General features: G+C 49.1%; 3 protein-coding genes and 1 long non-coding RNA gene across 4 annotated transcripts; 1 reads left to right on the top strand and 3 right to left on the bottom strand.

The window, feature by feature from the left end:
- Nucleotides 1-9,957: 9,957 nt before the first annotated feature.
- On the bottom strand, nucleotides 9,958-10,949 carry LOC117011524 (olfactory receptor 1D5-like). Its single transcript, XM_033086948.1, is given in 3 exon segments — nucleotides 9,958-10,300; nucleotides 10,655-10,930; nucleotides 10,932-10,949. Coding segments are annotated over 3 exon segments (573 nt in total). The 3' UTR covers nucleotides 9,958-10,021.
- Nucleotides 10,950-15,369: 4,420 nt separating this feature from the next.
- Nucleotides 15,370-22,610, bottom strand: LOC117011525. The gene is made up of 3 exons (XR_004421001.1): nucleotides 21,142-22,610; nucleotides 20,643-20,914; nucleotides 15,370-15,521 (listed from the first exon to the last, which is right to left on the bottom strand). It is a non-coding gene; the product is annotated as an uncharacterized LOC117011525 (long non-coding RNA).
- Nucleotides 22,611-22,712: 102 nt separating this feature from the next.
- Nucleotides 22,713-50,647, top strand: LOC117011522 (golgin subfamily A member 6-like protein 6). The gene is made up of 12 exons (XM_033086946.2): nucleotides 22,713-22,818; nucleotides 28,571-28,618; nucleotides 36,059-36,117; nucleotides 37,029-37,085; nucleotides 40,801-40,965; nucleotides 42,087-42,254; nucleotides 43,378-43,545; nucleotides 44,669-44,836; nucleotides 45,960-46,127; nucleotides 47,250-47,417; nucleotides 48,538-48,705; nucleotides 49,830-50,647. Exons 2-12 carry the CDS (start codon nucleotides 28,587-28,589, stop codon nucleotides 49,847-49,849), a joined length of 1,341 nt encoding a protein of 446 aa, XP_032942837.1. The 5' UTR covers nucleotides 22,713-22,818; nucleotides 28,571-28,586; the 3' UTR covers nucleotides 49,850-50,647.
- A 17,068-nt stretch (nucleotides 50,648-67,715) lies between these two features.
- Nucleotides 67,716-68,699, bottom strand: LOC117011523 (olfactory receptor 14J1-like). Its single transcript, XM_033086947.1, has one exon. The coding sequence runs from the start codon at nucleotides 68,697-68,699 to the stop codon at nucleotides 67,767-67,769; it is 933 nt and encodes a 310-aa protein (XP_032942838.1). The 3' UTR covers nucleotides 67,716-67,766.
- Nucleotides 68,700-69,968: the final 1,269 nt, after the last annotated feature.

Below are 69,968 nucleotides of genomic sequence, written 5' to 3'. Positions count from 1 at the left end.
AACGCAGCAACACAGGGCCAATGGAACCAAGGGGACATTGTGACACTATGGCACCTCATGGAATCATGGAGACCACTGTGACATTGCTGGGCCTCATGGAACCAAGGGGACAGTACTGACACTGTGGAATCCATGGAATGCTGGGATCATTGTGACACTGGGAGGCAGCATCAAACCAAGGAGCCAGTGTGACTCCACGGGGTCTCATGGAGCCCTGGAGACCATTATGACACTTTGGGTTGTCATGGAACCAAGGGCCACTGTGGCCATGCGAGACCCCATGGAGCCAAAGGTCCACTGTGACATTGCAGGGCCTCATGGAACCATGGAGAGACAATTGAGACACTTTACAGCCTCCTGGAACTAAGGGGCCATTATGACACTGAGTGGCACCATGGAGCAAAGGACACCATTGGGAGCCTTCAGGGCCTCGTGGAACCAAGGGTTCCCTGCGACACAGAGGGGTTCAGTTGAACCAAGCAGAACGTTCTGACACTGGTGCCCCAGGGAACCAAGGGAACACAGAACAGTTCTGGCTTGTTTGGTCTCCCAGGGGCAGCCTGATTGATCCAGCTGGCCTTGGCATGTTGAGGGTCTCTTCTCATCTGTTACTGAAACACTGGAGCTCCCTGCTTTCCTTCCTGTGGAAAAGAACTGTCTTTCTCCTCCAGGCAGCCATGGCCATAATTGGGATTTCACCACCAAATTTCCTTACATCCAGGGATTGTTCCCGTGGGAATATTGCCAGGACAAGTCTGTCTGGCCGTGGTTTCCTCTCATCTGTCCCCAAAGCCCTGGGAAAAGGCCCCATTCTTTCTTTCCTGTGGGAAGGAACTGTCCTGCTTCTCCTGGAGCTCATGACTGATATTGGATTCCACCTCCAAAATTCCCTATATCCAAAGACTGCTCCCAGACAAAATCTGACACTACTGACAAGTTTGGCTGGCCTTGTCCTAGTGAGGCTCTCACCTGTCTTCCAAACACTGGGGCTCTGTGTTTTCCTTCCTATGGAAAAGAAATTTCCTTCTCCTCGGAGCACCCATGGCCAGAATTGGGATTCCACCTCTAACGATGTCTGTTGTGACAGACGGGAGGAGATTATTGGCTCCAAATATTTCCTGTGTGGGGGAGAAAGGGGCAGTTGCAGCCCTGCCCTGCCCTGTAACCCCAGCACTGCACTGCCCTGTGACCCCAATCCTCCCAGAGCCTCTATCCCAGCCCAGCAGTGTCTGCCAGTCCCTGGCACACCAAAGGCAATGCTCCATATGCTGGAATCTCTGGAGCCCCAGCCCAGCTCCTGAGTGACCAAATGACCAAAAGTGCCACCTGGGGGAAGGTCTCAAGAAGACCAAGGGGTATTTAAGGCTGACCACAAGGCAAGCACACATCTTGACCCTAACTCCACTTGGAATTTCTATCTGAACGCCGCTGGAATCCAGGAGTTAGTAGCTGTGTGTGTGCATCTCTGTATCTTTTTTGTCTTTCTCTTTGTGTCTTCCATTTCTTCTGTTTCTGTCCTCTTCCAAAGTTTGAGTAACTTGGGGGAGGGGGATTGCTGGGCAGGGCCATCAGCTGTTGAGATCCTGCCTGCTTCCCCCTGCCCCAGAGTGGCCAGACCGGCCGTGGTGTGGCTGGAATGCTGCCCCTGATGAGTCTTTCCAGAACCCACCGGGCAAGGGGCAGGGGGAGCCATCGGCCCGTGGGTGCAGCCTCTGAGTTCCAGCCTGGCTGTCGAGATCCCAGCCCCCCTCCCAGAGCAGCCCCTGCCCTTCTGCCCTGGGACCTGCTATCCTGGCCCGGGCCCCCAGCGCAGCCACCGGAAACGTTTCCATTGTAAAATAGCTCCAGGCTGCAGCCCAGGAGAGATCGCATGAGCATCTGCAGGTCTGGGCAAAATATGAACTCTATCACTGCCCAGAATGAGACTTGCAGACACTTTGTTCTCTCTCCTGAGGGAAAGAAGAGGACCAAGATGGAGATAGGCACAGAAACAGCATGAAACACTGAGGTCAGACAAAAGGAAGAGTCAGGTCATAGATGACAGAAGGAGGTGAGTTGTGGACTGAAATTTGCCTGTTTTGAGGCTTTGGAGAAGATACAGTAATTTCACGAATACAAGCCGCACCATTTTGACTAAAATTTTGCTCCTACACTGGAAATGCAGCTTATATTCAGGAGCGGCTAATATGTGAATAATTTTCTGACATTTACAACCTCAGAAGTGCCAGCCAGGGTGTCGAGCCGAGCCCCTGCCAGTAAAAGCCGGCATTTCGCGATTGTTACAAATTGTTACCCTGTTGTGCCTCGGATGCAGCCTGGTTCCCTGCAGGCAGCACGGGGGGCGGGGAGAGAGGAGGGAGAGCTCTCTCCTCCCCTCCTCTGCCGCAGCTCGGGGAGGTGGCTGGGGCCCCGTGCCACCATGGCTGCGGCCTAAGGAGGAGGCAGGAGGCTCCGTCCCCGCCCACCTCAGTCACCGCGGGAGCTGGGGGGGGCTCCGTCCCTGCCTGCCACCACGGGGCAGCACCGGACCGGGGTGACCGAGCCCAGTGGCAGCAGCGGTTGGCCCCGAGCGGCCCCGATGAGCAGCAGCACTGGGCTGGGCCACCTGGCCCCGTCGGCAGCCCTGAGCGGGCAGAGCCTGCACAGCCCGAACCGAGCCAGTAAACCCCGCCCTGCCACGGTTCTGTTACTAATTGGCAACTTTGTTGCACGCGGGTCCTCGCTGCAAACGACAGAGCGGCTTATACTCGGGTGCGGCTTATTTATGGAAAAAGAACGAAATATTTGCCAACACCCACAGATGCGGCTGATACTCAGTGCAGCTTGTATTCGTGAAATCACTGTACTCCTGTTTGCCTACAACTCATAGAAAATGCATTATGGGGTGGATGAAGTGTTTTAATTGTAGACATGAGCAGAGGCATTTCTGCTAAAGAACACAGATGTTGAAACAGTTGTGATCCCATGAGAAATTGGAATAGAGAGGAGAGAGATGAAGATCCCTGCTGCCTCTCAGAGAAGAAAAAAAAAAAGACCTCTGATTTCAAAGATTAAGAGAACTTTTGTTTGAACTATTATAATCTTTGAAGTGTTCCCTATAAGTTGATATGGTTCTCAATAATAATTTTGGGAAAGCTGTAAGTCAAGTAAGGGATTTCTACACAATGATCAGATTTTCATTCTACCAAGTGGCTCATTCATTGTGACATAGAGACCAGGAGATAACTGTTTTCCCGTGGAGAAATCTCCATAGACTGAAGAGAAGTCCTCCTCACCCAAGAAAATTGGTGAAAGACTAGTTTTAGAGAATGTAAATGGACTGATCTGTTTCTGGGTATTATCAGTGTGAAAGAAGTTGTGGGGGAAGAGAAGTGTTCTGAAAGTTTTATTCTGAGGAGGTTTTTTTCTCTTGTGGTTTCTAGTAATAAAGATTTTCTATACACCCTTTAAAGTTTGAACTTGTTTGCTTTCCTCAAAATCCCATGTCACAGCAGGAAATGAGTAAATAATTCAAGTGGGTGTGCTGGCAATTTGGCCAAACGTAAAATTGAAGTATTTTGTCTTGAACTCTTCAGTTTGGGAATTCAGTGACAAAGGCTCATAAATATGTGTTCAAAACACCCAAACAGGAAAAGCCCCTGGGAATAATTTAACTTTTAAATTCTTCTGTGGTTAATTAGATAGATTTCAGAAGTGTATTCAAAGTGAGTACTCTATATCGAAACCAGTGCTTTGCAATGTTTTGTCCTGATAAGTTTTCATCTCCTATTTATAGATTGTTACAAGCAATGTCCAATTGATATTGAACCCCTGAACCTTCTAATGCAGATTCAATAGACATAAAAATCAAGACCTTTCTTGGCTCGCAATCAGTAACACTTTGTCTGCAATCCATACCAACCACTTCTCTCATCCAACCCCTGTGACTTCTATGGATCAGGAATGGTGTGGTCAGCAGGTAAGGGCAGTGATTCCTCCCCTGTCCTCAGCACTGGTTGGGCAGCACCCTGAGTGCAGTGTCCAGTTCTGGGTCCCCAGTCTAGGAAGGACATGGAGAGGCTGGAGAGTGTCCAGAGAAGGGCAACAAGGCTGGTGAGGGGTGTGGAACACAGGTCCTATGAGGAGCAGCTGAGGGAGCTGGGGTTGTTAATCCTGGAGGAGAGGAGGCTCAGGGGAGACCTCATCACTCTCCACAACTCTCTGACAGGAGGGTGCAGCCATGTGGGGGTCAGGCTGCTTTCCAGGGAACGATGACAGTACAAGAGGACACAACCTTAAGCTGCCCCAGTGGATGCAGTAAGATTGGACAAGTCTGGGCCTTGGACATGTCTAAGTCCAGGCCACATTTTGGGTTGTGTGCACCAGCCAAACTATATTTAGTTATTGTTGTTCATATTTTGTTGTTTACATGTTTTTCTCTGTACTCTGCTGTACTTTCCCATGCTTGGCTGGTTTTGTGTATTTCTTAGTTTAGAACCATGTTTATAACAGGTGCATGGGGGAGACAACTTTGGGGATTTTTGAGACCCTTCAAGGTTGCTGAAACATAAACTATGCTAAAATGTGAAAGAAGAGAAAGAAAAACAGGATGCTGAGATAAAGGTGGGCAGTGAAGACCTGGACAAGTGGCCAATCGGCATACCTGGGGGGCCTCGAACAAGACGCATGGACAAGGGGATTCTCCAATCAAATAATGCGTGATCACGTGGGGAGTTGTTCTAGAGTGCATAATTAGGATTAAATGTAAACATTAAATCGGCTTTGGGATAATCATATTGATTTTGTAGTTCAGAAGTCCATGTCTCTCTCCCACAAGTTGGTGACCCAGGCAGTCATACATCGTACACATTGCGTGCACGAAGCGAACCACCGAACTCTTTGGACTTAGTCTCTGAAGAAGGTTCGCAAATCAGAGAAGCGGGAGGCCCTGGGCTGCCCCGGGCCGGCAAGAGGAGTCGGAGAGTGGTTCTGAGAAAATCCGAAGAATACAGTAGAGAAACTCCGGAGTGCAGCTCAGACGGAAGCCGCGGGGCACAGGAGAGGATCCCGAGGAAAAGCCTCGGGAACAACGTGTGCACTACGCAGCGAAGAACTATGGTAATAAGGTGAGCACCTGGGGCTGGAGGACGGGGAAGGTGATGTCGAAAGAAGAGCAGGCAATGCTGCACGTCCTCCAGCATGTCCTCTCTATGAGAGAAGTCAAATACGACTTAGAGGGTTAAAAAAGTTACTAAGATGGGATCAGGAAACAGGATTTTTTGCTACCCCTAGAACTGTTTTTGTCCCTGAGACAAAGTCACAGGCTCTGCCAGCGGTCTCAGGCAACGACAGAGTGGTCCTGCAGTCTGTGTCAGAACCAGAAAAATGGAAATAGACACTTCTCTGCCTTCACCGGCATTGGGTTTGCCTGTGGGGTGTCCCGCAGTGTCTCCTGAAGAGTTAGCAGCAGCCCTGGGAGGGCAGGTTCATCTCTCACCTTCACTGCCCGGCTCACCGAGCTCAGTCAGAGCAGGCATTCAAATGCAGATCGCAGGCATTCGCATGCAGAGCTATCGCGCAGTTCAGAAGAGTGCCCCGGCGGCAGGAGAATTAGCAGAATTAGGGACTTTGGTGGACCAGGAGTTCAAAGACAGGGAAAAAACCCGACAGCTGTTGATAACGGAGGCGAGAAGGGACAGTGGCTCCGTGCCTGTCTCCCAGACCGCAGTGCTGGCGGAGGACGCCGGGTTCGGTTCTTGGGAGGGGCTGGTCCCGATGGGAAGTCGGTTGTTTCAGCCGATGCTGAGGAACGCAAAAAATGTTGGACCCCCCATTTCGGTCTGATATTTTGGAGTGTCTGCAGCAGAAGAGGGGGGATGCCCGGAGCAGTGGGGAGAGAGCTCCGAACATAGTTTGCTATCCCAGACATGGATGCTGGGGATAGGTTGTTCTTTTTTCCCGGCCCGCTGCTCGGTGGTGGCAGCATGGGCTCTAATGCTCCCCCCGTGATGGCGTGGTTCCCCAACAACAACAAGAAAAAAAAAGAAAAAAAAAAAAAGAAAAAAGTAGAAGTGGTTTTTTCGGTTTTACTGGAGGAGTTCAAAACTATCTGTGTGCACTGCAGTACAGTTACTGACGATTCTTTTTGCCAATAAAACATATGTGTTAAGATTTTGAGTATATATACCTTTTTAGTAATTTAAGAATGATTCAAGTTGTACTTTGGAAAACCCTAATCAGAGTTGTACTTAATAATTTCAATTACTATGATCTATGCTCAAATCCAAATTACATAGAATCACAACATAATCCCTCCCGTAAAATTATCCTGTTCACAGATTGTTAGAGTTTTTTAGTGTCTTTTTGTATTAAAAGTATTAGAGGAAATTACATTTATAACTTGTAAAAGATATTGGTTTTTATCACTGTTAAGGTTCAGTGTTATAATGTCCAGACACGTTCTGTTAAGATTGTCTAAGTCTAAGTTCTATTAAGTTAATTCTGTTGGATTTAATTTCTCTTAAATTCCAGTATCACTGAGTTCAGACAATGTTTTGTTCCAGTTTTATTTAGATCACATTATATTCGGTATTAATACTGATTAACTGAGTTCTCTTAAGTGTGCTTGTGGTTCTACTGAAGTGACAATTAACACTATTGATTGCATGATGTGAATTTACCAACTTTTGTAATAGGCACAGCTCAGAAGATGTTAATGTTGTATTTATAGCCGGCTTTTTCAGGTGTTTTAACATCTCTTGGTATAATTATCTACGAGACATATGTCATTATCAGGATTTATTTTTTTTTTTAATATATTAGAGAATTCTCTTCCAGTTAGGGCCTGGGCTGTGGCCACATCCTGGCTCTACCTGGATGGGAAACTGCCAACAGACCCAAGTGTTTTCTGCATCAAAACATTACTCGAGTTACTCTAACTTGGCAATTTGACCTTATCAATATGACAGCTGAACTTATTCTTGAAGTGAGCTTGGGAATCATTTTCCAGAGATGATTATCCAGTTCTTCACTGATTTGAGGTTTATCAGCTGTTACAGACACTGGGATGATGCTACAATGTTTTAATGTTTGGTAATTATCTAATTTCACATGTGTAATTAATTATGTCTGATATTAGAAATGTGTTTAATTGTTAGATCTGAATTTTTCCTGATTGCTGTAAGTTTCTGGTCTCACTAGATTTAATTGAATGTACAATGACAAAGCCTAATTGATTCTCTAATTTAAAGAGAAGATATGCATGTGTTTTTATCACCAACAGGTTCAAAGTAGTCATCTATTCAATTGAGCAGGCATGAATTGTCTCCAAGAAAATGAGGCCCAGTCAGAAGATAAATTCCCTAACTACCATGCAGCTTTCATAACCCGAGCAGGAACAGGACTGCCAAAACATAGCCCTGTCTGGAAACTTAGAAAAGCAACTTATCGAGAAAAAACCTCCTCATCATCATGGTATTGTGCTCCTACTAACCTCTTTAGTTATTCCTTGTTTCAGGTTCTCAAGGTGGGCATTCAGTGATGTCAAAGATCAACATTTTCAGCTAATGGACTTTCTCCTATTTCCTAACTAATTATACTCAAAAACGAATGATCGAGTGTGGGAAAGGGCTTGCCATTCCAAGATATTGGGCAGTTAGACCTGAGCAATGGCTGCGCATAAAACGGATGTGGAAGAAGAGAGGGCAAGCAATAAGAACATAAGGATGAAGAACAGCTTTAAACTAGAGATGTGGGTTTCTGTGACTTTTCTTTTGTCAGTTGTAGCATCTGGTGACATCAATAGCACAGAAGAACTTAACTCCTCAGGGTGGAATCATCAGAAGATGTGGTTCACTTGGGTTGATGGTACTGGGGAGGATTCCTTTTGTTTGTCCCTAGCTAAGCCAGAAGATCCTTTCTGTACATGTTTAATTGGTGTTCCATTAAATAACTTTACTGGTTTTGCAAAATAGGTAGGAGCCGACGGAGAGCCCCATGTGAGAGGAGGTGTATTGGAGGCGGAGGATCGTTGGTGCAACCTAACCGAAGGTGGTACAAAAGTGGACGAATCCAAGAGATTGGGGATTGAGCCGAATGGAGAGGGCTTTCAAGCAGGTATGAAAACACGATCGCTGAAGGAAAGTGGTCTAGAATCTGAAGAACTACATCTGTTAGGGTCAGTAGCTGGAAATTATTGCTTGTTTTTTAACTATTTCCCAGATCCCAAATCAACTAACCTGAGCGATGTTCTAGTCCCACGTCCCAAGAATGATAGTGTCATCCTCAGTCCCAACTCTCCATGATACAGGAACATGATCAAATATTGCCACAACTGGATGTATCCTGAGAGTGCTGTTGAGAATGCAACTGTAAGACTGCTTCCACCAGATGTCTTTTTAATTTGTGGAGATAGAGCATGGCCTGCAATTCCACAAAACCCCTTTTGTGGACCACGTTTCTTGGGAAAGCAAACTATGTTTGTTCCTAGCATGTGTGAAAGGCTGAACCAGACCCTTTGGAGAGCATGACATAGCAGGAGAGCTAAAAGAGAAATTGGGGGTCTGGAACCTGACTGTCACGACCGTGTGGAGTTTTGGGCTGCTCCGACAAAAATAATAGCATTAATTTTTTCTCCAGGTATTGCTGCTGCGCAAGCATTGTCTACACTTAACAAGCTGGGATGCTGGGTGAATCAACAGCTGAATCTGGCTTCTAATGTTTTGAAGCAAATGCTCACTGATGTAGATAGTATTAGACACGGCACACTACAAAATAGAGCTGCTTTAGATTTCTCGTTAAAACACGGGCACAGTGTGAGGATTGTGATGGGGTGTGTTGTAGGAATCTTTCCAATCATTCTGCCTCCATCCATGAGGATATTACAAAATCCCAAGATAACCTGAAGAAATTGGCTGTGAAGGACTGGAGTTCAGATGGGTGGCTGGAAGAATGGGAAATAACAGAATGGTTGAAACAAATAATCAAATGGAGTTGGGTATTCTTGTTGATTTTCTTTGCAATATTTTCTCCATATTAAAACTTATAATTTGCTTGATAAGTTAAGATAACCTAATGTATTGCTCTGTTGATGTACTGCTGTTTTCATATCAAAGTTAATGATTTCCTTGTTAAAATAAGTTAAAATAAGTTTGTTAAAGTAAGTTAAAATGTGTTAAGTGTTTTTCTGTATTAAAATTAATAATTTAATTCCTAAGTTAAGATCTGAATGAAAATTCTGATGGTGCAAAAAGAAAAAAAAGGGGAATTATAGTAAGATTGGAAAAGTCTGGGCCTTGGACATGTCTAAGTCCAGGCCATGGTTCGGGTGGTGTGCACCAGCCAAACTATATTTAGTTACTGTTGTTCATATTTTGTTGTTTAGATGCTTTTCTCTGTACTCTGCTGTCCTTTCCCATGCTTGGCTGTTTTTGTGTATTTCTTAGTTTAGAACTATGTTTATAACAGATGAAAAGGGGAGCCAGCTTTGGGGATTTTTCTGTAACTTGTTTTGAGACCCTTCAAGGTTGCTGAAACATAAACTGTGCTAAAATGAGAAAGAAAGGAATGAAAAACAGGATGCTGAGATGAGAAGACCTGAGATAAAGGTGGGCGGCAAAGACATCGACAAGTGACCAATCAGCAAACCTGGAGGGCCTTGTGCAAGATACGTGGACAAGAGGATTCTCCAATCAAATAATGCGTGATCACATGGACAGCAGTCTTAGAGTGATCTGCCCCCAGCTCTGCACACAGACATTGCTGCTGCAGCTCCAGAGAAGGGAATACAAGGGGCAGTTCTGGAGAAAATATTGCTGGGAGAGAGATCTTTTAATTCATTTAAAGCCATCAGCCCCTCATTGACATCGTCTGTGGCCACAGTGAAGGGAAATACAAAGAAAATTTTAAATGGCACAAACAGTGACATTTTTTCTGGTTAATACTAAAAAACTAAAACAAAGGAAAAAGCAAGCCACAATCAAACCAACAAGAAGTATCAAAGATGACTTTTATGACAAGTGATTTGGACAAGCTTGCCAGCAGTTTAATGTTTTTGTAACCATCCAGTCATCAGTGTCGACACTGCAGCCTTGAGTTCCTGGTTCCTCAGGCTGTAGATGAGGGAGTTCAGGGCTGGAGGCACCACCGAGTACAGAACTGACAGTGCCAGATCCAGGAATGGGGAAGAGATGGAGGGAGGCTTCAGGTGAGCAAATGCAGCAGTGCTGAGGAACAGGGAGAGCACAGCCAGGTGAGGGAGGCAGGTGGAAAAGCCTTTGTGCCGTCCCTGCTCAGAGGGGATCCTCAGCACAGCCCTGAAGATCTGCAGATAGGAGAAAACCATGAACACAAAACAACCAAGTAACAGGAAAGCACTAACCACAGTGAGCCCAAATTTCCTGAGGTAAGATTCGGAGCAGGAGAGTTTGAGGATGTGTGGGATTTCGCAGAAGAACTGGCCCAGGGCATTGCCCTGGCACAGGGGCAGGGAAAATGTATTGGTTGTGTGCAGCAGAGCATTGAGAAAGCCACTGGCCCAGGCAGCTGCTGCCATGTGGGCACAAGCTCTGCTGCCCAGGAGGGTCCCGTAGTGCAGGGGTTTGCAGATGGATGCATAGCGGTCATAGCTCATGATGGTCAGGAGGGAAAACTCTGCTGAAATGAAGAAGATAAACACCTGTGCAGCACATCCAGCATAGGAGATGTTCCTGGTGTCCCAGAGGGAATTGTGCATGGCTTTGGGCACAGTGGTGCAGATGGAGCCCAGGTCAGTGAGGGCCAGGTTGAGCAGGAAGAAGAACATGGGGGTGTGCAGGTGGTGGCCGCAGGCTACGGCGCTGATGATGAGGCCATTGCCCAGGAGGGCAGCCAGGGAGATGCCCAGGAAGAGGCAGAAGTGCAGGAGCTGCAGCTGCTGTGTGTCTGCCAGTGCCAGCAGGAAGAAGCGGCTGATGGGAGCTGCTGTTGGACATTGCTTCACTCTGGGCCTTGGGGACTGTTGAAAGAAGTCAATGACAAGCTGGGACCGACCTCCTAAATTCAATCCTATAGGAATTCTTTAGGAATTCCTTCAAAGCTACTTCTATTCATGTGGGGAAACTTCACTAAACATTTTTATTTTTGAGTTACGTTATTTGCTGCGGAGTTAATGCCTCATCTACAGCATCACTCCCAACCTGAGAAGGAAAACTGGGCTCCCTATGCCCCAGTGCAGTCAGACCAGTTGATCACATACAGGTGCCCTCTGATCATTACACCTCCCTCTATTTTGGGGTGTCTGAACATAAAACATGCCTGAAAAATACAGTGGACTTTTTGAAGATTCCAGCTAAAATGTAATTTTCTCTGAACCCTTGTCTCTTTCCCTGTGTATCCGGAAAGGAAAGGATGCCAAGGCTTCTCTTTCTGTCTGCTGCCCGCAGTTGTGCCTATTGGGAGCTCTTTCTCTCTATCCAAGCCTTGTCCCTGCCAGTGCTCCCAGAGCGCAGCCAAGTCCTGGGGGCTCAGCTCTGCCCTGCACACCCCTCCCAGCACAGAGCACTGCCCAGGGTAGAGGAGGGTGAGGAGGCACTTTGTGAGAGAGATCTGAGGCAGATCTGCTGATGCCCAGTGGGACAGTGCAGGAGTCTCAGTGACACAGACACACCTGACAGCCCCTTGCCCTTCCCTTCAAGAGAAAGCTGAGAGCAGCCCTGGCCATGCAGCACCATCTCCACAGCAGGAGGAATCTGCCCTGATGGGGGTGGCTCCTTCCACCTCCAGCTTCTCCCCACAGTCCATGGGGAGCTGCCAGGCAGGCTGAGAGCTGTCCCTGGCAGGTGGCACATGCCCTGGGCTGGCCAAGAGCCCTGAGGGCTGCAGGAGCTGCTCCGCAGGACAGCCCTGGGCATCCCTGGTTGCAGCCCCAGCTTCAGCCCTTGCAGACGTCCCTGGCAGCAGGAGCTGTCCTGCCCTGTTCCTTTGACAGTGCCCAGGGTAGTCCCACTCTGCAGCACATCCTCCTCCATCTCCCGTGCCTCAGAGAAACTGGGAGAGTTCTCCTGACACATCCCCCAGGCTCCAGGAGATCCCTCCAGGAGCACAGGGAACATTGCCCTGCACCCACACACTCACCATGTCCAGGGCTGTGAAGATGTTTCCCCAAGTGAAGTCTCAGCTCAATGTCTTCCCAGTGCTGATTGCCTTTAGCCTGTCTGTGCCTGGCTCCTGTCCCCTCAGTGCCTGCAGGCAGTGCCCTCAGCCTTTCTGGGCTAAGAGAGGAGCTGCTCATCAGCAGAAATGTCTTTTTGAAGCTCTTCTTGTTTGAGCTTGGGATCTCCTTCTGTGCCAGGAGACTGGCCCAGCTCAGCAGCACAGACACAGCACAAGGGCTTTAATGACCCTCTTGGGGCATTGTTCTGTTTGCAACAGACTGAGTCCCTGAGATTGTGCCCAAAAAACTTCTCAATACCTCAAAGCTGAATTGAAACTCCAAAATTTCTTGAAGTTTTAATGGGTCCCACTAAGGGACACGACTGAGAAAGTGTTCCCAGATTCCAGTCAGAGCAGGAAATTGGAGGCAGAGATGACAGGAAGGGACAAAGAGAAGCCAAGCCTTGGTGCCCTGGGGCACAGCAGGGCCTGTGCCACCAAGGGCTCTGAGGAGACACCTTGTCCTGAGGCACTGGGGCCTCCTGGCACAGCCCCAGCAGGGTTGGTCACTGTCACCCCTTGTCCTGCCCTCAGCATCCCTCCATATCCCAGTGGCCTCAGGGATCTGCTGGGACCAGTCCCTGGGGAGCCTTGGTCAGGAATGGCCCTGGGGGCTCCTTCATGGGTCCAGGGACTGCAGGTTTTTCCAAGGACTTTGAGTTTTGCTTTGCCTTGGGGTCTCTGAGAGCTTTGTGCAATCATGGTCTCCAATTATCTGCTTTAATTAGTCCCTTGAGAGCCTTTGTCAGTAACAACACTCAGTGGGGCTCATTAATGCTTCAAGTTACTTCTGTTTTCTAAGGTACTTTCCTTTTTCCTTTCTTCTCTGACTCTATGAGAGGTTTTTTGGCAATTCTGGCCTCCAGTTCTCTCCTCCAAGGAATCCATGAGGAGTCTGCATTGGGGATGGACCTCAGTAGGACCCATTAATGCTTTGAGACATTTTGGGTTTTTCTTCTGAACTGGACTCATGGAAAGGTTTGTGCAATCTCCTTTCAGGCCCTGAGGTTCCAGGGCTCAGCACCAAATGCACCACAGGGCTCACTGGGATCAAGCAAGTCCTGACAAACCATGGCTCTGCCTTGATTTCCCTCTGGTGCAGTGCAGTTCATGGGAAGGTTTTCAAATCCAGTTATGGAGAAATATTACGAGATCTTCTAATAAATACATATTGCTATTTTGAAGGCTGTCTTTTATTGCTTTTTCTGTTTAGAGCAGAGGTGATTGCAGCATTCTGTGATTGATATTGATGCAGGGTCTCTCCTCAGGAGGTCTGGTCTGCTCAGAGAAGCTGTACCTTGAGGTCTAACCCAGTGTGGACAACCTTGCTCCACATTCCCCAACCCCATCCTGTCTGTCCTCAGTCACTTGGGATGTGCTTTGCTTGGAGAACTGGCCAAGTGCACTCAGGCAAACAGGGGTTTTCCTGTGTTTTTGGAATCAATCTAAAGCTCCTAACTTTCCCCAAACAGACACACTCCTCATGTCTGTACCAGCCCAAGGTGTCACCAAGGAGGTTCCCCATCTCCAAGGCAGAACCCTGCAGGGCATGTTTGAGACCTTTGGACTTCTTGGTTCCCTGAGGCCTTGCAGTGTCACAAAGGCCCCTTGGTTCCAGGAGGTTCCGGACTGTCACAGTGGAGATTTGGGTCCATGGGGCCCCACAGTGTCACAGTGCTCTTTTTGGTTCCATGAGGTCTTGATCTGCCACAATGGATTTTTGGTTCCATGATGTTCTGTACTGTCAGCAATGGTCTCCGTAGTTCCAAAGTGTCTCAATGGACTCTTGGTTCCATACAGCCCTGCTGTGTCACAATGATCTCCTTGATGCCATGATTAGTACAAAAGCTTTGCATAAACACGGAGCCAGGTCATAGTCTCCTTGGATCTGCATCTTCCCAATGCACAATGGGTTCCTCAAGGTCCCATACTGTCACAATGGATTTTTGGTTCCATGAGACCAAACAGTGGTCCCTTGGTTCCATCAGGCCCCACACTTTCATCCCTTCCTTACGGCAAGGATGCTTCATCTTTCAGCTTCCTCTGGCTCTCCTGAGGGCCTTCTCTTCACAGACAGGGTCTAAAAGCAGAATAAAACAGAGGCATAAGGCATAGCCCAAAGGAAGCACTGGGCTGATCACTTTAACAACTACCCGTGCAGTGACATTTCCTGAGTGATCCTCAGCGCCCCGGGCTGCAAACAAACACCGCTCGGGGCGAGCACAAGATCCGCACCCAGCGCTGAGCAGCAGCTCCAGCCCAGCAGGGCCTTGGAGGAGGCGGGGGCGAGCCCCGGGCCGGGTTCCAAAGGGGCTTCGGGGCTGGGGGCAATGGCTCTGAGAGCCCTCCCCGCGTCCCCCTCGGCTCTGCGGCTCCACGGGGCCAGAGCAGGACCGAGTTCGGTCCGTGCTGCCACAGGGGCGCTGCCGAGGGCTTCCCGCCCGCCAGGCCCGGCCGGGGGCTGAGGGGAGGCCGCTGCCCGCTGCGCGCCTTGTCCGGACTGGAGAAGGGCTCGGGGCAGCGGCAGCGGCTCCTCTGCCCTGGGCGTTTGGCCTTCAGCCGCAGCAGCGCCGGTGGCTCCTCAGAGCTGGGCTTGGACCCGGGCTCCGCGGGGGCGGCCACGGCCGAGCGGGGCCCGCAACAACCGCGGGCCCGTCTGGGCGCCAAAGGGCGAGTGGCCGCTCGGCCCTGGGGCGGCGCTGAGGGAGCGGAGCCGCCATTGCTGCCGCCCTCAGGGGCTGTGAGGGGAGCGCGGCTCTGCCAGCCCCGCTCGGCTGGGGAGAGAGAATAGAGATAATAGAGAGAGGGGGAATAAAGAGAGGGGGGGATAGAGAGAGGGGGAATAGAGAGAGGGGCAATAAAGAGAGGGAATAGAGAGAGAGAATAGAGTGAGGGGGAATAGAGAGAGGGGGAATAGAGAGAGAATGGGGAGAATAAACAGAGTGGGAATAAAGAGAGAGGGAAAAGACAGAGAATAGTAAGAGAGCTAATAGAGAGGGGGAATAGAGGGAGGGGGAATAGAGACAGAGGGACTAGAGAGAGGGAATAAAGAGGGAATAGAGGGAGGGAATAGGGAATAGAGAGAGAGGGACTACAGAGAGAGGGAATAAAGAGAGGGAATAGAGAGAGAGGGAATAAAGACAGAGAGAATAAATACATAGATTAAAGATAGAGATAATAAAGAGACACATTCCTGCTAAACAGTGTCCATGCAGTTCCAAACGCCTTCGCACACCAGCTCTAGTGGCCGTGCTCTGGAGTGTCAACATCGCCACACGGCTGCCCCAGGGCAGAAATCCCCTGTGGAGATACCGGACTGGTGGTGTGAGATGGGATGCCACAGACACAGGTCTCTTTGAGATAAAGAAATGAGTTTTTGAGTCTCTTTGGCATGGAAAACTACTTCTGATGGCATTAGTCTGTTGCAGATGGGGTTCAAAAAGCATTATAAGTACTAGAAATAAATAACGAGAAATACATTGTTTCAAAATGCATAGACATAGCTATTGACAAAAGATTTAATGAAAACTATAGTATAAAAATCTTTCTTTTGCAGTTTACTGTTTTTCTAAGTTTTAAAATTTCTTGTTCTCTTTGACCTGTGTTATTTGCAGTCTTTGAAGCTAAAATGAGCAACATCGGGAAAAAAATCAACAGTTGGATACAAAGTTACGGCATAAATGTGATTCATAGCCTTTAGACACGTGTACACAGGTGCATCAAAGCCATCACTCCTTTTTGAGGCTGAATTGCAGCACACAAGTAACAAAATCAGATTTAGTCCAGATTTACTCCCTCCCATGCATCATTTATCAAGAATCTACTCTAAGTCCAGTGAGTGATAGAAGGCAGATCAAGTGTGCTTCTGGATAATCTATTTTCACTCAAATTTTCCAAGTCTTTACACTGGTTTGAAGTGCCTGTGTCCACTGTCTGAGCCATCCACAGTGAAAAGGACCAGCATGGCTGAACAGGAAAAGATACTTTTGCTCTCAGACCAGGGCACGTTAAGAAGGCAATGAGTCTTACACAAAGGAACCTCTATTATTAATTCCAAGAAAAAGCCATCCACCAATAGTAAAGATTTGTTTAATTCAGGGAAACAGTGCAGGTCACACACTTCTAGCAATACCACAGACTAAATTCACTGAATTTTGAGAAGAAACAGCCTTGATTCTAACACCCCTTTGGCCTATTGTTACTGCTGGCTCTGTTCCACACTTGTTGCCAAACTTCACTGCTGTGGGGATTGTTTCTCTTTGCTTTGCTGCCCCACACCAGCAGTCCCTGACTGACCCAGGAGAGAGCCCAACCTGCAGGTGGGACCACACCTGACGTCCTCAGAGCCTCTGCTCTGGGCTGGAGCCCTGCAGGGCAGCTCCACCAACAACAGCTCATTTTCCCATTGCCTGGGTCTCCTTTGGTACGGAAAAGAAAGAAATGAGAATTCCTGCCTTCTCCTCTCTCAGGGCTGCGTGAGCCATCCAACTTCCCTCCTGGTGCTCCCAGGGAGAGGAACCCTGGCCTGTGGACTGTCTGCTGTTGGATTTTGGGCAAGGGAGGAGGGAGACATTTGGCTGTCCCTGTAGACAGAAGAAATGGGTGAGCATTCAATCCCAAATTCTGATGTGGGATTTCTTTGTCATCCTCCCATGATTCCTCTTTGGTTTTTGGTTCTCTGAGACCTTGGGCTCCTGGTGTGGATGTGAGGCACAGACCGGCCCTTGGCTGCACAGCTCCAGTGCCTGGAGCTCAACCCAGGCTCAACCCAGGGACAGGCATGGAGCCCGTCTGCAGCAAAAACTCTGTCTTTGCTCTCTGTCTTCTCCTTGGGGCAGCTCCAGGATGCTCAGTTCTTCCCACTCATCTTCCTTCTGGGAGCCAGGGCTTGACCTGTGGAGGTCTTGGCTTGGCTTGGAGGTTCCCATATTCCCAATTCTCCTGTAACAGCTCTTTGTCACTGTCACCTCCCCAAGGGTACTGCACTGAGGCTCTGTCAGCATCCCCTGTGGACAAGTCATGGCCAGTGGAGTGTTCCTCTTGGAAAAGTAAGAGCAGGTTTGCAAAAGAGTTTTGTACTGGCAAAAGTAAATGACATTTTGAAACAATGAAAATTTCCGATTCCCATTAGGATGGCTACCTATTTTTCGGTGTTATAAAATGCCCCAACTAGAGAGTGTTGCTGTGTCTGCCATCAGGTGTGAGTTCCACAGGCATAGCTCTGTGCGTGAAGGCTTTGTGTCAGTGGCTATGGATCAGACCCCACAGCCGAAATCACTGAGCTTGTGCAGCCTCTGTGTGAGGATCCAGATCCTGCACCAGGGTCTGGAAAAGGTTGAGTGGTTCAACCATTCCTGTACCTGGGAGAAGCTGATCTGCACAGGAACCCTCTTGTTGCCTACGACAAAGTGGTCAAGGTGTTATCAGCTGCAGGGAGCAGCGCGGGTGTTCCAAGATGTGCCAGAGCCTCTGCAGGAAATCCTTCCTGTACCATCATGACAGGGGTGCGGTGTTGAGGAGATGAATCCCAACCTTCTTCCAGGCAAAGCTGGAAAAGCCTGTGCCCATCAGGATGCAGGGGAAGAGTTGCAGGTATTCCAGGTGAGAGCTGTCAGGGGGCACTGCCTGGGATGAGCCTGCAGAATTTCCCCTCCTCCACAGCAGGTCTCAGGCCACATTGTGCTCAGTGCAGTGGGGCTCTGCGGGCTGGCTGCTCACAAAGGTGTCAGAGCCACCTTGCCACACCCCAAACATCACCTCAGCTGCAAGGCTTTTCTTGCCTTTGCTCAGCTGGAATTTGCAGGAGCAGCTGCTGAGCTGAAACTCCAAATGCCAAAGGTAGAACTGAGGCAAAAGCAACCGAGCTGATCTCACCAGTTGGTGGAACCAGCAGGCACTTTTCTCCCATGTCTGGGTAGGAGCCAGTGCCAAGAGCCTGTGTGAGGCTGGACTTCTAATTCCACCTCAGCTCCTCCTTGTCATGCTGGAGGGAGCACAAGACGTTCTCACCCAGCTGCTCCTTAATGCAGATGCTCACCAGATCCACAGGGAACAGGAGCTCCTTTCTGGCTTCTGCCTGGCAGTGTCCAGCTCTGGGTGCAGGGTGTGCCCCAGGAGGATTTGGAGGTATCAGCACAGGCTAGAGCACACCCTGCTCATGGGGACTCCAACCTCCAAAGGCACTGCCCACCCCGATGGTTCCTTGTGGTGGCACCGGGTAGGAGCTGTTGGACAGGCTGTGTCCAAGGACAGGCCTGAAGCTGTCCCACAGCTCAGCTGTCACTGGGCCTCATTGCCTCCCTGTCCCTGCTCAGCAGCCTGGCAGGGGCCGCCCCATGGAGCTGCCCTTGGCACTGCATATCCCCAGAGCCCAGTGGCCCGGGAAGAGCCCTGAGCAATGAGGGAGGGACAGGATGTGCCTTGGCAGGGTCTGGGGCTCAGGCCTTGGCCCTTTGCATTCCTGAAACACATCCAGGTTTGCTCAGCTTCAGAGACACCTTTCCCTTGTTTGTCCCCACCTGTCATCACTGTTCCAGTGTTCTGCTCTGACTGGAACCTGGGGACACTTTCTCAGTTGTGTCCCTCAGTGGAATCCATTAAAACTTCAAGAAACTTTTGAGTTTCAATTTAACTTTGAGTTCTCGAGAATTTTTTTGAACAATCTCTCAGGGACTGAGTCTGATGTAAACAACATCAAATCCCCGAAAGGGTCATTAAAGTCCTTGTGCTGTGTCTGTGCTGCTGAGCTGGGCCGGGCTCCTGGCACAGAGGCAGCTCTTGGCAACCAAGAAGAGCTTCAAAAACACATTTCTGCTGAGGAGCAGCTCCTGTGCACAGCCCAGCAGGGCTGGGGCTCTGCCTGCAGCCACCCTGGGCACAGCACAGAGGCACAGAGAGCTTCAGTCAGTCGGGACTGGGAAGATGCTGAGAAGTGACAGGGGCAGAATCACTCCCACCCCACTCCCACAGGAAGCCTCTGGCTGCAGGATAATGCAGCTGCAGCTCCTGCAGTGATCTCCTAAAGCTGGAATATGCCACTGACAACAGATTCTGTAAGTACAGCTCAGAGTATCTCTGGTGTAGAGGAGAACAAGCTGAGAGCTTCAGCTCACTTCCAGAATATTTTCAAGATCAAGATTTTTATAAAGACTAGGAAAATTCCTGACATTGTTTCCCCTGTGCAATGGAAAGGATAAAATATTATAAAGCTATTCTTTTGACAAATGTCTGAGAGACATGAAATGTAGTTTTGTGTGCTTTGTGAGTCTACATCCTAAAGTGCTTTCAGGCACTCCTCTGCCCATGGACAGCACCAGCATCCCCTTTGCTGGCTCCATCAGGCTCAGTCTGACCTGTCCTTTCTTCCACCTGCAAACAGACCCTGCCCCCAGCCAATGCCCTGCAAACAGGCAGGTTCTGTAGGGCCAAGGAGAGTGCTCAGAGATTTGGGGTCTGTGAGTGCTGGCAGGGAGACATCAGGCACAGGGAAACACCTCCAGGAGGAAAATCTCCAGGAAGCAGAGAGAAGAGCAGGCAATGAGAGAAAACAAAACCCAGAAATGTTGTGTCAGGGAGAGTTTAGAGATCTCCACAGGGATCCCCTGCAGTGCAGCCCCTCCCTCTGAACAAGCCCCCTCTCTCCTGTCCCCCAGCCAAGCCTCTGCCCTCAGGGCCAGGGTTCCAAGGTGTGCAGCCCCTCCTGTGCAGGCAGAGCTGCAGCAGAGCCGTGGGGCAGCTCTGCAGCCCCAGGCCCAGTTCTCTCTGCAGAGCACAGGGCTGGGAGCAGCTGCCTGGCACTGGGGGCTCTGGAAGGGGGCACAGCTGGCTCAGGGAATGCTGTCAGTGCAGCCAGGGAAGGAGCTCCATTTCCCTTACTCCAATGCCATCACTGGCACACTTGGAAGACTCCCTGAGATTTCCTCCCAAGCTTTGAGCTTCCCTGCAGGATGCAAAGGTGTCCTGTAGCACCTTTGGGTTATCTAAAAGCCCCAGTACCGATGCTCTACCCAGAAACAGTACTGCTCCTGCTTATCCAGCAGCACCTCGATCCTGGCCCAGGTGTGCAAGCATTCCCATCGCTGCTGGTAACGATCCTGTCCCACTCTATCTCCTGATCCCAGATTTCATGCCCCTTCATCCAGCTGATCCCAATGGTGCTGGGGTGGAATCTGTACCCCATGCGGGACAATGTGAGAGTCCCATGTTCCATTTTTATGAACACACGAACATTGGGGGCCTGTGGGAATTGGATAATGTGAGATTATGGTGAGATCCATCCATGGACTTCCTATGGGAATGGGATGGGGGTGAGATCCATCCATGGAATTGCCATTGGAATGGAGAGATGATGAGATACTCTTACGAAATCCCCTTGGAATGATGTGATCCACAGACAGAATTCCCATGGGAATTCGCATGTTTCCAAATTTTGTGCTCCAAACCCCACATTCCCATGGGAATTCTGTCCCACTCACCTTTGTGCCTCCCATCTGTATCCAGTATAATTCCAGAGCCATTCCACACAGGTCTGTCCCAGGTCATGCAAATGAGCCTTGTACCCTTTGGATTTCCAGTTTCTGGATTTGGATTTCTGGGTGATCTGGGCGGCGCCCTTGGCCACCACAAAGCTCCTGGTCTCCAGGGTGAAGGAGAGGAATTCCCACAAATTGTTCCGGACCAGAGGGTTCTGCAGATGCTCTCATCGGACAGGAGGTCACAGCCAGAAAGTGGCTGCAGCCTGTGGGGACTTGGAAAGGGGAATGGACCCATGGTTTCATGTCCCAGCCCAACAGAGCCCCAGGAATCTCATGCCCAGCCCTGTGAAGCTTCACACATCCCAGCCCAGCCCTATGGATCCCATTCTACCTGACAGACCCCATGCCATGGAACACCCTGGCTCCCCCCACTCACCTCCACCCTGATTGCACCCCCCTCCATCATCTCCAGGTTCCCAGCAGCCACACACTGGTTCACCTTGTTGATCCAGGTCATGCTATCCCAATATCTTGGCTCAGTTCCAGCAGCCATGCCTGGCATGTGTGGCTCCGTCCCTCCCTGCTTGCTGTCACAGTGCTCGAAGGTGTCCCATCCAGATCCCTGTGGACACACATTGGGATGGGCTCCAACAGCAGCACTCACAGGTAACGCAGGGAGTGGAGAACTGGGGAGACACAGAGGTGTTTGGGAGGCCTGGGGGGACCCATGATGAGAGGCTGATGGACCATGGGGAGCTCACAGAGAGAGTAAAGTGAGAAGTGGGAGAGCTGGGAAAGCCAGGAAGAGGGTTTGGGGATCCCAGGGTCAAGAAAAGGAGAGTTGTGGGGAGACCCAAGATGGGAAGGAAGGAGGGTCCTGGGAATCCTTACTGTTGAGGAACAGAGAGGGCTGGGAAAGGCAAGAATGGAGGTCCAGGGTCCAAAGAAAAGGGGGGATCTGGAGGCTGGGTAAAGTGAGATGCCTGGGAAAAAGGCATCTCTGTTGGGTGCGGGGGACTGGTGCAGGAAAAGGGGGCACAAAGGGGGCCCTGTGCCAAGAAATGGGGCTTCAGTGGGGTCCTGGTGCCAGGGAAGGGGGATTAAGAGGTTCAAGGGGGTCCCAGGGTCAAGGAAAGGGGACTTGGAGAGGTGGGATGGGGGATCCAGCATCTCTGTGCACAGGAAAGGAGGCTTCAGGAGCTCCCAGTGTCAGGGAGAGGCAGGTCACAGGGTGGAGACCATGGGATCCTCAGGGGCCCTCAGCACTGCGGAAGATTGGGATTGGGGTTGGCAAAGCCAGAAATGGAGCTCCTCGAGGTCCCAGGGCCAAGGAAAAGGGGAGGTCTGGGGACTGGGAGAGGTGGGATGGCTGGCAGTCGGGGTGCAGGGGGGTCCTGGTGCCAGATAAAGGGGTGCAGGGAGGCACCCATGCACGGAACTCGAGGCACTAGAAAAGGTGGGATGTGGGTTCCAGGAGTCACTGTGCTCAGGAAAGGAGGGTCGCAGGAGTCCACAAGCTCAAGGAAAGGAGAAGGGGGTGTCACAAGGTGGGGAGACCCGGGATGGTCGGCAATGGGGATTCTGGGGTTCCCCAGTGTTGCAGAAGGGGGTGGTGGGGGCTGCGAAAGGTAGAAATGGGGATCCAGAGAGACTCTTGAGGTCAAGGAAAACGGAGGGGGCTGGGAGAGACAAGATGTCTGGGACGAGATTGGGCAGGAAGATGGGCTATGGGGGGGATTCCGCTGCCGGATAAGGGGCCGTGTGCTGGGGAAGAAGTTGCAGCGGGTGTCCAGTGGCCAGGACTGGGGATTGACAGAGATCCAGGTGCCAGGCTGAGGGGGGTCCTGGTGCCGGAGAAGACGATGAAGGAAGATCTCAGTGCCCAGGAATGGAGGCTGAGGGGAATTCCGGTGCAGGGAACGGAGGTTCAGGGTCCCGGGGCCGGCCCCCGCCGGCGCCATGGCGCTGCTCCGCGGCGCCAGCCCCGCCCCCAGGGCCGGCCCCGGCCCCGCGATTGGCTCCGCTCGTTCGTGTCCGCCAATGGCAGCCTGCGCTGCCCGTGACGTCACCGCGGCCCGGCGGCGCACGGAAGTGAACGTGCCCGCGGGAGCGCTGCGGGAGAGAATTGCTGGGGATCCCAGCAGACCCTGCCGGACCCCCTGGGACCACTCTGCAGGTACAGCAAGGGTTGCGGAACCGGGGGAACCCAGAAATGGGCGGGCTCTGGTGGCGTCCAAGGGTGAAGGAAACGGAGCCGCGAGGAAAGGAAAGGGGAGTGCAGGGACTGGGAGGGGGGTCATGGGGGGTCCAGGGTGTCCCTGTGCCCAGGAAAGAGGAGTCCAGGGGTCTGTGGTGTTAAGAAAGCGGGGTCTGGTGGCTGGGAAGGGCAGAAAGGGGGTTCAGGGGATCCTAGGGTCAAGGAAAAGGGGTCTTAGGTCTGGGAGATTGAGGGATGGCCGGAAAGGGAGTGCAGTGGTTGTTGGTGCAGGATAAGGGGGTGCGGGGGCGTCTCGGAGCCCTGGATGGGGACTCAGGAGGGTCCCGGTCCTGGATATGGGCATGCAGTGGGGTCTCGGTGCGCAGCAATGGGGGTCCAGGTGATCCTGGTGGCCGGATAAGGAGCTCCCAGTGCCAGGAATGGGGGTTCCGGGTGGTTCCCGTATCTGGGAATTGGAGTTCGAGGGGGTTCTTTTCCTTGGAATGGAGATTCAGGGGTTCCCGGTGCCGGACAAGGTAGTTCAGGAAGGTCCCAGTGCTCAGGAATGGTGGTTCAGCGAGTCCCAGTGGCGGGGAGGGGATGCAGGGGGGTCCCATATACAGAAGTGGAGGTTCAGGGGCTGCTGGTTTTGGCTAACGGGGTGCAGAGGGTCCCAGTGCCGGCGAAGGGGGGTTTTTGGTGGTTCCCCTGCCCAGGAATGGGGGTCAAGGTGTCCTGCTGCTGGGGTCCCGCTCACCCCTCCTCACCCCTCCGGGGACCCCCCAAGAGCCCCGGGATTGCCAGGAGTGTCCCCAGACCCAGTGCTGCTCTGCTGCGGCCCTGCCCAGCCCTGCTGGTGCTGAAAGTGGCCAGAAAATCAACTTCCTAACACAATTTGTGCCATTAGAAGGCAGGAATTCTTTATCTGCACAGGACACACAGAGGATATCTCCTTATTCTGTGTGTGAGGTGACCCTTTACAACAAGGTATTTATCCATCATAATAATACATATTCATTACAATGTGCTTCTACTCTAACACATAAACATCACCTTCCTAGAACTCATTTGCATGCATTTGCCTCTTATGGTCCTGGATGGTCTTCTCAAGGGGCCTCTGGTGGCTGTGCTCACTGGATGCTTTGAGATTAAAGGTGACCTTTCCTTGAACATCTTCTTTGGGCTTGTGCTGTTGCTTCCTGTTACATAAATTGCCAAAAAACCCACAGTAGTTCTCTTTATCTTTTTCTCCACTGGTTCCAGCCATGTTTGTCATCCTGTGTGCACACCTTTACATCCTTATATCTATTTTGTCAATTCATCTTTAAGCTCCATCAAGTAACTTCCGGGGAGCCGAAAATTTCTATCCTCTATGTCATTTGTCATGTCCTTCCTTCTCTTGAGACCGTGTCTATCTTTAGACAAGTCTCAATACTCTGTTTTCCAGCACAAAGTGTCACAACCTCTCTAACATGGAATCATAACACACCAAGGGCAATGATTACAGTGACTGTCACACATGCATTTCACAGCAGCCTCCAATTTGGCAGCCATGAAGCCAGTCCTACCAAGAATTTTCTTCTTTCTGCCACTCTTCTTCTACTTCTTCTATCAAGGTGATCCTGATTGTTGGATTTCATACCCATCTCTGACAGAACTGCAACATTCCTGTCCTATAACATCACAGGTTCCTCCTTGGCCAGCAAGCAGATAATCCAAGGCCACGCAGTTCTGTAGAGCCTCCATTTGTGTTTGTTGGAGCTCATTGGATGTGCTATTGGATATTTTAATAGCATCATTTCCTACTTCTCCTAATAATCAATGTAGCTCATTCATGTAAACTCCACAGGACAAGGCAGTGCAAATGAGGCACAGGATGAACCAGAGTCTTTGGCTTTCTGAGACCAAAGGCACTCTTTGGGAGGAACATGTTCCTTTGGCCCTAACTCTTCCTGGTGGTTGTTGCTGAAGAACCCTCAAGGAAGGCACCAACACTGCCTGGAAACAGGACCCAAACAATCCTTTAGGAAGCCATTTACAGGCAATGTCTCTGCACACCCAGCAGCTCCCACTGCCACTACCAAAGGTCTGATTTCCCAGTGTGGGCTGCTGATGGATCCAGGGCTCCTCCCTCTGCTCCTGTTGTGTCCCCAGTGCCTTTGGGCCAGAGGAGTTTCTCAGTGACCCTGCAGCTGGGAGTGCTGTAACACTGACCCTGAGCAGCTCCAGCACCCTGAGTTCTGTTGACACTGCGAGTGATGGTAAAGCACAGAAATCCTTTCACATTGTGGCCTCTAACTCTAACAGGGTTTGGTTTCTACTGAAGGGAAATATTAGCGAAGCCTGTAAAACTGGTAATTGTATTCCTTTGTTCCACAGCACAGTTGTCTGTAACTGTTCATGCACTGGCTCCATTACGAGCCAGAGCTCATTGACAGAGTTCTGGCCACCCCACAGGGTGGGCTGTCCAAGAGAATCCCATTCCTCCCAATGTTACTTGGAACACATCCAGCAATTATTATATTGAGTGTTTTGGCTGCTTTGATCTTCCAATTTTCACGACTAATCCCTTGGTGAAACTCTAGAGGTGTCTTTGGCAAACAAAGATTTTGGTTGACTCTCAAGATGCAACTTACAGACAAAAGTAGTACTTTGGTGACAAGGTTATTAATTCTTTTCTCTCAATCTCATTTGGGTTAGGAACAATAATTCTGTTCTCCACAGAGCTGACACCTGTTGAATTCCAGAATGATGCTCCCCAGGTCCTTTACTGCTCAGCTTTACCACGCTGTCTGTGGCTGACAAGGCTTGGTGGGGTCCTTTCCCCTCTGGCTGGAGAGGGGCCGGGTCCCAGTCCCTGAGGGCACCCAGGCTCCTGGATGGAATTCCTGTGCTGCTGTGTCCAGTCCTGTCAATAGGGCCAAATGTAAAGCAGCTTATAGAGGCTTATTTTTTCTCTGCCCCTGGGTTGGATCCTAATTCTCAACAAAGTTATTGAGGGTGCTTGCACCCACGTCAGTGAGGGTTCTTAACAGATTTTACAACTCATTGTACAGCTCATCCTTTCTCCCTTTCCCCTGGCTTGTGGCTGGTATGGAGTATGTAAATCCCAATGAATTCCCAAGGCCTTGCTAACTTGTCCCACTGTTCTTGCTCTAAAATTAGGCCCTCTGTCTGATGACATTCCTAGAGAACTCCAAAGCACTGAATTACTTGATTTAGCAACACTGTCACTACTTCTTTTCCATATTGGTGCAACAGGAAAATGCTTCAGGCCACCCAGAAAAGGTATCCACTCAAACTAAAAGATATTTACAGGTCTCTTTATGTGGAAGTTCTTTAAAGTCAATTTGCCAGAAGTCTCCAGGGCAGTTGCTAGATTTGATCGCCCCTATCACCACTTAATTTCCAGTATTTGGGTTATTGATTTTATGTGCCACACTTTTGAATCTTTGAATATAGAATTTTGGCCATGTTGGAGCTAGTTACTCTCTTTCTTAAGTGTTTCAACGATTTTTCTGCATTCCGAAGTGTAAATTAATGTTCTCTGTCTACTGTTTCTCTCAAAATTGCTGTAGGAACTATTACTTGTCCAGTGGGGAGGACTGCCCATCCACCAGGATGAAATCTAGAATTTAATGCTTCAATTAACTGACAGTCTCTTGCACCATATTCTGGCTGACTGCCTGGTAGACTAACTTCTCGTTGTGGAACCAAAACGTGGATGCCTCTTTAGACAGCCTGTCAGCCAAGTCATTTCTCTATTTTGTCCCTATTTTACTTGTCTGGTGTGTTCTACAGTGCAGAATTGCAACTTCAGCTGGTTTTTGTACTGCTTCCAGCATATGTAATATTTGTGCCCTGTGTTGGATTGACAATACCTTGTGCTGATAACAAACCTCTCTCTCCAGATTTCTCCATGGGCAAGCACTACACCAAAAGTGAACTTAGAATCCATCCAGATCTCTCTCTCTTTCTCTCTCTCTTTCTCTCTCTCTTTCTCTCTCTCTTTCTCTCTCTCTTTCTCTCTCTCTTTCTCTCTCTCTTTCTCTCTCTCTTTCTCTCTCTCTTTCTCTCTCTCTTTCTCTCTCTCTTTCTCTCTCTCTTTCTCCCTCTCTTTCTCCCTCTCTTTCTCTCCCTCTCTTTCTCCCTCTCTTTCTCCCTCTCTTTCTCTCTCTCTTTCTCTCTCTCTTTCTCTCTCTCTCTCTCTCTCCCTCTCTTTCTCTCTCTCTTTCTCTCTCTCTCTCTCTCTCTCTCTCTCTCTCTCTCTTTCTCTCTCTCTTTCTCTCTCTCTTTCTCTCTCTCTTTCTCTCTCTCTTTCTCTCTCTCTTTCTCTCTCTCTTTCTCTCTCTCTTTCTCTCTCTCTTTCTCTCTCTCTTTCTCTCTCTCTCTCTTTCTCTCTCTTTCTCTCTCTGCTAGAGCAACTGGTTCAGCCTTCTGTGCTGAAACACCTGATAAGAGAGCCTTAGATGGGCAGTTTTTAAACATCCACACCAAGGCTGGACTAGTAATTCAAAATTAATGGTCCACCAGTTAGTAATTCTGAGAAAGGCAAGCAACTCTTTTACAGCTCATGAGTTATGCCCGAATGTGCTTTGACCTCAGAGAATGTCCAAACTCAGAAAGGTCACACAGTCTTCTTCACCATTTGAGCCTTCACCCTTGATACCTTGTGATTCCTAATGCTGGAAAGTTTAACAATTCAACAGTCACGTCTCTGCACTGTTCTTTAGTTTTAGTGACTATCAGGATATCAACAACAAATTGTAACTCAGTCCCTTGCAGATTAAAGGTTCCTTCAATTCCTTTGCCAATTATTTCCCAGAAACTGTGGGAGAATTTTTAAATCCTTGTGGTAACACAGTCCTGTCTGTGTATTCTCCTACTGAAATGTGAAGAATTCCTGGCTGTCAAGGCCTAGAGGCGTGCAGAAAAAGATATATAAATCTATTACAATGAACCATTCCAAATTTTCATTTAGTGTGGTTAAAAGTGCATATGGGTTAGCTCCCTTACTGTTTTATTAATTGCTATTAAGTCTTGTACTGACACATAATCTTTACCATTAGTATTTTGTATCTTTGACTGACAGAATTGGGGGATTATATTTAGGCTCACATTCCATCAATAATCTGTACCTTGAAAATTTGTTGATGACAGGCAATAAGCCTTTTCAGCTTTCCAGTTTTAATGGATATTGGTTTTGTTTTACCGCTCTTGTGTCTGATTTTAGTTTGATTCTCAGAGGCTCCTCTTTTTTAATTTTCCAGCAATCCCAATGGCCCACACAGTGGGGATTACTGCCTCCTTAATTTTCTTTGGGATCAGTTCAGATTGGGAAGTCAGTTCCTGTAACAGAAAAAATTGAAGCTTCCACATATTTAGGCTCAGGGACTTTAATGTGAATGTCCCCTTCCCAATACTTGATTACATTCAATTTTTCCAGTAAATTTCCTCCTAAAAAAAAGTTTTGGAGAGTTAGGCAAATACAAAAAATGATGGGCTCTCCGTAATTTTCCCAGTTTGAATGTCATTGGATTGAAAAAGGGGCACATTTCACAAGTCCCAGTGGCACTGACAGTTGTGATGAATCATCACTTAACTTCCCTTGCAGGCTGTTTAACACCAAATAACCAGCTCCTGTGTCTGTCAAAAATTCCAGTTTTCCACTTCCCAGTGTGGCTGTTGCCACAGGCTCTGCTGGGGATGAAACCTCTGCTCCCCTCCACAGGTACCCAGCCATTGCCATGAGGGGGTTTGGAGAAGTCTTGGATTTTAGGTGAGGACACTCCTGCTTCCTTTCTACAATATGGGCATTGATTTGTTCCCAGTCTTCCTAATGAAGGTTGAGGAATTGAACCTTTTCCTCTACCACGAGACCCCCCTGCTCCCTGGGGGCAGGAGTCCTTTGCTGATTTCTTCTGTAACTGCTGTTATTTTCTGTGTAGTCACCTCCTGCTGGTTTTTTCCATTCTCTGTGTACTGCCCCTACCAGATTGTTCACCTATATCAAACCATCTGTTTCCTGGATTTCCTGTAATTTTATTCAAATATCATCAGGGACTGTACAATGCAAATAGGAGCCAGGCAACTCCTACCTTCCCCCTGAACCTTCTCTTCTCTTTACTGCTTTCTTGTCTGTGCCTGCAGCTGGCCTTCTTAGCCCTCTATGCATTGGACTTTACAAATGCATTTAAACCTGCTTCCTTGTGACAATCTAATTACAATAATTTCACGAATACAAGCCGCACGGACTATAAGCCGCATCTCTGGGTGTTGGCACTTATTTAGTTCTTTGTCCATGAATAAGCCACACCTGAGTATAAGCCGCTCTGTTGTTCGCTGCGAGGACCCGCGTGCAACAAAGTTGCCAAATAGTAACAGAACCGCGGCATGGCGAGGTTTACTGGCTCAACTAAGGCTGTGCAGGCTCGGCCCGCTAGGGGCTGCTGACGGGGCCAGGTGGCCCAGCTCGGTGGGGCCGCTCGGCGGCCCGGCACTGCCCCGCGGCGGCGGGCAGGGACGGAGCCTGCCTGCTCCTGCCGCAGCGGGCGGGGACAGGAGCCCCCCGCTTACCCCCCAGGCTGCAGGGATGGCAGCAGGGCCCCCCCGTCTCTCCCCCGGGCTGCGGCAGAGGAGGGAAGGAGGGAACTCTCCCGCCTCTCCCCGCTCTCCTTGCTGCCTGCAGGGAGCCAGGCTCCACCTGCGGTGCAACAGAGTAACACTTTGTAACAACTGCGAAATGCCGGCTTTTACTGGCAAGTTGCTTGACTCAGCACCTCAGTTTCCACTTCTGGGGGTGGAAATGTCAGAAAATTATTCACATATTAGCCGCTCCTGAGTATTAGCCACATTTCTGGTGTGGGAGCAAAATTTTAGTCAAAATGATGTGGCTTGTATTCATGAAATTACTGTACTTAGAGCAGACACGTCCCATGCTACTCATAGAACAACAAAATTTAATAGTTTTGTCGTTATTTTCCTTCTCTAAAGCCTAACAGAAGTATCCAAAGGTGTTAAATGAGTACCACAATCCTTTTGCTGTTCAGGGTGATTTCTCAAAGTGACAAACATTTCCGTGTACATCACTTCATCTGATTTTGTTCTTGATGCAAGAATAACATCACTCGTAACAGAATGTTACAGCACCACCACCCACTGCTCACTGTCACCTTCCCCAGCCCATTCCATCACTCCATCTTTCCAGAGGCTGGTCCATCTCAGGGGATGTCCTAAATCTATTCAGTGCCTGCTTCTTGGCCAAGTGTCTGTAAGTTTGTTTTGGAAGTGCCCTCCCTTGTGTGACTCCATTCTTTCTGCACTGCTGTGTCCCCAGAACTTGTTTTCCAGGCCCAGGACAGCCTCCCAGGCAGTGACATGGCACACAGGGTATGTTTGCAGTCATCCAGTGGTTGTTTTCACCACCACAGGCTCACAGCCCTTGCTGTGGTGGGTTTGGGATACAGTCAATCTGCCAGGCCTACCCATACTTGTATTCCAGCCCTTGTGAGCAAAACCCTCCCTCAAGAGATTTTTGATTTGGGAGGTCAAAATTCTTTAATTTGATATTTCTGAGCGCAAATCCTCCCTAAATGTGTGTTTCTCAGCTCCAAATCTCTCTAAATTGCTGTTTCTGAGTGCAGAATACCCCTAAATTGCTTTCTATGAGACTCAGAGCTCCTTAAGTTTTTTTCCTGCAGCCAAAACCCTTTCAAAATCAGTGTTCTAGAGCCACAGAGTCCCCCAAAATTATTTTGTTCAGCTCCAAAGCTCCTCACATCACTATCACAGCACCCAAGCTAATGAAGTGGAGGCTTTCTAAGCAGTGAAGTTCCCAAAATCAGTGTTCCAAAGCCCTCATGCCCCCAACTCAAGCCACGTGCCCTGTTTGCCATCAGAGCGTGGGGTTCACTCCCAGTGCTCCCAGTCCCCTCCCAGTGCATTCCCTGGGATGCCTCCAGGAGCAGGGACTGGCCACTGGCTGTGCTCATTTCCCACCCACCCCTGTCCAAGGAGCAGCCCCCGCCCAGTCAGAGCATTTCCGCTTTCAGCCAAGGCATTTATAGGAAATCAGTGTAGAACCAGGAAGGGGAGGTGCTGGGGGGAGGAGGGAGCCGCCCGTGGGGGTGGGAATGCCAGCAGGCAGATGAGATACAACGGGACAAACCCCTACAGTACTCTCACCCTGGTGCTTGCACCCCGGTGCTCACACCCCCAGCGTGGAGCTGCTCATTTTCCACCTTGTCCAGGTAAGCTCCAGCCCCCTGCTCCCTTGTTTCCCCATGGATTGTTCCTTCTGCTCCAGAAACTGATGTTTCTGAACCCAAAAGCTCCCTAAATCACTGGTTTGGAGCTCCAAAACTCTCTAAATGGAGACTACAGAACCCAAAAGCTCCCTAAATCACTGGTTTGGAGCTCCAAAACTCTCTAAATGGAGACTACAGAACCCAAAATCTGCTTAAATTGGTTTTTTTTTGGAGCCCGAAAGCTCTTTAAATCGCTCTTTCTGATCTGAAAACATGCCCAAATCACTCTCCCTGATTCCTAAAGCTCCTGATGTCATTTTTTCTCAGCCTTGAACTCGCCCAGTCAGGGTTTCTTAGGCCTGTGTGTCCCTAAGTTGGTGTTTAAGAGCCCCAGATCGGCGTTTAATGCTCCCAAAATCAGTATTTCTGAACCCAAATGCTGTTTCAGGTCCCAAAAACTCCCCAGGTGGATGTTTCTGAGCCCCAGTGCTCCTGAAACTTCTGCATTGTCAGCTGACAAGTTCCCCAAGAGTGCCTTGAAGTGGTATTGCTGAGCCCTAAAGTATCCTAAATTGTTGCTTTTGAGGCCAGAGTCTCTGGACATTGATTTTCCTGAGACCCAAACTCATTAAATTGGTGTTTCTGAGCCCTGAAGCTCTCCAAGTTGCTTTTCCTGACCCCCAAAGCTTCCTGACATCCCTTTTTGAGCACTGTAGTTCCTTAAACATGTGTTTCTGGGCCCAAGAGCTCCCTAAATTGGAATTTTGAGCTGGAAAGCTGCCTAGATGGGACTTCCTGAGGCCAAAAGTTCCCCAAATCAGTGGTTTTGAGCCAAATGCTCTCTAGATTGGTGTTTTTCAAGCCAAATGCTGCCTAAAGTTTGAGCTTGTTCAGAGCCCCCAGATCTCTCTAAATCTGTGCTTGGGAGCCCAAATCTCCCTAAATCACTATTTCTGAGTCCCAAAGCTCCCAAACTTGCAGTTTCTTTGCCCAAATGCTCCTGAATGGGAGTTTCTGAACCCCTAACAACCCAAGATTGCTGATTTTGAGCTCAGAAGCTGCTACTTTTTTTTTTTTTTTTTTTTTTTTTTTTTTTTTTTTTTTTGTCTGAGCCAAAAACATCCCTAAATGATTTGGAAGGCTGTGCCTTAGTGCTGGTGGAATGCAGTGGGAGGGGAGAAGCTCTGCCAGAGGGAGTGTCAAGGAGGATGAGGATGGGAGGTGTGAAGTGCAGCTGGCATACTTGGAGATCCTCAACAAGATGGGCACAGGTTAAATTGATTTGTGTGAGTGAGCAGTCGAGGGGTCAGAAAGAGAGGACACTGTCTTGGCAGGTTAGAAACTCCTTGATCATCAAGGAGAGTTGGCAGAAGAGCTCTGGGGGTAACCTGGAGGGGTCTCCTGGCCAGTGAGCAGGTTCCCATGGGGAATGGCAACTGCCCTGGTATTCAGGGCCAGGCAAAGCCAAGGGTTCCAGCAGCCTGGGAGATCTTGGAATGATGGCTCAGCAGAGCTGCCTGGGAGGGGAATAGGGAGATGCTCACGGGGACCTGGTCCTGGTCCACAAGGATGAGCTGGTCAGGAATGTGCTCAGCAGTGCCAGCCTGGGCTGCCACAACCGGGAAAGAGTGGGGTCCTGGGCACCAAGGGGCAGGGACTGAGGCCAGCAGCAAAGCAAGCCAACAGCACCCTGGGCTGTGTGAGCAGGAACACAGCCAGGTAAGGGTTTGACCCCCCTGTCCAGCACATTTACACCACACCTGCCCAGGGAGGGGGGGGCTGTGCCGGGCAGGAACCACTGCTCTGGTGGGTCACTGGGGTGGAAATCCCCCAGCTGTCCTTGAAGTGCTGGTGGGATTTGCCTAAAAATATCAGTGTCTGCACAACAAACCTACAACAAAAGTGTGACTGCTCTGCTGCAGATATTTCTGTTTGGGCAATCTGCAGCTGCAGTTGCCCCTCTGGGCAAGGCCAAGGAATCACTGCTGGCAATATCCAGCAGTGACAGCCCCTCCTCACAAGACTTCATGGCAGTGAGCACTCCCTGGGCTGGGCACTGCTGAGACCCCTCAAGTTCTGTGTGCAGTTCTGCCAGAGAGAATGGAATGGGAAAAGGACGCTGCTCCCTGGACCTTCCTGGTGCCTTCACTAGGCTTTGGTGAGGCTTGAAGGAGCCCAGCTGCCCTCCAGAGCCCCCAGGGCTTTCTTTGTCTTATGCTTCATCAAGGCCCAGCTGTGCTGCAGAGTGTGGGGGCCAGTCAAGAACAGTTCTTGGGAGACCATAAAGTCAATATTTGATAGAATTCCCATTCAAAGTCCATTGTCACTTCCCTCCTACAGTTGACAGACACCAATCCAGTTCCTAATTCATTCCTACAAAGAAAAAAAATCTCAATTCAGGCCTTATTTATTTATTTATTTATTTATTTATTCTGTTAGCAAAAATTGTTGCTGTGACCCTGGCTACCCATTTGCTTTGAGCAAATTAAAGCCTAAGTAGCATATTGATTAACACAGCATTAATTACATTATGGCCAATTGTTTGTTTCTTTGATCCTGGCTGATTATATAAATGCTTAGTCTGAATATATAATGAATAATTATTTCATAGAGTGAGTATAACTTAGCAATCTAGCATATAAAAATTAAATCAATAGCTCACCTGAGCACCCCAGACAAAGCATAATGAGATTTCACCTCCACTCATACAGCCCTCCTGGATTTAGCTCAAATACTGGCATTAATGTTGTATAAGACTCTGCATAATTCAGAATATCTAAGTTAATGGGGCTCTGTTGGCAGACCAGACTCTGTTGGTCTCTGGCCAGCAGAGACAACACTGACAATGCAGAAGGTAGAATTTCTTCATTTTTCTTCTCTTTTTTTTTTCTGGCAGTACTTTTTCTTTCTGCACTCTTCCCCTCTTCCTGCATTTGCTTTTTCCTTCTGCTCCCCTCCTCTCTTTCCCCTTCCTTTCCTTTTTTCTCCTCAAAGCTTCAGCTTTGGCTCAGGATTGCAGATGTGGCCCTGCATAAATTAATTTCACTGTCTAAACCTGCTGTCAGGGCTCCTAAATATGAGAGACAGACAAAGAGACACAGAGAGAACAATTTGTGTCTGACTGTGAGAAGTGGGGTGCCCCATTCCTGAGAGCACAACCATCTTTCCATGAGTGGTGATCTGAGCTAAATGTCTGTGTTCATAATAGCAGAGGCACATTCAGGACAGCTCCACGTGCACATCATCTATTCATTGTTACTGCTGAAGAAGCCATCACTCTATTGCTCTGCTTTCAGGAGAAAGCCCCTCAAATATTGAGCATTTTATGCTGTTTATATTCTTCCCTTCCTTTCAGACCAGAGCAAAATAGGAAAAGGTAGCGGGAGTAAATAGAGCTGGGTTCAATCCTGGGCTGAACCTGTGGGACAGCCATGGGCCTTGGCCTGTGACTTCTCTTGGGCCCCTGCTGGCATTTCTCTATTTACAGTCCTCAGTGGAGCTCTTTTCCTCACCTGGGCCTATACTCACCTTGAATACCAGGAAAGCTTTCTTGACATGCAGCAGCTTTTGGCAGGGGTTCCTTAATTCAGTCCAGGTCCTCCTCCTTCCCTGGAATGTGGCCCTTGGCAGAGAAAACCAAAATTCAGGAGGAGCAGACAGCTCAGGGAAATGGAGTGCAAGAAAGAGAGGGAGAGCAAAGCACGGCAGCGAGCTGTGCCCTGAGCAGACCTTTCCTCACTCCTGAGCAGTCCCTGCTTCTGCCTTCACCCCATCATTGCTGCTCTGATGGATGTGGTCAGAAGGGACAGGTGGCTTTGCTGGAAGGGTGAGCAAGGTCATGCTTTCTGCAGCCAGCTCTGCAGACCAGGATGTTAAGGAAACTTCCCAGTCTGGCCATTCCAGAGGTGCTCTGGCCATCACAGTCCAGCCACCAGAGGTGTTCAGTGCTGGGACCAGAGCCCCTCCCCAGCAGTGGCTCCAGTGCCCCGATGGGCCCTGCTGGACTCGCCATAGCCCCACTCCCACCCTCAGCCCCTGTGCCCTCCCTGGTTCCAGCCCAGGTTTCCCACAACATTCTCAGATGTCTGGTTCCATAAAGCCATTTACTCCCAGGTCAGTAACACAGGAACAGCCTGAGCTGTTCCTCCAACAAAAGAACCCCCCAGTTTTATCCCCTCACAGTCTGCATGCCCAAGGCTCAAGTCTGCCTCTTCCTCCCGAGCTCTCAGCTCCTGCTGGGTCTCTCGGTGTTCCTTCCCCAGCTGTGCCAGTGCTCTTGTTGCCCTTTGTTGTGCTTTGTTGGCACATGGATGCTTGTCTTGGGCTCCCACCTGGAGCTCAACTTGCATCTGGCACTGCAGCTGCCCCCAGCCACCTGCACCAGGTGTGTTCCCAACCAGGAGGAGGGGAGGGTGGGAGTGAGGTGGTTTGTTTTGTCTTTGTTGCTTGGCTTGCTGCTCTTTTGGGAATTGCTGAGAAAGCAAAGCAATCGTCCCCAAGTTGAGTCTGGTTTGCCCATGAGGGCACCAGGTGAGGGATGTCCCAGGTTTTATGTGAGCTCTTCTGTCTTATTTTTATCTCCTGTCCGGTTGAGGAGGGGGAGTGAGAGAAGTTTGGTGGGCATCTGGCAGCCAGCCAAGGTAAATTGTCCTTTCTCCACAGAAAGCTATTTATTTATAGCTGGTCGGGATAACCTCCAGGATATGAGTCTGAAAGAATGGAAAGTGGTCCCTTACGTCTGTGGAAAATTGTGGCTGGGGTTGAACACCAGGTTCTGCACTCTGCAAAAGCAGAAGGTCTAAATTTTGACCAAGGCAGATCATGTGTGTGTCTGTGAGAATTCTCAGAGATCCGTGGCAGACAAGCTGGGTGGAGAGATGGGAGAACAGCAGAACATCTTATCAACTGTTTTATCTTCTCTAGTCCTGTGCCCACCACAGAGACTTTTTCCCCTCTTTTCCCTTGCATTGCAGAGTGAACCAAGAGAAAAGGTCAAGGGAGATGAGAAACATGGGCATACCTGAAACGCTTGGTAAGAGCTGTATTACTACTATGTAGACAGTGCTGGAAGGGAAAACAAGTAGATTTTAAAATCCTGAGTAGATCAGAGGTTTGAGTAGTATAAGGGATATCAGTGTTCCAAATAAGCTCTTCAATGTATTTTTAAAATCCTTAGGGAAATATCATAGTGAAACTTCCTCTTTTTAATTTTTAATTTTTCTTTTTCTTCTCATGTCAACCTAATGGCCCCAAAAAAGGAGTTCATGGCAGGATTGGCCTCCAAGGAGGCCAATTTGAGTCCCTAAGTAAGAGTGGACTCATGTATCCCATTGCTCTTGTCTGTGGCCATCCGTGGGAACCCTGGGAAGGAATGTGTTATCCCTGAGAGAAGTGAGGCCAGAGGAGGTCTCTCCCCTGAGCACGTTGCCTGCAGAACCCCTCCCAGAGCACAGCAGAAGGCCTGGCCTTTGGGGTGGGATCAGTTTGGTCAGAGGGGTGACCTTCTTTGACCAGAGAGAAACATCTACTCTAGCAGGGGGTGTTGCTAAGCACGGCTTTGAGGATCAGACTGAAATGAATGTGCCAAGGGACAGTGAGGGGACCTGGGAGGTTCCTCTCCACTCCTGGAGTGTGAGGCAGAAGAGTCTCACCCTCTCGAGGGTGGCTGTGCTCAGGTGGGGCTGAGGCACCTGTGTGGTGCCTGAGTGCTGTGGCAGCTGAGGCAGCTGAGGCAGCTTCCTGGCCCAGGAGAGCCTCAGTGGCCCCGAGGGTCAGGAACCCCCCAGCACTGCTGTGGGGCTCCTGGTCCACAGGACTTCGTGGCTCCTGGGCCATGTGGGAAGTGTTCTGCCCCTGAACATGCTCAGTGCAGTCCTAGAGTTCCTTGGGGAAAGGCGCTTGTTAAATGTCCTGATTTTCTTTTCATATGTACTTATGGTACAGTAGGTGCAGTAGCTGCCTCTGTGGCTGAGATAGGTCTGGAATTGTTCAAGGAATTTGGTAAGTTTGTTGCATCCCATTGCTCTTGTCTGTGGCCATCCTTAGGAGCGGATGGGATGGGATGGGATGGGATGGGATGGGATGGGATGGGATGGGATGGGATGGGATGGGATGGGATGGGATAGGATGGGATGGGATTAAATGGAACGGCATGGGATGGGATGGGATGGGATGGGATGGGATGGGATGGGATGGGATGGGATGGGATGGGATGGGATGGGATGGGATGGGATAGGATGGGATGGGATTAAATGGAACGGCATGGGATGGGATGGGATGGGATGGGATGGGATGGGATGGGATGGGATGGGATAGGATGGGATGGGATTAAATGGAACGGCATGGGATGGGATGGGATGGGATGGGATGGGATGGGATGGGGTTAGATGGAACAGCATGGGATGGGATGGGATGGGATGGGATGGGATGGGATGGGATGGGATGGGATGGGATGGGATGGGATGGGATGGGATGTGTTATCCCTGAGGGAAGCAAGGCCAGTGGAGGTTTCTTCCCCGAGAACACAGCAGAAGGCCTGGCCTTTGGGGTGGGATCAGTTTGGTCAGAGGGATGACCTTTTTTGACTAGAGACACATCCTACTCTAGCAGGGGCTGTTCCTCACAATTGATAGCTATTTCAAAGGCATAGCACATCCCTTCTGGGATTTCCTGTCCTTTCTTTAAGGAAGAATCTTATCCTGGGCTTAGCTACAGGGACAAAAGGCAGAAGCCTTTCTGTGCAGCTCAGTGCCAGTCCTTGCCCACACTACCTGGAAACAGCCTGCCAAGCAAGGAGATCCAGAGGTCTGTCATGCAGTCAGATCAAACAGTCCCACTGTCCATAAATTCCCATTTCCAAAGGCCTCCAGCCAGTCCTTTTGTATACTGCCCTTCCCCGTGCCTTTTCCCATCCAGTCCTCATGCAGGACCCCAGGATCCCAGGGTGCAGAGATATTCCAGCAGTGGGCTTTTCCCAGCACGGACAAGGACAGCCTGGCCTCTGCTGGATCCCACCCCCTGGATTCTAAGGGCAGCTGTCCTCCTGCCCCTGCTCTTGCCAGCTGGGTGCTGGCAGGGGAATGTAATTTCTTCAAGGAACACTTGGAATTTAGTGTGACCTGGGCTCTCCACCGTGTCCAGACATTTGGGCTGTGAGGAGGCAATGGGATTCCTCCCAGTATTCCTCACCAGCAGCACAGGAGCTCCAAGTCCATGCTCAGCAGTGCTCTCAGTGGTGCCAAAACTCCTTATAACTGGAAAAAGCTGTTAGAGAAAAAGTCTCCATGTGAGGAAGAAAACTGGGGATACACTAGGGAGGCCAAGGCTCCTTCCCCAAGCAAACTCCTGTTGCAATAGGATTTGAAAGCAAGGGTCATAGTAAGTGGTACCCACAGGTGCATCAGCCTGTGAATTCCACATCTCTGGGATGAGTGGAATTTTTCCAAGGCAGCTGAATTAGAAAAGATGATCTTAAGAGGTCTGGAGCAAACAAATTGGTAAACAGGCAGAACATGAGGGAACTAAGGCTTAGATATTTGTTTCTCCTCTGAATAAAGAAATAAAGAAAAAAAAAAAAAACAAAAAAAAGAATTCATTTCTGGATTGCACCAGAACTAAGAAGAGATCCTCAAGAACAGAATTTAAAAAGAAGATATGAGCATGGGTCGTTTTCTGCTCAAGGGAGAAATGTCAGTTTCCCACTGACACCAATGTTTTTCTAAAAGAAGGAGAGAGAGGAAGAAGACCACAAAGGACCTGAAATCCAAGATGGGGAAGCATTTCCAGAACCTCAGGAATAAAATGGGGGCCCTGCATGAAGATTTCAAAAAATTGAAGGTCCACACTGTCCTAGTTTGGAGGACAGGTGTCTGCTGAGAAAGGCAGGAGCCTCTTTTTGAAATGGAGAATGTAAACCCCCCTCCCTCCAAATTATTATAATTTTGAAATCAAGGGGCTCTCAAGCAAAGATATGGGAATTAGGAATAACAGTTCTTTACTAGGGAAATTAAAAAAGAAATACAGTATTACAAAGAAACAGAACCCAAGCCCTGACAAAGTCAGAGTACAACCTGACACCCTGTCAGGCAGGGTGTTGGCAGCAGTCCCATTAAATGGTGGCTGCAGTCCTTTTTCAGTGACAGATGTGATTCAGTTGAAGCAGTGCTCCTGTAGAAGGTGTGGTTTCCTTCTGGAGGTCCAGTGGTGATGTGGAGAAATACGGTTTTCCTCTGGAGTCCAGTGGAGAAAGGGGCAACCTTCGTGTCCCAAAAGCTCTGTTTTTATCTTGGTGAGAAATGTTGGGCCCTTCCCCCTGGCTGGAGCAACTTCCAATGGGATGCAGTAATTTTATCAGTCACACAATGGACTTAATGGGCAATTAGCAGAAAATGACTCGCTGGAGGGAGGATGGGGTGTGAAAAGATAAAGAACACGGCTCCCCCTGGTTTTAATGGATGGCCCATTAGCAGAATATCTCCCAGGGAGATCAGGATCATTGCCCCTACCCTCAACAAATGGTGATTAAATAGATACCTTTTATCACACCCTGTATCGTAAACTAAGACACACACCGTATGAGCTTCAGAGTCTTAGTGAAGAACCAAGGTGAGCAGGGCCATTGCCAATTAGACTTTTATCCATGTGAAAGCAGAAGCTGCTCTACAGGCCAAGCACCCTGTGAGCTCATCCTGCTCAGCTCCTCAGAGGCCATGGGCAGGAACAGTCCTTCCATGGGGAACAGCTTCTGTGGTCCATGGCACTGAAACACCTCCATGCTGCAGTGTTCTCTGCAGGTGCAGGTGCTCAAAGTACCTCTTGTGTCCCTCATCTTTGCAGAGGGTGTGTGCTGGGAGTTCTCATTGCCTGATCCTTGCTAAGGATCCCCCTTGAAGTCCTGTTCCCATCTCTCTCCCTTTCCCCACTGCCCTTCTTGTGCTCCCCCAGTGCTGGTGCCATGCTGGGGCCCGTGTGAGATCAGCCTTGTTTCCCTGCTGATGCTGAGCAGGGAGAGGAGGTTCCCTGAGCAGAGGCTGGCCGTGTCTGTGAGCGCAGGGCCTGCGGAGAGCAGCTGTGCCTGCAGGAGCTGGTGCTGGGCAGGGAAGGAGTCAGCTGGGGCACAGACTGCAGTGTGGTCTGGCTGGCCCCAGCCTGTGGCCCTGGGCCTGGCTCAGGCTGGACACAGAGTGTGTTGGGAGCAGCCTCTTGCCCCAGGGCAGGGAAAGCTGAGGAAGGATTGGCCTTCCCTGACCCTAGGGTCTGTTCTTGCTGCAGCTGCAGCCATCAAAGCCATGGCAAGGAGCAGCCCAGAGCAGCCAGGGAAAGCCCTGGAATTCCTGCTGCCTCAAGCCATTGTGGCCTTAGAATTAAGGCTTTTCAAAGCTGGAACTCTATTTCTTGGGCTGCAGAAAGCACCAATGGAAGGTTGAAATGAGCTGAAAACTTGCTTTCCATTTCTTGTACCCACTCTTCTGAAAATCTGAGGGTAAAGGGAAGACTATTTCCAGATTGTGGCTTCACAGCCAAACCTAACTGCTGTGAATTGAGGATTTCTAAGGGGGAATGCAGAAGGAAAAAACCACCCACAGGAGAGACCTAAGGACAGGCCCTGTGTCAGGGACTTTAAATCAGATTCTATAGGCATGCCTGTGTCAGAGAGCTGGTCTTTTGCTCATAGAGGAAACATCACTGGCCCAGTGACATTGTTCTTTCTTCACAGGAATGAAGAAGAAGAAGGAATATGCATGTGCCCTGGAATCCAGGTTGACGATAGACCACCAGCTCTACCGCAGAGTTGAAACTCTGGAAAAAGATTTCCAAAAAGGTCTGGACAACATAAACCATGAGCTTAAGTATGTCAGAGCAGAGCTGCAGAACAACCAAGGTAAGAGGGCCATTGCCAATTAGACTTTCATCCATGTGAAAGCAGAAGCTGCTCTCCAAGATAAGCAACCTGTGAGCTCATCCTGCTCAGCTCCTCAAAAGCCATGGGGAGGGACAGTCCTTCCATGGGGAACAGCTTCTGTGGTCGATGGCACTGAAACACCTCCATGCTAAAGTGTTCTCTGCAGGTGCAGGTGCTCAAAGTCCCTCTTGTGTCCATCATCTTTGCAGAGGGTGTGTGCTGGGAGTTCTCTCATTGCCTGATCCTTGCTAAGAGTCCCCCTTGCAGTGCTGTTCCCATCTCTCTCCCTTTCCCCACTGCCCTTCTGGTGCTCCCCCAGTGCTGGTGCCATGCTGGGGCCCGTGTGAGATCAGCCTTGTTTCCCTGCTGATGCTGAGCAGGGAGAGGAGGTTCCCTGAGCAGAGGCTGGCCGTGTCTGTGAGCGCAGGGCCTGTGGAGAGCAGCTGTGCCTGCAGGAGCTGGTGCTGGGCAGGGAAGGAGTCAGCTGGGGCACAGACTGCAGTGTGGCCTGGCTGGCCCCAGCCTGTGGCCCTGGGCCTGGCTCAGGCTGGACACAGAGTGTGTTGGGAACAGCCTCTTGCCCCAGGTCAGGGAAAGCTGAGGAAGGATTGGCCTTCCCTGACCCTAGGGTCTGTTCTTGCTGCAGCTGCAGCCATCAAAGCCATGGTAAGGAGCAGCCCAGAGCAGCCAGGGAAAGCCCTGGAATTGCTGTTCCATCAAGCCATTGTGGTTTTAGAACTAAGTCTTTGATCCACTTATCAATGGAGGAGCTCTTTTTATTAAGCTGCAGAAAATACAAATGAAAGGTTGAAATTGGATGAAAATTTTTTCTGTGTTTCTTGTCCCCTCCCTGGTAGTTGTCTGAGGGTAAAAGAAAATCCATTTTCAGATTGTGCCTTCATGGCCAAACGGAACTATTGTGAGGTGAAGATTTCTAAGGGGGAAGGAGAAAGGGAAAAACACCGACAGGAGAGACCTGAGCAGAGACCCTGTGTCAGGGAGTTTAAATCAGATCCTATGGGTATGCCTGTGTCAGAGAGCTGGTCTTTTGGTCAAGGAGGAAACATCAGTGGCCCAGTGATATTGTTCTTGCTTCACAGGAAAGAACGAGGAGGATATTCCATTGATCCCAGAAACATTGTTGAAGAAGAACAAGCAAGAGTTATCAGAAAAAATCAAGACTGTGAAAGATGATGTAGAGCAAAGTAAGGAGGACATAAATCATAAGCTTCAGAAACTCAGAGATGAGCTGGAGGAGGAGAACCAAGGTGAGCAGATTGCATTGCCATGCAGATTTTCACCCATTTGAAGGCAGAAGCTGCTCTACAGGCCAAGTACCCTGTGAACTCATCCTGCTCAGCTCCTCAGAGGCCATGGGGAGGGACAGTCCTTCCATGGGGAACAGCTTCTGTGGTCCATGGCACTGAAACACCTCCATGCTGAAGTGTTCTCTGCAGGTGCAGGTGCTCAAAGTCCCTCTTGTGTCCCTCATCTTTGCAGAGGGCGTGTGCTGGGAGTTCTCTCATTGCCTGATCCTTGCTAATGATCCCCCTTGAAGTCCTGTTCCCATCTCTCTCCCTTTCCCCACTGCCCTTCCGGTGCTGCCCCACTGCTGGTGCCATGCTGGGGCCCGTGTGAGATCAGCCTTGTTTCCCTGCTGATGCTGAGCAGGGAGAGGAGGTTCCCTGAGGAGAGGCTGGCCGTGTCTGTGAGCGCAGGGCCTGCGGAGAGCAGCTGTGCCTGCAGGAGCTGGTGCTGGGCAGGGAAGGAGTCAGCTGGGGCACAGACTGCAGTGTGGTCTGGCTGGCCCCAGCCTGTGGCCCTGGGCCTGGCTCAGGCTGGACACAGAGTGTGTTGGGAGCAGCCTCTTGCCCCAGGTCAGGGAAAGCTGAGGAAGGATTGGCCTTCCCCCACCCTGGGGCCTGTTATTGCTGCAGCTGCAGCCAGCAAAGCCATGGCAAGGAGCAGCCCAGAGCAGCCAGGGAAAGCCCTGGAATTCCTGCTGCCTCAAGCCATTGTGGGCTAAGAATAGAACCTGTGGTCCATTTTTGAAAGCTGGAGCTCTATTTTATGGGCTGCCGAAAAAACAAATGAAAGGTTGAAATGGGATGAAAATTTTTTCTGTGTTTCTTGTCCCCTCCCTGGGAGACGTCTGAGGGTAAAAGAAAAACCATTTTCAGATTGTGCCTTCATGACCAAACAGAACTATTGTGAGGTGAGGGTTTCTAAGGGGGAAGGAGAAATGGAAAAAAAGCCACAGGAGAGACCTGTGGAGAGACCCTGTGTCAGGGAGTTTAAATCGGATCCTATGGGCATGCCTGTGTCAGAGAGCTTTTCTCCTCATCCAGGAGGAAACATCAGTGACCCAGTGACTTCGTTCTTTCTTCACAGGAATGAAGAAGGAGAAAGAGCGTGCATGGGCCCTGGAATCCAGGTTGAAGAGGAAAATGCGGCAGTTTTCCAGAAGAACCGAAACTCTGCAAGAAGATGTAGAGGAATGGCCAGAGACCATAATGCTTGAGCTTCAGGTTCGCGGAGGAGTGCTGAAGAACATGAAAGGTGAGTAGGGCCGTTGCCATGCAGACTTTCACCCATCTGAAGGCAGAAGCTGCTCTACAGGCCAAGCACCCTGTGAACTCATCCTGCTCAGCTCCTCAGAGGCCATGGGCAGGGACAGTCCTTCCATGAGGAACAGCTTCTGTGGTCCATGGCACTGAAACACCTCCATGCTGCAGTGTTCTCTGCAGGTGCAGGTGCTCAAAGTACCTCTTGTGTCCCTCATCTTTGCAGAGGGTGTGTGCTGGGAGTTCTCTCATTGCCTGATCCTTGCTAAGGGTTCCCCCTTGCAGTGCTGTTCCCATCTCTCTCCCTTTCCCCACTACCCTTCTGGTACTCCCCCACTGCTGATGCCATGCTGGGGCCCGTGTGAGATCAGCCTTGTTTCCCTGCTGATGCTGAGCAGGGAGAGGAGGTTCCCTCAGCAGAGGCTGGCCGTGACTGTGAGCGCAGGGCCTGCGGAGAGCAGCTGTGCCTGCAGGAGCTGGTGCTGGGCAGGGAAGGAGTCAGCTGGGGCACAGACTGCAGTGTGGCCTGGCTGGCCCCAGCCTGTGGCCCTGGGCCTGGCTCAGGCTGGACACAGAGTGTGTTGGGAGCAGCCTCTTGCCCCAGGTCAGGGAAAGCTGAGGAAGGATTGGCCTTCCGTGGCCCTGGGGTCTGTTCTTGCTGCAGCTGCAACCATCAAAGCCATGGCAAGGAGCAGCCCAGAGCAGGCCAGGGAAAACCATGGAATTCCTGCTGCCTCAAGCCATTGTGATTTTAGAACTAAGTCTTTGATCCACTTATCAATGGAGGAGCTCTATTTATTAAGCTGCAGAAAAAACAAATGAAAGGTTGAAATTGGATGAAAATTTTTTCTGTGTTTCTTGTCCCCTCCATGGTAGACATCTGAGGGTAAAGGGAAAACCATTTCCAGATTGTGCCTTCATGGCCAAACGGAATTCCTGTGAGGTGAGGATGTTAAAGGGTGAAGATGGAAGGAAAACACACCCACAGCAGACCCCTGAGCAGGGACCTTGTGTCAGGGAGTTTAAAACAGGTTCTCTGAGTATGCCTCTTCAGATAGCAGTTCCCCTGTTCAAGGAGGAAACATCAGTGGCCCAGTGACATTGTTCTTTCTTCACAGGAATGAAGAAGGAGGATATTGCATCGGCCCTGGAAACATTGTTGAAGAAGAATAAGCAAGAGTTCTCCCAAAAAATTGAGACTCTGAAAGAAGATGTAGAGGATTGTATGGAGGCCATAAATCATGACCTTCACATTCTCAGAGATGATCTGGAGGAGAAGAAACAAGGTGAGCAGATTGCATTGCCATGCAGATTTTCACCCATTTGAAGGCAGAAGCTGCTCTACAGGCCAAGTACCCTGTGAACTCATCCTGCTCAGCTCCTCAGAGGCCATGGGCAGGAACAGTCCTTCCATCGGGAACAGCTTCTGTGGTCCATGGCACTGAAACACCTCCATGCTGCAGTGTTCTCTGCAGGTGCAGGTGCTCAAAGTTCCTCTTGTGTCCCTCATCTTTGCAGAGGGTGTGTGCTGGGAGTTCTCTCATTGCCTGATCCTTGCTAAGGATCCCCCTTGCAGTCCTGTTCCCATCTCTCTCCCTTTCCCCACTGCCCTTCTGGTGCTCCCCCAGTGCTGGTGCCATGCTGGGGCCCGTGTGAGATCAGCCTTGTTTCCCTGCTGATGCTGAGCAGGGAGAGGAGGTTCCCTCAGCAGAGGCTGGCCGTGTCTGTGAGCGCAGGGCCTGTGGAGAGCAGCTGTGCCTGCAGGAGCTGGTGCTGGGCAGGGAAGGAGTCAGCTGGGGCACAGACTGCAGTGTGGCCTGGCTGGCCCCAGCCTGTGGCCCTGGGCCTGGCTCAGGCTGGACACAGAGTGTGTTGGATACAGCCTCTTGCCCCAGGTCAGGGAAAGCTGAGGAAGGATTGGCCTTCCCTGACCCTGGGGTCTGTTCTTGCTGCAGCTCCAGCCAGCAAAGCCATGGCAAGGAGCAGCCCAGAGCAGCCAGGGAAAGCCCTGGAATTCCTGCTGCCTCAAACCATTGTGGACTAAAAATAGAACCTGTGGTCCATTTTTCAAGGCTGGAGCTCTGTTTATTGGGCTGCAGAGAATACAAATGAAAGATTGAAATGGGATGAAAATTTTTTCTGTGTTTCTTGTCCCCTCCCTGGTAGTCGTCTGAGGGTAAAAGGAAAACAATTTCCAGATTGTGCCTTCATGGCCAAACAGAACTTTTGTGAGGTGAGGATTTCTAACGGGGAAGAAGGGAGGAAAAAACACCCACAGGAGAGACCTGAGCAGAGACCCTGTGTCAGGGAGTTTAAATCAGATCCTATGGGTATGCCTGTGTCAGAGAGCTGGTCTTTTGGTCAAGGAGGAAACATCAGTGGCCCAGTGATATTGTTCTTGCTTCACAGGAAAGAACGAGGAGGATATTCCATTGATCCCAGAAACATTGTTGAAGAAGAACAAGCAAGAGTTATCAGAAAAAATTGAGACTCTGAAAGAAGATGTAGAAGATTGTATGGAGGCCATAAATCATGAGCTTCAGAACATCAGAGATGAGCTGGAGGAGGAGAACCAAGGTGAGCAGATTGCATTGCCATGCAGATTTTCACCCATTTGAAGGCAGAAGCTGCTCTACAGGCCAAGCACCCTGTGAGCTCATCCTGCTCAGCTCCTCAGAAGCCATGGGGAGGGACAGTCCTTCCATCGGGAACAGCTTCTGTGGTCCATGGCACTGAAACACCTCCATGCTGAAGTGTTCTCTGCAGGTGCAGGTGCTCAAAGTCCCTCTTGTGTCCCTCATCTTTGCAGAGGGTGTGTGCTGGGAGTTCTCTCATTGCCTGATCCTTGCTAATGATCCCCCTTGAAGTCCTGTTCCCATCTCTCTCCCTTTCCCCACTGCCCTTCTGGTGCTGCCCCACTGCTGATGCCATGCTGGGGCCCGTGTGAGATCAGCCTTGTTTCCCTGCTGATGCTGAGCAGGGAGAGGAGGTTCCCTGAGGAGAGGCTGGCCGTGTCTGTGAGCGCAGGGCCTGCGGAGAGCAGCTGTGCCTGCAGGAGCTGGTGCTGGGCAGGGAAGGAGTCAGCTGGGGCACAGACTGCAGTGTGGTCTGGCTGGCCCCAGCCTGTGGCCCTGGGCCTGGCTCAGGCTGGACACAGAGTGTGTTGGATACAGCCTCTTGCCCCAGGTCAGGGAAAGCTGAGGAAGGATTGGCCTTCCCCCACCCTGGGGCCTGTTATTGCTGCAGCTGCAGCCAGCAAAGCCATGGTAAGGAGCAGCCCAGAGCAGCCAGGGAAAGCCCTGGAATTCCTGCTGCCTCAAGCCATTGTGGGCTAAGAATAGAACCTGTGGTCCATTTTTGAAAGCTGGAGCTCTATTTTATGGGCTGCCGAAAAAACAAATGAAAGGTTGAAATGGGATGAAAATTTTTTCTGTGTTTCTTGTCCCCTCCCTGGGAGACGTCTGAGGGTAAAAGTAAAACCATTTCCAGATTGTGCCTTCATGGCCAAACAGAACTATTGTGAGGTGAGGGTTTCTAAGAGGGAAGGAGAAATGGCAAAAAGCCACAGGAGAGACCTGAGGAGAGACCCTGTGTCAGGGAGTTTAAATCGGATCCTATGGGCATGCCTGTGTCAGAGAGCTTTTCTCCTCATCCAGGAGGAAACATCAGTGGCCCAGTGACTTCATTCTTTCTTCACAGGAATGAAGAAGGAGAAGGAGCGTGCATGGGCCCTGGAATCCAGGTTGAAGAGGAAAATGCGGCAGTTTTCCAGAAGAACCGAAACTCTGCAAGAAGATGTAGAGGAATGGCCAGAGACCATAATGCTTGAGCTTCAGGTTCGCGGAGGAGTGCTGAAGAACATGAAAGGTGAGCAGGGCCGTTGCCATGCAGACTTTCACCCATCTGAAGGCAGAAGCTGCTCTACAGGCCAAGCACCCTGTGAACTCATCCTGCTCAGCTCCTCAGAGGCCATGGGCAGGGACAGTCCTTCCATGAGGAGCAGCTTCTGTGGTCCATGGCACTGAAACACCTCCATGCTGCAGTGTTCTCTGCAGGTGCTCAAAGTCCCTCTTGTGTCCCTCATCCTTGCAGAGGGTGTGTGCTGGGAGTTCTCTCATTGCCTGATCCTTGCTAAGGGTTCCCCCTTGCAGTGCTGTTCCCATCTCTCTCCCTTTCCCCACTGCCCTTCTGGTGCTCCCCCAGTGCTGGTGCCATGCTGGGGCCTGTGTGAGATCAGCCTTGTTTCCCTGCTGATGCTGAGCAGGGAGAGGAGGTTCCCTCAGCAGAGGCTGGCCGTGTCTGTGAGCGCAGGGCCTGTGGAGAGCAGCTGTGCCTGCAGGAGCTGGTGCTGGGCAGGGAAGGAGTCAGCTGGGGCACAGACTGCAGTGTGGCCTGGCTGGCCCCAGCCTGTGGCCCTGGGCCTGGCTCAGGCTGGACACAAGAGTGTGTTGGGAACAGCCTCTTGCCCCAGGGCAGGGAAAGCTGAGGAAGGATTGGCCTTCCCTGACCCTGGGGTCTGTTCTTGCTGCAGCTGCAGCCAGCAAAGCCATGGCAAGGAGCAGCCCAGAGCAGCCAGGGAAAGCCCTGGAATTCCTGCTGCCTCAAACCATTGTGGACTAAGAATAGAACCTGTGGTCCATTTTTGAATGCTGGAGCTCTATTTTATGGGCTGCCGAAAAAACAAATGAAAGGTTGAAATGGGATGAAAATTTTTTCTGTGTTTCTTGTCCCCTCCCTTGCAGACATCTGAGTGTAAAGTGAAAAGCATTTCTAGATTGTTCCTTCATACCCAAATGGAAATCTTGTGAGGTGAGGATTTCTAAGGGGGAAGGAGGAAGGGAAAGAAAAACCCACAGGAGAGACCTGAGCAGAGAATCTTTGTCAGGGAGTTTAAATCAGATCCTATGGGCATGCCTGTGTCAGATGGGTGGTGTCCTCGTCCAGGAGGAAACATCAGTTGTCCATTGACATTGTTCTTTTTTCACAGGAATGAAGAAGGAAGATATTGCATTAGCCCTGGAAAACATGTTAAAGAAGGGCAAGCGAGAATTCTCCCAAAAAATTGAGACTCTGAAAGAAGATGTAGAGGATTGTATGGAGGCCATAAATCATGAGCTTCACATTCTCAGAGATGATCTGGAGGAGAAGAAACAAGGTGAGCAGATTGCATTGCCATGCAGATTTTCACCCATTTGAAGGCAGAAGCTGCTCTACAGGCCAAGCACCCTGTGAACTCATCCTGCTCAGCTCCTCAGAGGCCATGGGCAGGAACAGTCCTTCCATCGGGAACAGCTTCTGTGGTCCATGGCACTGAAACACCTCCATGCTGCAGTGTTCTCTGCAGGTGCAGGTGCTCAAAGTCCCTCTTGTGTCCCTCATCTTTGCAGAGGGTGTGTGCTGGGAGTTCTCTCAATGCCAGAGACTTGCTAAGCATTCCCCTTGCAGTCCTGTTCCCATCTCTCTCCCTTTCCCCACTGCCCTTCTGGTGCTGCCCCACTGCTGATGCCATGCTGGGGCCCGTGTGAGATCAGCCTTGTTTCCCTGCTGATGCTGAGCAGGGAGAGGAGGTTCCCTCAGCAGAGGCTGGCCGTGTCTGTGAGCGCAGGGCCTGTGGAGAGCAGCTGTGCCTGCAGGAGCTGGTGCTGGGCAGGGGAAGGAGTCAGCTGGGGCACAGACTGCAGTGTGGCCTGGCTGGCCCCAGCCTGTGGCCCTGGGCCTGGCTCAGGCTGGACACAGAGTGTGTTGGGAACAGCCTCTTGCCCCAGGGCAGGGAAAGCTGAGGAAGGATTGGCCTTCCCCCACCCTGGGGCCTGTTCTTGCTGCAGCTGCAGCCAGCAAAGCCATGGCAAGGAGCAGCCCAGAGCAGCCATGGAAAGCCCTGGAATTCCTGCTGCCTCAAGCCATTGTGGACTAAGAATTAAGCCTGTGGCCTACTTTTCAAAACTGGAGCTCTATTTCTTGGGCTGCCAAAAGCACAAATGAAAGGTTAAAAAGTGATTAAATTTCCTTTGCATTTCTTGTCCCCTCCCTGCTAAAAGTCTGAGGGTAAAGGGAAAACCATTTACAGGTTGTGCCTTCGTGGCCAAATGGATATCCTGTGAGGTGGAGATTTCTAACGGGGAAGAAGGGAGGAAAAAACCACCCACAGGAGAGCCCTGAGTAGAGACCCTGTGTCAAGGAGGTTAAATCAGATGCTTTGGGCACACTTCTGTCAGATAGCTGGTGTCCTGCTCATAGAGGAAACATCCCTGGCCTAATGACATCGTTCTTTCTTCACAGGAAAGATGGAGGGGGAGTGAATAAGCCCTTGCGGGAACAGAGGACTTCTGGACAGCAATTCCATATGACTATGCAGAAGCCGATTTATTGTTTGCTTTTAATTGTATTTATACATTCTAAAACTACTTTTCACATGATCACACCTATTTTGATTGGTGCCTCTATCTTTTCCACATGCTGTGCACAAGTGTTACAGGTAAAATGATTGGTTGAAATCCAGAGCATCAATGCCCAGCTTTATCTTGGCTCTTCTATTTTTTGTATTCTGTTTTTCAGCTTCTTCTCTTCCAGTTTAGCACAATTTATGTTTCAGTAGCCTTGAAGAGTTACAGAAAGTTTGATTGACTGCAGAAAAGCACCAAAAAATGGCTCCCTCCAGTGTACCTGTTATAAACAATAGTCTAAAGTAAAACTGTCGAAAAACAGCTAAATATAGTTTGGCTGGTGCACTTGATACAGATTATGGCCTAGATGGTTCAGATACATTGCTACAAGCCCTGAAATGCAGCATGGAAATGATAGTCCTGGAGCTTTTTCCCTGAATTCAAACTATGGTAGTTTGGAAGGGGCTGACAGCTGTTCTGTGAACCAGAGTTAACTGATAAGATTTACTTCTGAAAGCAATTTTACCAAGGCCATTGGCATGGAGATGGAGAAGAGAAGAAGAAGAAGATGTGAAAGTTATTTGAAAACAGTGGTGGAGACTCCTTTGTACCAATGAGGATTGTGTTGATCAATTGTAGCCAATGAATAAAGTGTAAACTTTGTGTAGTGCGTAAAACACAGCATGCTGTTGTAATAAACAGAAAGTATCCTTCTGAAGTGTGTCACGTCCCTTTGTGTGTCCTATCTGTCTCAACAGCAACATGGTACAAGAGTTACAGGAGAGACAGTGATGCCTAGAGAGGCTGATCAGGAACAGAGGCTAGACAGTGTTAAAGGCATAAAGTGGGTATTTATTGAAAGACATTTAAAGGAAACACCTTGGGCAGTACAAGAGCTTGGCCGTGGCTCAGTTGCATCCACATAAATTGGACACAAGATGGATGACCAGTCTTCACAATTTTATAAAATTTGATCCATTTACATGTTGGGGTTAATTTCCCACTTACTTCTTCAGGTCATAAAGTCCCATTCTCTCCGTTTGCTCTCTTTAATTTGCCATTGTTCATGCTTTTTGGGCTTTAATGGCTGTCCTTGGTTCTCAGGCTAGAAAAGGATTGTTTTGTCTAACTACCCTGTGAAGAGAACTTACTAACACTTTATATGAAGTTCAGAATCGCACACTAAGGCAGTACAGAATTTTAAAAATATGAAAGCTAAAACTTAAAACATCATAGGTGCAGTTCTGAAAGGAAAATGCCTTTCAAAAGAAATTAATTTCCTCTACACCACTCCCCCCTCCTCTCAGTTTATTGCTGATCATGGTGTGACATGGAATGGAACATCCCTTGGGTCAGTCCAGCCCAACTCTCCCATCCCTGTTCCCTTGGGAACACTTGCACCCTGCAAACCCATGGGATTGCAGATGGCTCAAGTGAGGCGAGCTCTGTGACAAGGATAGGAGAACAGAACAAGAGTTATTCTTGTCAAGGACAGTAGAACAGAACAGCACGGACTTGGAGAAATGGATAAAGGATGTAGCTGAGGCAAACACAAGTCACACAATATGCAAACAGGATGCCAGCTTAGCTCTGCAAGGCTGATAAAGCAGAAATTATGCACAACAATAATATTGGCTATACTCAAAAGTGGAGGCCTGAGAACAGCCACCTAAAAAGGACACTGGATGTTGAAGGCAGACCCCAAAGAACCATAAAAGGACTTGTGATAAGGGGTGCAACTGTGTCAAATAAATTCAAAGGAAGTGGGGATAGGTAATGAATACATAATCAGTGTGTGTGATAAAAACTCTGTTCACCTGATGGTCAGGGCATACAAATGGAGGAAGGATTACCTGAGTGACCACCAAGTTATAGATAATAACCGAATCAAGCTGAATTAAATAGTAAAACAGCAATTTTTATTTTTGCAACCGAAAATACAGTCCTGGGAAGCCACAAACGAAGACCTGACAGCACCAGCCCGGGAAATCGGTGCTGGGTGATCACATACGCTGATCTGACCTCTATCGCATCAGATCTCCCTGTCTTCACACCACCATCCCAGGGAGCCCAGCTTTTATACAGTTTTTCTGGCCTGAGGCGAGAGTTTCCTTTGTTTCTGCTGCGGATTCTCATATTCAGATTAAATCCTTTTTCTTGTGCTGCCCTGGACGAAGGTCCTTCCTGTGCATTGATGAGTCCTTGATGGGGCTGTGTCTGCTCTGCATTGATGTGTAATTTTCCTTGGGAGTGCTGTTTTTCGCTTACGGGAACCGAAGTTTTGGAATGTAATCTTTCCCAGTGGAGGTGATCCGCTGTCTGATATGTGGTACTTTGGTACTTGACATGTCCTTTATCGATGATCTTCCCCGTCCGGTTGTTTCAGGATTGTTGAGCTAGGTTTGTTGATATGCTAATTAAGGCTTTTGTCTAGGGCTCCAGGTGCAGTGGCTGAAAAGTTTCCTTACTTTATTTATTTTATACAACTTTCTTACATATAAACATGAATTAAAACACATATATCCCTCCCTTTCTATATAACCAAATTAATTCATGTTCTTTTCTTAATTTTCTTCAGATTTATTACTCCTATCCCATTCTTTTATTGGCCTTTCTTGATAGTTTATGTAAGGGCATTTATTTTTCTCCATTTGCTCTTCAAATTTTGCAAGTGCCTCTACTGCACTAGTATCCACCTCCCCTTCTCTCAATTTTAGTAATTTGGATGCTTTACCATTCACTCTCCCAGATGCAAGTTCTGGGTCCATGGGCATAGCGGCTATTTGCATGCCCTGCACCACTGAGTGTATTAATCTGATGAAACAAGGTATCAAGCATGGTAGGAAGATGACTCCAGACACTGAGCACAGGATAAAGAATACAATCTTTTCCACCATGCTTCTGAGAATAACTGTTCCTACCAAGATGCCTGGAGAATGGAATTCCACTTTTGGACAGGGACATGTGCCACCCTTTTTATTTTTGTAGTAAGATTTCTTATAGCTTCTCCATAATCAATTTCAATACAACATTTTGTTCTAAGGCTATTTGTTCTATTTTGCTTTTAGGATCTATGTTTTCCTTGTTTCTGGAGAAACAAAAACTGTTATTGAATTGGGCACAAACCCATTCATTTTTTTCCAAGTAGGTCGATGATGATTAGTTTACCATATGAGATCAATCTATTCTCAAACTTAAGATTTTTGCCCACCCAATATGTTTTCGCTTCTATGACACACATATCTAATTGAGTATTGTCATAGCATAATTCATTCACCTAAAAATAAGCTACAAATACTGACTTTTGTTTTCCCCCTACCCACACCGAGCGATTGCATTGCCCACAAGTGGGAAGAGGTGTTTGATTGGCGTTTCTCTTCTGGATATTGTGAGCAAATGTCTCTGACTGCCCTTTCCCATGTCTTGCCTTGAGATCATAGCATATCATTTTCTTTTCCCATTTACACTTCACATACTGAGTGCTGTTAAAGGTACAGTACTCCTCTTTCCTTTATGGGTGCAGTTGGCCAGGACAGAGTGAGTCGGGGTGCTAATTAGTGAGCATCCCCCACACTCATTGTTATTACGGCTTTGTGCCGCAGGGCTTACAGAGTTCCTTGGGTATGCGTTAATTGGTGGGAACATGACTAGGCTCAGGCTCACCAGGATTCCCCACAGGCGTACCTCTCTGCCTCTGCCTACGCCCACTAGTTTGCTGCTAGTGGCGAGGGAAACCATCTTCTTGGCAGCAGAGGTATTCTTCAGGGGACCAACGCAAAGTTCGAGTTGCATGTTGCCTCTTAAAGACATCCCACTTCAATAATTTTATCGTGTCCGTCCAACAAGGTACTTTATTTGTTCTCCAGCACTCTACTCTTAAAATTTCAGTTCTGCAATTTAGTTTCCCACTAATCCCGTGTCGATATAAGAGAAACCACTCTACAGAATCTATTCAACGATATTCAATTCAGTGGCAAGTACTAGAATTCGGTCAGTCAGAGACAGCTTTTTTCAAAACACTCAATACAGAGCGCTCCAGGTTGGATCCCTAATACACAATGTGTAACCCAAATTCTACAATAGATCTGGTACCTGAAATGAACAAAAAGAAAACACCTGCATCCGAAATCTATACACCTAATCCGATTTAGGTTGCTCATCGGCTTGTTTGGCGCAATTTTATCTTGAGGTCTCCAGGGGAGGAAGCCACTTTCCACTTGGGTGTTTCCTCAGTTGTCTCTATACTCTTCACTCTGGAGGCGTGTGTCCAGCCTTTTTCTGCTGTCCGGACTGCTGTGTCTGTGGTTAAAAGGACAAGAAAAGGACCTTCCCAGTGAGGAGAGAGAGAAACCTCTTTCCAGGTTTTAATGAGGACCTGATCTTCTGGCTGTATTTTGTGTATGGCAAACCCCAAAGGAGCATTTGGTGTGACAATTTCCTGTTTTCACAATTCCTGTAAATTTTTATTTATTGTTATCAAGTAGGGTTGTATTTGTCCATCTTCTATTTTTTTTTTTTTTGGATGTCCCACTGATATCCCATAATCATACAGCATTCCATATAGCATTTCAAAAGGAGATAGCCCTGTCTCAGAGTGAGGCATCGTCCTAATATTTAATAATGCTAAGGGGAGGCATTTTGGCCAGGACATTTTTGTTTTTATCATTAATTTTGATAGTTGAGCCTTTAAGGTCTGATTCATTCTCTCAACTTGTCCAGAACTCTGGGGATGCCATGGTGTATGATATTCCCACCGAATTTCTAGGGTTTCAGCCAGTTTTTTAATAACCTTCGAGGTGAAATGTGTTCCTTGGTCTGAGTCTATATAGTTGATTATACCATACTGGGGCATGATTTCTTCCAGAAGAAATTTAGATACTGTCTGGGCTGTAGCCCTTGAGTTTGGGTAAGCTTCTACCTAACGAGTTAATTTGTCTACTAGTACTAGCAAGAATTTATACCTTCCAACCTTTGGTAATTCAGTGAAATCCACTTGGATTTTTTCAAATGGACGATAGGCTATAGGGCGACCACCCCAAATTACCTGTCGTGTCCTGGCTTTGTTAACCTTTTTGCATATTAGGCACCCCTGCACTTCCTGTTTAGCTAATTCATAAATCCCCTTACACCTGAAGAATTTCAGAAATTGTGATCCCCAATGTGTTTGCAAATGTAGTCTCTTTAGAATTTTTCTGGTATAATTCTTAGATATTAATTCCCTTCCATCTGGTAATTTCTACTTACCTTCTTTTAATGTACCTCTTATCTTTTTGTATTCTTCAATCTCTTTTTGGGAGGGACAAGGGGGATATCCCTGAGTCTCACTTTCCTCAAATTCTGGGGTACTTACTGGTAGTAGTGCTGCACTTTTTGCTTCCTTATCTGCTAAATTGTTTCTTCTAATCTGAAATCGTATTCTTGTCTGATGTCCATTCACATGCACAACCGAGATTGCTTCTGGCTCTCGGACAACTTCTAAGATTTGTTTTATTATTTTTCCATGGACCAGTCCCCGTCTCTGAGTATTTATTAGTTCTTTTTTAGGTTGGTTTTTTTTTTTCCCAAATTTTCTCAAAAGTATGAACTACCCCAAAGGCATATTTTGAGTTTGTAAATACCCTTCTTCTCTTTCCTTTTAATCTTTTTTTTTTTGGGTTTTTTTTTTGGTTTTTTTTTAATGTCTGTAAAACTGCATACAATTCACATGCTTGAGCTGACCAACTCACATTGAGGGGCTCTGATTTAAATACTTCCCCTGTTTTCCCATCTATGTTTGCATATCCTGATGAAACTTCTCCACCTTTACACGGACACTCTCTACTCTCACAGGGACACTCTGCTGCAGCCAGAGTGATCCAAAGGACACTACATCCTCTCCCAGGCCCAAACATCCTATTTCTGACCTCTGTCCCCCACATCCTTTCCTGGGCCATTTTTCTTACTTTACTTAAATGTACATCTCTTCTTAACTTAAACAGGTTAAAGAAAAGGAAAAACCAAAGCACAGGCTTTTGAGAAGGGAAAATCCACACATCAACAGCTCCTGCAAAAACTTTAGCTCTACAACCTGCTTTGCACCCGCCACACATCACATCCAGACAGTTCTGGATTTAAGATTAAATTCCTTCAGGATGGTGGGAAGAAGGTAGACACAGAGCAGGATGCTCTTTTCTACACCCTTGTCACATATTATCAAAAACAACTGCAACTTCATTGGTTTAGGGATAGTTACACATGTTAAACACCCCTAAGACCATCCTAATTCAGCTTTTGCCAATGAACAGGGTTAATTCAACTAAACCATATTATAAATCCAAGTGTCCCACTGGCCCTGACAGTCCTGGGGAGTACAGGGACACTAGTGCCACTACCAGCATTGCACACACAGCTCCAGAGGGCTGGGAAGAGCCATTGGAGCTGGGACCCTGCACTCACACAGCACCTGGGAGGAAGGTTTCATCCCCACACTTGGTCACAGTGGAGCAGCACTATCGGTTTTCACTTTAAATACCAGGACATTTCCCAGCACCATCCGTGAGGACGCACCTCTCCTCAAAAGGGGCTGAGTTTCTGAGAGGAGCAAAATAAAACAGTAACACCCTTTCCAGCTGCTCTGCTTACAACCTTAAGTCACTTCAGTGCTGTCCCTGCACATCTTCTAGCAACAGCTAAAGCACCAGCACACATTCCCTGGGAAGGACCAGGTCTCTCCCTTTTCTCCCAGGCATTTCTCTCTATGCGTGGCGGGAAGCAGGATTGATTTACAGAGAACAGCACACATGAGGAGTGTGAATTACGCATCATCTCCCCAGATTGCTCTGACTGCTCTTTCAAGCACTCAAAATTCTAACTTGGAATAGAGGAAGGGGGCTATCTAAGCCCTGAATCCTTCTTCCTTAAGGCTTAAACAAGCAATAACTGCTGCTAAAAAGAAAGAAGCAAAATCCAAAGCAGTTCATGCTGGCATGTGGAAGCTTTAATTCACAAACCATTTTTCTCTTCCTTTCTTTTTTACCTTTTTACTATACTCTTCAATGTAGTGTAGTAAATTACAAACACAATCAGAAACTCATGCTTCTGAAACTCTTTTCACACATTCAGCAAACTTTCACAGCTTTTTCTGTATTACTTTTATTTTCTAGCAGAATTTACAAGAAAACAGAAACTTAATTTTTCTGCATACAATTTGCATTTCTCAGATATTTATCTATCCCGGTTCTCCCCCTCTATATCAGACACTGTATCCGAGGACCAGTCTCTGTCCTGTTACAGTTTAAACGCCGCTCCTTCCCCCACCGGTGCTCTCAGCAGCACGGGCAGCAGCACAGGCAGCCAGCCGAGCATCCTGCAGCCTCACAGAGATCAGCGGTCACCGCCACTCCGGCTCAGACACTGAGTCCCCGTGGCCCTTCAGCCCCCCCAACCCTCACAGGCCACGCTCCCGGACCCGCACCTCTGCGCTCGGTCTGGCTGTTCATTCTCTCACTCATATCTTTGCACACTCTCCCTTCCACCAACCCTGCCGTAACACACAGACAACCACTTGCCCCCGCTGCCGCCGTCGATATACCCTCCTGATCGCTTTTACTGCCTGCACCCCCCGCCCCGCTCTGAAAGTGGAGGACACAGGGGACTTGCAGCTGCATCCCCCCTTCCTCAAATCTCTATGCAATAATGGATTAATTTTTCTTTAGACTTATTTCTCTTATCAGGACTCCCATCCCAGTGTTCTGTTATCCAACCCAGCAGGCTGTCCTTTGTTATTTCGGGCAACTTACCTTTTTTACTTTTTTTTCTTTTTTTTTTTTTAATCTTTTTCGGTTTCTCCAGGGTTTTCCTGGGGTTTGCTCTTTTTCTGTTCTATTTCTTTTACAAATAAAAATCCCAAGCTACCTTAGTATACCTTTTTTTTACCGTGTTTCACGCTGGGACCTTCTGAATCTGAGAAGCATTGAACTGAAGTTTAAACTTTATTTATTTCAATTTTTCCAATCTACTCACCTCACACAGAGAACCGTTCCATGGAGCTTTTCGAAAGGAGATGAGTTCTCTTTTCCTGGGCTTGAACTAGCCCCTGGACCAAGAGGTTTACCAGTTTTCCAAATCCTAGGAAACGTACCTCCCTCCCGATCCCCCCGTGACCGACCCCCAAAACACCCTTAGTTTTAGGCTTGATGCATGAGAAAGAGTTTTCACACGTAACGTTCACTTCCCCCTCAACCGACCACGTCCCTCGCGGGATGGTGGAACTGCGATTTCGGGGTCCACAATCACTTCGTGATAAATCACATCTCACTCACGCACTCAGTCACACATCACTCAACCTCGCAATACTTACGGTTCCTTTTCCTGTGTGGATTCTTCGTGCATGTAGAGATTGATGAGTGAAACAAAGTTGCCGCGGTCATCCGAGAACTCTGGGCCCATTTCCCCCCTTTTCGTTTGTGGCTTCTGGTTTTAGTTCGGGTTCCTGACTGGTGCTGGGGAGTTTCACGATCCTGCCAGGTCGCTGAAGTCAGCGAGGCGCCTCCTGGATGGAAAGCGGGTCCCACCTGAACCCCAAATCAGGATCACGGCACGGGTCACCAGATTGTTATAGATAATAACCGAATCAAGCTGAATTAAATAGTAAAACAGCACTTTTTATTTTTGCCACCAAAAAACCACAAGTGAAAACAACAGTACAGAGCCCGGGAAATCGGTGCTGGGTGATCACACACGCTGATCTGACCTCTATCACATCAGATCTCCCTGTGTTCACACCACCGTCCTAGGGAGCTCAGGTTTTTATACAGTTTTTCTGGCCTGAGGCAAGAGTTTCTTTGTTTCTGCTGCAGATTCTCATATTCAGATTAAAGCCTTTTTCTTGTACTGCCCTGGACAAAGGTCCTTCCTGTGTGTTGATGAAGGCTGTGTCTACTCCACATTGATGTGTAATTTTCCTTGGGAGTGCTTACGGGAACCAGCGGAGGTGATTGGCTGTCTGATATGTGGTACTTGACAGGTCCTTTATCGATGATCTTTTCCCGTCTGTTGTGGAGATCACCAGGCTAGGTCTGTTGATATACTAATTACAGTTGTTGTCTATGGCCCCGGGTGCTTGGTGTTTAAGAGGTTCTTTTTATTTTATTTTATTTCATACAACTTTCTTATACTATATAAACATGAATTATAACAACATATATTGCAAAGGCATCCAACCCAAGTCACCCCCAGTGTAATAATCCAAGGTCTCCAAATCCATGCTGCAGAACACGGCAGGGAACAAGGCATGTGGACAGATCAATCATCTCCAGAGGAGTGTTCTGAGCTGCTTTGCCACATGCCTTGAACCCTGTCTCCTTCACGCAGTGCAACGTTCAAACCCAGCGCTGGTAACTGTGCTGGTCACAACACAGCAGCTTGTCTTCCCCAAATCCCAGCTTTCCATGGCTTTGGTGGCCCGAAACCTTCTCTCCATGGATCCTCAGCCCACCTCCCTTGCACTGCTCCAAGGCACTTACCCCTCAGGCAGTGGGCACTGGCTGAGGCATAGTTGGTTGTGCTGCTTTGCCACCTTGCTGCTCTGAAATGGGGGTGGTGGGTAAAATCTCTTCTTTGGGTTCCACAATGCCTGACAAAAACCCCAGAACTGGGACTGTCCACTACTAAACTGTGGTGATGAAAAGCACCTCATCAGCTGGGAGCGAGGAAAAAAAACCCAGCTGAGGGCAAAAAACCCAACCCATTGGCTGCGGACATTTTATTCTCAATTTTAAAATGAGTTAAAACACCTGAAAGGCAAAAAATCCTACTCACAAGGCTGGAAGCAGTCAGCACACACACTCACACAGGCAGACACGAGCAGCAGCAGACAGACACAAACTCTCACAGACACACACGGACACTCACACGCTCCCACTGTCACACACTCCTCAGCTGACATGCTGACTGCAACCCCTTCTTGAAATGCTACAACGAAGAGGATGCTTCAACACATCTTCCAGCTGCTGCTCTTCAACATCAAATGATAGACTCCAGGAAAATTGGTAGCATCTGTGACTGCAGAGATAGGAAACCCACCTCAGGGACCTGCAAGACAACAGGAGGTGGTCAGCAAGTGCCTCCCTGACAGCTAGAGGTTATCCCCACACGTTGGCTACCCCAAACCCCATAGAACAGAGATGAACAATAAAGTTTTGTAACTGTTCCACGTAACGGTGACCACGTGCCAGGGCAGGGGCAGCTCTGAGTGTCAGTGGCACAACAAAGGTACACGCAGGATAGGTACATACAGCATAGATACGTACAATAAAGGTACATGCAATGTAAGCCAAGACAGGCACACACAGGACAGGTACCTACAGTATAAGCCAAGGGAGGTACATACAGGATAAGTGAGGACTGGAGATAACTCTCTGGAGGATCAAGTCTCAAGCCCAATACTCTTTGAAAAGATAGAACCTAGGGAACTACTGAGGGCACATAAGGAGGGTCTAACACACTCCCTATAAAAGGCCAAGAGAATGGCACGTGAAAAGAAGGCACTACCAAAGCTGAGGCGGAAAATGGATGAGAACATCTTGTGTACTTCTTTCTGTCTCAAAGAGTAAAAAGGTAAAAATGCCGGAATAAGCCCAATGCAGGAAAAAACAAGAGTAGAGTCCAGCCAACGTGGACTGGAATGATGCTGGAATAAAGAACTCCAAGAGGATGCTCTCGGTGTGAATACAATGCAGACACAGCTGTGAGCAGCAGGACAGACTAGACCTTCACATCCCTTCTAACCACAATGGTTTGAGGATTCTGTGACACAGAGGGAACAACAGTAAGAACTGCCAGCCAAAAAAGAGCACGGGTGTACCCCAAATGCCTGCAACACACCTCCACAGCAGCAAGGCCTTTTACAGCCTGACATACAATTGTACAGCATGTTTGCCACCGACTGGCCACCTTCACTTAGGTTTTTCTTTTCAGCTTCTTAGCTTAGACATAATCATTACTTTTCACGCTTCATTTTAGCTATTGGATAATGGAGAATTATTTGCCTTACAAAATCCTGTCACATTTTCCATTAGTATGTAGCAGCCAGCTCAAAAAATACACAGGATAACCATTTTCTTTATGCTCAGTCTGGGCCTGTTCCCTTCACTTCCACCACACTGCCCAGCCACAGCATTCATTATTCTCCTCAGAGCACTCCCTCAAAAAAAATACAGGAGACAGTTTCCCTTTCTGTCACTTCTGCACAAATCTTATATAAAAGTTATTGAAACCCACAGTATAATTTACCTTCCTGCTGGAACTGTAATTAAGTCCACACATCTTTACTTAGATTCTTATGTTTATTCTCCTACAAAAAGCAAGGCATGATATTTTGCTACTGCAGGCACCAGAAGGCCAACATGAAAACATAAAATTGAATCTTAAGTCTCTGAATAGCATCTTGTTGGTTTGGGCTTTTCCCCCCACCATCTCCACAGCCATGCTAAGGGTCAATATGTCATTGGTCATTTTGGTGATGTTTTCATCTGTAAACATGTTACATGGACTGGAAAAGTGGTAATAAAATGAACCAGAACTTTAAACCATTCACGTAAAACAAATTCCATCAAGAGAGATATGCAAGACAGAAGCCTGAGTCATTCCATTACTCGTTGCCCAAGTATTTACAGAGTATTTTTCAGTTTGAGTGACTTCAACTGCCCAGAATTATGTGAAACAGAGCCTGGTAAAAATCCGAAAGTGAATGAATGCTCTTAATACTTCCGTGCTGACACCTGGCCTTACCATACACACAAGTGCTGCTCCTCAAGTGCTGGCTTGTTAATGGAATAAAAGATGTAGCAATGTGACAAATGGCTCTACAAACAAGCCCTACTAGGGAGGCCCTTAACTCTGACTCTCAGAGTCCACACTAAGAGCATTTCAGTAGCCACAAAGATGAAAATTACTGCATTATTACATTATCTAACATGATTAGCCCGGATTACACCCAACACTTTGTATCTGACTTGAGCAGAAGGCTGTATTTTGACAAAAAACAAGTGACCAGTAAAGCACATAAAGCCGTAGCAGTGCAGAACTTCAGCAACCTCAGATTACCACCTTCCATAATCCAGGCTTAGCGCAGCTGTTCTGCACAATGAGCACTAACACACATTCCCAAATTTCTGAACAAAACCACAACACAATAAGGTGCATCCAAAAAACTCAGGCAGACATGTCATATACTGTTTGCAAGTGGCTCCCCTAAATTAGCAGATAAGCCATTAAAGTTTTACAGCCTTACCCATGTACTGGCATCTTGCAGAGGGCTTTTTCATTTGGTTTTCATGAGAAAATGAGGAAGGAAGGACACCAGAAGTTTGGAATATAAATTTCCAAGGAAAGAAATGAGGAGATTTTGGGGAGGGAGAGGACGGAAACCAGAAACTTTCCATGGAAATGCACACTACTAAAGAACCAAGCAAGTTTAGGAATAAAATGAAGAGAAACCACTTGTAAAATGGCTCTAAACTTCAAAGTGCTACAACATTGGATAGAACCTTTCTGAACTTTTAACCTGAATTTCAGCAGTCGGCATCAAATAAATTTCTAAGCATATCTAAAACAGCCAATGGAATATGACAAGAATTAGTAGGAATGGACAGGCTTTTCCAGAGTAACTACCACTGTAGTTTAGACACAGTTTGCTGATGTGTCACCATCAGTGGGAGCCATCACAGACCCTAAAAGAAGCAGGACCACTGGTTAGCAGACAATGAACAAAGGAGAAAATGTTAACCATCCCTGCTGCTCTGCACCCTCCTTTCTCAAAACATCAGAAATTAAGTTAAATTAAGCTATTTTTAGCTTGAAGTTTGCTGGTTTTGTTGCAAACAAGGAAAAGAAGCTTTATACTAAAACTAGAACTAAAACGTTCTCCTTCCTTCAGCTGTAACAGAAAGATAATAACACCCCCTTCCTATCTTGGCCTATTTCCATCCTGCCTGCCTGCCTCCTATGGCAACTATCAATTATTCTTTCAGATTATCTGAGGTTCTGGGGAAGGAAAAAAACCCCAGCACTGGGTAGACTACGGCACAAACATGGATAAATGATGCCACGAACAGGACAGGCAGCATCAAGAAAGTTATTTCTTAAAAACACCTTTATACAGAATGTGACACTGGATAACGAAGAACAGTTAACAGCACAGTAACTACCACAGGGCAGAGATAAGGAAGGCTGTGGGATATTCTGAGAATATTATAAAACCTGGAAAGTACTTGCATGCAATTGCACTTAGGGATGTGAAAAGGCAGAGCAACTGAACAGACATAAATTGTTTTTTTTAAATGACTGATGCAAAGTAAGAGAGAGCCTCTCTGTCCACTGAGTCCCAAAAAAAAACAAGGGAGACTAAGCTCAGGAAATGTATTCAGCTGGAGATGGGGGGCGAAAAAGTTCATCAGACTTTGTAAAAAAAATAAAATCACCTATTTAAGAACTACTTTTCTTCTAGTTATGATTTGTAACAAATACTGGTTTGATACTAATGCAGAGGTTCATCTGAAAAGCCTGTTACTGTCTAACTTAAGGTCTCTTAAGGACAAGGTGTGTTAAGACAGACAACTGCTCAGTGCAATCAGTGGTACCAGAGTCCAGGGGAACACGAGCAAAGAACTTCACAAACTTTATTCAGCTGTTTTATGCCATCAATCACAAACAGGTATTAACAAAGCCCACAAAGAACACCAACAATATACACAGCAACAGAGCTGTATCACAAAAGTCCATCTCACCTAGCTCTTCCAAAGAATGCAACAAAAACCAAAAAGAGCCCTAAAAGCTTGGAATAGTTTGAGGAGGAATATTACTGAACAGAAACTGACTTGTGTGCAATCCAGCCAGGAACTAGTACAACAAACCCAGAGGTTTGTCAGGCTCTTTACTAAAAGAAAACCTAACAGAAATAACGAAGCACTAAGCACTGGGTCCCCATTTTCCATCCTCCAAAAAAGTATCTTATATAAACACACTTACAGTAATTTCACGATTACAAGTTGCACTGACTATAAGCCGCATCACCGAGTGCTGGCAAACATTTCGTTCTTTGTCCATACACAAGCTGCACCCAATTATAAGCTGCTCTGTCATTCGCAGCGAGGACTTGTGTGCAACAAAGTTGCCAAATAGTAACAGAATCGCAGCATGGCGGGGTTTACTGGCTCGGTTCGGGTCGTGAGGGCTCGGGGCCGGCCGCCGCCACCGCTGGGCTCATTCGCCCTGGTCCGGTGCTGTGCCGTGGTGCCAGGGGGGCACAGAGCCCTCCGGCACCCGCGGCGGTGGTGGGAGGCGGGGATGGAGCCCTCGCCTCCCGCAGCAGTGGCACATGGGGATGGGAGACCCCGCCTCTCCCCGACCATGGGGCCAGCAGGAGGGAGCTCCCCCGCTTCTCCCCACGCCATGCTGCCTGCATGGAGCCTGACTCCACCCACCGCGCAACACAGTAACCAATTTGTAACAATCGCATAAATGCCGGGTTTTACCGGCAGGTGCTCAACTTGGCAGTTTGCACTGACTCGGTTTGCACTTCCAGGGTTGGAAATGTCAGAAAATTATTCACATATTAGCCACTCCTGAGTGTAAGCCACAGTTCTGGGATGGGAGCAAAATTTTGGTCGAAACAGTGTGGCTTGTAATCGTGAAATTACTGTAAATGTTGTTCTGTTCTCCTGTCCCTGTCACTGTGCTCGCTCTGCATGAGGCGTGTCTGCAAGCCCCTGCAACCCACGGGCTTGAGGTGGGCAGGTGTTCCTGAGGGAGCAGGGATGGGAAAGCTGGGCTGGACTGACCCAAGGGATGTTCCATTCCATGCTACACCATGATCAGAAATAAAGTGAAAGAAGTGGGAGGCAAGGGGTATATGGAAATGTTTTTTTTTAAAGATACAGTAATTTCACAAATACAAGCTGCAGCAATTTGACCAAAATTTTGGTGGAAACCCGGAAGTGCGGCCAATATTCGGGGGCGGCTAATATATGAACAATATTCTAAAAGCTGCCAACACGAAAGTGAGAGCCCGCGGCAGCCCCAAGCCAAGCTGGAGCCCAGCCGGCCCCGACAGAGGTGGGAAAGCCTGGCAGAGGCGGGGCCAGCAGTGCGGGGGATGGGCGGTTGAGCCTGGGCCAGCAGGGCGGGGCAGGGGGGGCGGCAGATCCCAGGCCAGCAGGGCGGGGGAAGCCCAGCAGAATCGGGGCCAGCAGCGTGGGGGAGCCCGGCGGTGCGGGGGCCTGCAGTGCTGACCAGGGCGAGCAAACGCAGCGGCGGTGCAGACGGGAGGGGGTGGCCGGCGAGCCCGGCGGCGGCGGCACCGCCGGCAGGGTGAGCAAACGCGGCAGCGGGGTGGCCACTGAGCCCGGCAGCAGCGGCGGCGGTGGCAGCACCGCCGGCAGGGCGAGCAAACGTGGCGCGGGGCGGCTGGCGAGCCCGGCAGCGGCGGTGGCAGCACCAACCACAGGGCGAGCAAACGCGGCAGCGGGGCGGTGCTGATGGGAGAGGGGGGCCAGGGGGCCCGGCGGCGGCAGCAGCACCACCCGACCAGCCCTGCTGAGCCGTAGCACTGAGCTGGGCCACCTGGCCCCATTGGCAACCATGAGTGGGCCGAGCCTGCCTGGCCCCGCCCCAAGCAAGTAAACCCCACTATGCCGCGATCCTGTTACTAATTGGCAAATTCGTGAAAGCTGCGCACGAATTCTCGCTACGAACAAAAGTGCGGCTAATATTCAGGGTGCGGCTTGTATTCGTGAAACTACTGTACTTTTCTTTCAGAACACCACCTACACATACAGAATCGTCTCCAGCCACAAGATGGTTAAACATTTTCCACTGATAGCAGATTTCCTGTGGATTTCTGTGTGTGGCCTTTGGTATTTGTGGTTTGTTTGTTTGTGTAGTTTTTGTTGTTGTGGGAGGGTCTTGCTTTGTTTTTTTGGTTGGGTTTTTGTTGGTTTCTTTTTTTTCCCTACTGAACTGCCTTTCACCTGATGCATAGGTCTTTTCTCCCTTTTCTTGTGGCTTGGTTTGTACCTGATGGCAAGACAAATTTACCCAATTGCCCAATTACATTTCTCAGTCACAATTATTAGATGAGTTTGGTCACAGACTCCCTGCAACTTGGCAGCATCCACAAGGGAATTGAAAATGCATTTCATGCCACGGTAGAAATAATAGAAATGTTCCACGGTGGTGCTCAAGGGCTGCTCCCTGAGGGATGTCCCCAGGGAGTGGTTGCCAAGAGGACTCTGTGCCATGGATGACATTTGACCCTGATTGCTCAGCCAAATTCCCACCCACCCCATGTTCCACTCCTGCAGCCCAGCTCTCTCCAGTCTGACTCTGAGGAGAGCACAGCAGAGCATGTCCCAGGCCTGGCTAAAGTCTGGGCACTCAACATTCCCTTCTTTTCCCTCCACGGGGGTTCTGCAATCCCTGCCTTGAGCTGCTAGGGCCTGGAATGGCTGCAGGAGGATTTGCCCCATGCCCTTCCCTGCTGAGCCTGAGCAGTGTGTGACTCTGCCAGTGCCCCTCCCTGCCCTGTTTGCAGACTGGTGCCATGTCTGCCCTTTGCAAGTGCCCAGGACCCTCTGGGATGGCTCTGGCCTTTCCAATAGGTTTAAGGGAGGTCTCAGAGTGACACTGCCCAGCCTTGTCAACATCCCAGACACAAAAGGCCTTTTCCACATCCCTCAGTTCCAGGTCAGTGCCCAGAACACATCACAGCCCTGTCCAGGTCTGTGGGATGGTTCTAAGGGAGGCAGCTCTGATTTCTCCCCACAGACCCTCACTCCAATTGTCACTTTGTGAAGTCCATGGCTGTCCTGAGCATTTTCCCTGGGGCCTCCCTTCCCTGGATGTTTCTGCTATGGTTGAGGGGGTTGAGCAGGTGCATGAGGAGGATGTAGGAATGGGCTGTGTCCAAGTGTCTCAGGAGGGCTGTGCTGGGCATGGCTGAGGATGCTGCAGGAAACAGTGGCACTGGGGAGGTGAGAGGAGCAGGGGGAGAGACTTTGTGCCTGCCCAGGCTGGGCAGGAGCTGCCGCAGGATGCCAGCTCTAAAGTACACACAGAATACTCCTGTGAACACAAGAGGGGAAGACTGGATGTGAAAAGCAGTGAGTTTGGAGATCAAAGAGCAAGAGTGTAATTGTGCAGCACTGGGGACTGAGCCCTGGGTTCCAGCACTCAGATCGCATTCAGGATGTCCTGTTTTCCAGGGAAAGATTTAGGCCTTCATGTCCCCCTCTCTCCTGCTTGGGCACCTGTGACTGAGCACTTGTTTCTCTGCTTGGTGCTCATGGAAACTGAAGGCAGATAAGAGAGTGACCCCTGGAGGTGTTTGTGCCTCTGGCACATTCTGCTGCCCAGACGGGCAGAAATGCCACATGTTGGAGGGCAGTGCCACCCCTGCCTGCAGGAACTTCTGAGCTTGCACAGACAAGGGAAGAGCCAGAGCCTGCTGCCATTTGTCCCTGGCTGTGCTGCTGTGCTGGGAGTCCCTTTCCTCCACCTCTGCTCTCAGATACTTCCCTGCAGAGACAGAGAAGGGCTAAGGAAGAATCCCTGGACACATAGGTCAGGGCAGTCACTTCTTTTTTATTTAGATGCCAAGGGAACAAACCTCCTCAAAGAGTTTGTGTTTCAAAAGAAAGGTAGATATTAACGTAGAAATGCAAAGAGTAATACTATAGTATTTTTTAATAAACATATAACAATAGAAAAATTTACCATAGAAAGAACAATCGAATAGGGAGAAAAAGGCAGAAATTATAAAGTGTTACATTCAAAAGGCTCTGCAGCAGGAAAGAGTTTAATGCTTCTGAAAATACAGAGTCATTAATTTTCTCAAGGCACCCTTGAGCTCCTGGTTCCTCAGGCTGTAGATGAAAGGGTTCAGGGTAGGAGTCACGACTGAATACAGAACTGTGACTGAGACATCCAAGGATGGGTAGGAGATGGAGGGGGGCTTCAGGTAGGCAAACACTGCAGTGCTGATAAACAGGGAGACCACGGCGAGGTAAGGGAGGCAGGTGGAAAAGGCTTTGTGTCGTCCCTGATCAGAGGAGATCCTCAGCACAGCCCTGAAGATCTGCACGTAGGAGAAAACCATGAACAAAAAGCATACAACTCCTAAACAGACACTAACAAAAAGAAACCCAAGTTCCCTCAGGTAGGATTTAGAGCACAAGAGCTTGAGGATCTGTGGCACCTCACAGAAGAACTGGCCCAGGACATTGCCCTGGCACAGGGGCAGGGAAAATGTATTGGCTGTGTGCAGCAGAGCATTGAGAAAGCCACTGGCCCAGGCAGCTGCTGCCATGTGGGCACAAGCTCTGCTGCCCAGGAGGGTCCCGTAGTGCAGGGGTTTGCAGATGGACACGTAGTGGTCGTAGCACATGATGGTCAGGAGGGAAAACTCTACTGAAAAGAAACAGATAAACAGAAAGAGCTGTGCAGCACATCCTGAGTAGGAGATGTTCCTGGTGTCCCAGAGGGAATTGTGCATGGCTTTGGGGACAGTGGTGCAGATGCAGCCCAGGTCAGTGAGGGCCAGGTTGAGCAGGAAGAAGAACATGGGGGTGTGCAGGTGGTGGCCGCAGGCTACGGCGCTGATGATGAGGCCGTTGCCCAGGAGGGCAGCCAGGGAGATGCCCAGGAAGAGGCAGAAGTGCAGGAGCTGCAGCTGCCGCGTGTCTGCCAATGGCAGCAGGAGGAAGTGGCTGATGGAGCTGCTGTTGGACATTTGCTGAGGCCGGCCATGGGGACCTGTTAATGAATAATGGACAGTGACAAGTCAGCAGAGGCTGCTTTGAGCCAAACCTGGGCCATTCCCTGCAGACTGTCCCACTGTGACTCACCCCACCTTGTTCCTGCTCTGGGAAAACCTTCACCTAGGTCCCTGACTGAGCTCCAGTTGTGATGTTTGAGAGTGTCAGCAGCAGCCAGCCTGTGCGAGGGGGTTCTCAAGGAGCCATCCCTGCCCTGCTGCCCTGGGTTTGTTGCTGTGTGGCACAGGATATCCAGGATTTATCAGTGGAATCACTCCTAATGCAGAAAGGCTCAGTAGCATCTGCACACCCACTTCTAAAGTGCATGGAGAGCATGAAGTATTTTTAGCCATTGTTCTCCTACCCACTCATCATTCCTGGCTTTCTGAGGACAGAAATCCCCAGAATTTCTTCTGCACTCAGAGTTTGCCACTTGGACATGTGAGAGGCAAAGAATTCCCTGTGGCTCAGGGCAAGGTGAGGGGCTGGATGGGCTTATTCCCAACTCCACTGTGTTTGCACCTTTGGCTGGATCAGAGCACAATCACACTCCTGTGTCACCCTGGGATAAACCAGACCCTGCACAGGGCAGAGGGATCCCTGAATGTCTCACACTCTCTAAAGCTCTCCCAGCAAGGTGTCAGCACCCCCTTCTGCCAAGGACACTCAGGGCTCCCTTGGCAAACCCAACAGCATTTCCTCAGCTGTGGCATCTCTGCACTTCCCCGTGGGACATTCAGGGAACTCCAAGAGGCTCTGGCACAGATTTGCACCCAGGAGGGCAGCTCAGGGCTTGGAAGGACACAGCAAGGAGACCCCTGGGTGTGCCCATGATGGGATCTCAGGGAGGGGGCTCAGCTCATTCCCCTTTACCATGGACTGCTTTGCCCACAGCTGCACAGCTCACAGGGAAGCTTGGACACCCCATTCCCATGGACACCCCTGCCTGGCAGGAATCCCAAGGGCAGTGCCTGACTCAGCTGCTGCAAACCCCAGAGCCTCCCTGAGAGCACCAGATAACAATGACAACATCAGAGGAGTGCAGAAACAAGAGAAGATGTTGTGGTGCTGTGCCTGGAAGGGCAGGGCAGAGACAGCCGGGCACTCAGGGCAGTGTTCCTGTACCCAGCTGTGCATGGCACCTCCCACTCACCAGCAGTGCCCTCCTGCCCCCAGCATTGCTCTGTTCAGCCCCCTCTCCTTCCCTGAGCATCTCCCTGGGCCTGGACATTTCCTCCTGAGAG

The sequence above is a fragment of the Catharus ustulatus genome, unplaced genomic scaffold (assembly GCF_009819885.2).
Source record: "Catharus ustulatus isolate bCatUst1 unplaced genomic scaffold, bCatUst1.pri.v2 scaffold_75_arrow_ctg1, whole genome shotgun sequence".
In the NCBI taxonomy this organism is placed as follows: Eukaryota; Metazoa; Chordata; class Aves; order Passeriformes; family Turdidae; genus Catharus; species Catharus ustulatus.
The sequence above is the reverse complement of the archived record's forward strand: the minus strand, read 5'-3'. Positions and strand labels throughout refer to the sequence as shown.

What these genes read in the sequence shown, in the direction of transcription:
- LOC117011522 (XM_033086946.2), top strand. Translation starts at nt 28,587, where the DNA reads ATGAGGGGGTTTGGAGAAGTCTTGGATTTTAG. An exon ending in GCTGGAGGAGGAGAACCAAG is followed by an intron (nt 42,255 to 43,377) that starts GTGAGCAGATTG and finishes CTTTCTTCACAG; the next exon opens with GAATGAAGAAGGAGAAAGAG. An exon ending in AGTGCTGAAGAACATGAAAG is followed by an intron (nt 43,546 to 44,668) that starts GTGAGTAGGGCC and finishes CTTTCTTCACAG; the next exon opens with GAATGAAGAAGGAGGATATT.
- LOC117011523 (XM_033086947.1), bottom strand. Translation starts at nt 68,699, where the DNA reads ATGTCCAACAGCAGCTCCATCAGCCACTTCCTCCTGCTGCCATTGGCA.